We start from the raw sequence: 72,089 nt of genomic DNA on the forward strand, positions 1-72,089 counted from the left end.
TTTCTGACATCATACAATATACAGATATTTTACACATATTTCACAGTCAGCAGTAATCCAGTTATAGTAGGGTGTTAAATTTTTATCCATCACTTGATAGGTAGGAATATCTGCAAGAGGGGCTTCATTTAAATCTAGTAAACAGTTTAAGGAAAGCTTAAACAGCATGCTTAAACATGATCAGGTCAAAACCTTATTATTACTCTTGGTCTTAAACGTTATATATAAGCACTCACTGTTACTTTTTTTAATTTGATTTTCAGAACCTAAACAATTAGGTACTATCTCCATGTCACATGTTCCGTTTACAGTTTTGTCAGTTATACAGTTATATTCTGATAACAAGTCTTTAGTGTTTCAGAATAAGGTCTCCAAGCTAATAAAATTGTGTTGAAATCCATCATCATATCTTGCTGTACAACATCTGCATTATAAAACTTTATTGTGCATCATAATTTATAAAATACACCGATATGATTATACATTGCACGAAAGTTTCATTCTTTTTGCTTTTATTGATGAACTAACTGGTATCTGAGCTATTCTGCCTAAGTAGCCATTACTGAGCAGTTGTCCAAACTGTTTTTATCCCAATACCCATGCATTTGTGAATTTTGTTCAAAGCCAGGATCCCGACAAGGTTTATATATGTATTGCTTTTAGATTATTTAACATAGTTCTGTACAATACGGAGATATATTTGGACGAGTAACCAGCTGAGAAAACCATATTGGACGAGCCGCTCGTATTGTGCAATTCATTGTTAAATAACATTTTTATTCTACATCTATTTTATTTTAGTTTAAATTAAAGATGATTCATTGAATATTGTATTTCTGCCTTCCTTATCTCAAGACGTATAAGCAAACTCTGAACATAGAGCGCCTTCTTCACCTGATTTACATTCGGAACATTTTGACGCTTTTCGGGCTTTATATGTTTAACATGGGACTTTTTGAACCATCCAAATACGGAAAAATACAGTTTTTTGTACGCACGTGTGTCAAATAAGGTAATATATTGTACGGTCAAGTTTGCAAATGAATGTTCATGATTGGATAGATAAGATATATATATATAATAAAAATACAAATTTTGTTTAAGCATTGTGGAGAGTATGCAAAACTATCAAATAGAACGATAGGTATGAGCATGGCAGGCAGTCAAACACAGTACTGTTATGAGTGTTGTTCAACTGAAAACTGTAACAGAAATTTGTGTGATCATACACATCGTATGTACTGACACATGGTAACATACGATAAAACTTAACTGTTATAAACATGACTAAGTGAAACACAATACGTAGAATGATAAAGCTTCAAAAAGTTTTTAATATTATTGTAATAGTGATATACATCTAACATTTTTGAAAATAGCTATCTACGTTACGTTTCATTGAAGAACATGACCAAATAAATTTAAAGCATTGAAATATATTCTGAGCATTAGATAAATTCATCTTGTTTAACATACCTGAAATATGCTCTTTTTAACACGGACATTATTCTTTATTTAACAGACACTTGCATACTCTCTATTAACAGGCGTATACACTTTATTGAATAAAATATGGATATATTTTGTACGCTTACAATTATCTCACACGAGAATTTCGGAAATTACCTGGACTAGGATTAGAACCCCGGATCTCTAGATTGAAAATTGACTGTTTTACCACTTGACCATTGGACAAACCATTTACTCTAATGCTATAAATGGTCAAGAATACCTTATATTACCCTAGATAATGTATGTGACTATTATGAACCGTTTCCTACTTGTAATATAGTATTGCGTTTATAAGATATGAAATGATTCCTTGCTTATATTAACCTGAAAAATTTACGGGAATTTGAACGTTGTCTATATTCAATATATTGTAATAAATTTGATTTTGATATTGAAACTGCGAACATATTTGTTGAATTTTGTATGAATTCAAAAGGTATACAATGCTCGATGATCATAAAGTAGTCTAGTCGTTATTATTTGTGTTATATAAAAATACGATTTTTATTAGAAATAATTGTACCTTGTGTACAATATAATGACATGATAGATCTTATTGATAATGAACTATTTTGTACGAAATTGCATTTCTTTAAACGTGAAGTTATTTCGATTTAAATGACGTCTGTACTGTTCTTTAATTTTCTATTCATAAAAAACATTGCGTAGTAATATGGAGATAACATAAAACACACTGTTACAAATAAGCTATCAAAACATTTTGCAATTCACGAGGGCTGGAGTGAATGGGTAGAATGGAGTTCATGCCCTGCAACCTGTGGAGTAGGGATACAGAGTCGTACCAGGACGTGCAGCAACCCTGTTCCAGATCGTTTCGGGGACCATTGATTCGGACAGAATCTTGAAGTCAGATTGCGTGATTTAGATCAGTGTATAAGTAATGTCTTTTCAAGCTATTATTTTTGTTTTCATTTTTAGACATTTTATTTTGTTTTGCATAATACCGCCGTCACGACGTATTTTGTCATTACCGGTATTACTATTAGGCTCCTGTAACGTTAGACTTTGAAAAGTGAATTTATTAAAAAGAACGTATAACACCAATCACAACACATTGTTGGCATGTGCCTCCATCTGGTTGATCAGTCCTACAGTTTCTGTAAATATACGCACAATTACTTAAGGTAAGTTTTTGCCGTATTTTTGCATACAATCAGTCACATACTTACACGAATAGGAATACAACCGACAAAATAGACTGAAACTGATACTACTTATGTTGAGATGTAAATCAATGTTATTTATGTTTTACTGTACTGTATATATCAATGATACAAAAAATGGCAATTTTCCTCACACATATTCTATCTTTTTTAAAAACATCCCATAATTGTTGCACATGATATTTTGAATTAAAACTATTCAGCAAATGAATGTACACTGTTTAACAGATAAATACGCTTTATCTAACAGAATCAAGCGCTTTCTTATCAGACACGTACGTTCTTTTTAACAGACATATATGTCTAACCAACACATACGCTCAATTTAACATATATGCTCTATGTAACAGAAAAAATGACAGACACAGACGCTCTATTCAACAGATGAAATACTTAATTTAACAGACACATAAGCTCTATTTAACAGACTTATACTCCCTATTAAACAGATACGTACGTCCTATTTATCAGTGATAAAATAAAAATTATGCTTTTCTTACAGATACGTTTATATGTTTTTAAACGCTCACATTATGCTCTATCTACATATGCATACGCAATTTTTAACAGACATCTATGCTCTATTTTACAGACAAATACCTTCTATTTAACAGACACATACACTCTATTCAACGGGTATATACGCTATATTCAACAGACAAAACGCTCTATTTGAAAGACACATACTCTCTATTTTACAAACATATACTCTATTTTAAGAGACACATAACGTGGTACACACATATTGGCCTTTCTTTAACAGTCATATATTAAGTTTTTTAAAGATAAATTTATACGCTCTTTTAACTGATATATATGCTCTTTTTAACACGGACATTATTCTTTATTTAACAGACACTTGCATACTCTCTATTAACAGGCGTATACACTTTATTGAACAGACACATACGCTCTATTTAACAAACACATACATACTCTCTATTAACAGGCATATACACTTTATTGAACAGACACATACGCCCTATTTAACAGACACATATGCTGTACTTAACAGATATATACGTTCAATCGAACACACGCATACGCACCACTTAACAGATCTATAAGGTGTGGTAAACAGACCAATATGTTCTATTTAACAGACACATACGCTTTGCTTAGCAAATACATACTCTCTACATATGCGCTGTTTAACAGACAAATGCGCTCTAATTTAGCCAGTACTGCAGTGATACACATTTTCTGTATTTTCACTGCATTTTAAAAAACTATTTTTGTTTCCTTGTACAGTAACGGAAAATGTATTGTAGATACAATAATCTGAACATTTAACTCAAATTATATTTCCTTGCTCTTCGTAAAAATTAATTACATTTAAATAGAAAAAAGTGAGATATGACATTGTATAGCATTTTTTATCGTTCTATTGTGAAAGCTGAATGTAAATATTTCTTTGAAAAGTCAACATATCTGAAATAGCTGAGGAAATAAGATACCTCGTTAACTTTACCTATATCCGCCAATAACATAATGCTGATACATTATCTTGATAAAGTTCTATGTTCCTGTGATAAACGTGCATAACTACCAAACAGTTCCACGAAATCTAAGAAATAAGTTGAAACCTAACCGGATGTTGATACAAATAACTTTTCAAAGCAGATATTATGTCAAACTTGAATATTATCAGGGAAGTATATGTCTATCAAATTAATTATTGGGATATGTTATTACTACAATATTTTCAACCTGTTCCTGTTTCTCAACATTTGCTGCAGTTACAACAGTATTAATGAATAAATTAGTCTTTCTGTGACGTTCAGTATTAGAAGTGCTCTTACATTTATCTTTAAACGGAACTTTTATATCAAATATTTTACTATTTATCTCTAAATTATCTCTAGTAGATGATACCGAATAATTTTATACACATTTAATTTATCAACTTAAGACTTTGCACTTCCTTAAAATGAAATCTGTGACAAATCCTTTCATTACGAGATTTGATAAGATAAACGCATATATCAGTTTAAGTTATATTTATTGAAAATAAGATCAATTGTTACTGTGTCAGCTCATGTTTCACTTTTTTGATTTGCTAAATCATGAGAAATACTCTACTGACAATACTTCATCTCTGACCAAGAATCGAACCAGGACCTAACACTTATAGAATGCACTAAGCTTAGTTTAGTTCTAAGGCTTAAAACTAGGTAGTATGTGTGCACCCTTATTCTCTACCCTGCTACACCCCTCCATTTTAGAATTCGTCCTCGATTGTTTTGGAGTTTAAACCTCTGCGGGACGTGTAGCTTTTTATATTTGCTTGAGAGTTATTTACGTTGGTGCCAGACTTGAAACACTTCAACACTGATTACAGTTTGTATATTAGTAAACATTACTGCCAATTTCAGAATAGCTCGCCGTTTCAGTGTTTGCATCATACACTTGTAGTCACTGACTGATATCGATTTTCTTATCGTGAGTGGCTAATTTTGTAACCGTCATTTACATTAACTCCGCCCAAGTCGCGAGTCAAGTTATGTGGGTTTTTCCCATTAATTTGTCTTAACAACACATAAATTGTCAGTCCTACAATGTATTTATGGTTTTACAACTTGATGATATTACAGTTTAAGCCGTATCTGAGAATCAGTTTCAAATCAAACATTTTTACAACCTGTGACTGATTACAATTACGTAAAACTGTCCCGATTAGTGTCGCATTATCTAAAGTACTTAATTTTTCTGTCATCGATGATAAAAATCATTAATTCATTATAGCCTCACTACAAAATGCAAATTAAGTCAGCGCATTAAGTTTATACATGTAAAATTACACATGTGTTTTTACCGCTTGGTCAGAGATCTAAGTTTACAATAGTAAATCATAGCCCGATTGGCATCACTTTTCATGTCAGAAAAGTAAATATTTAATTTAAACATAAACTCCCTGTTTAAATACGTTACTCAAGCTATAAAGGCAATAAACAGTTCTGTGAGTTTGAGATTCTACCAAATATTGGCTTTAATTAACTGAAATATAGCCGTGGTACATGGGAAGAACCTCTGCAAGAAACGTCCAAATTTCTCAGATAAAGAGATATGACCGGTAGCAAGGCTCGAACCCATGCCCTCCCCACCCACCGAATTGACCAAATCAGAGATTACAGTGATTTCAAGTTAGCGACTAACCACTTGACTACGGGGATAGTCACATGATGAATGGATACTAGAATTCCTAGTTTAGAAATCACACGGGCACATTATTGCAATAAAGCAGAAGTCAGCACTGACTTAGGGCGACGAGTTAGACTAACAGCTTATTTTTACATCTATTTTTTCCGTTTGACTAAAATGTTCATGACATCACATACTACACGGTTTCTGTATGCAGTAATAATTTGACGGATTTCTATGAAAAATGTATAATTTTTGATATGGAATTCTTTTCCAACGAAATTTCAATCGATGACAATCCTTTGTTTTAATATTTTACACATCACGCGTATATATACAGAACTTACGTGTCTCAAAAGTGGACTCGTTTGAGAGAAAATATCGGTAAAAGTATTTTATCTTTAATTTCATTTAAAACTGTGATAGTAGAATTTGAATTGTAAAAGGCGATCTTGCATAGACTTTATTCACCGTTAAATTGCCTGTCACAAATACTAGAATTTAATGACCGTACCATTTGACAATATGCAGTTAATCAGAGTCACATGTGCTTTTGAAAGTTTAAAATCATAACTATAGTTTTCCTATCATATCTTGTCCAACTCCTACAATTCTGGGCGTCGAACTTTGAAAAATCGAAGTACATGTAGCATTTAGACACCAGACCCAGATAGGCGCATAATTATACTAGTAGTGATCTCATCACATTGTATTTTACCGACGATCGGATTACATCTCATCATATGTAGCTTTTTACCATGTAGGAAAAAATATGTATTAGTTAAAAACATAATTGAGCCGCACCATGAGAAAACCAAAATAGTGCGTTTGCGACCAGCATGAATCCTGATCAACCTGCGCATCGGTGCACTCTACTCATGATTCTTACTGTTCGCTAATAGTTACTATAATTGCAATTGACGTTGAAAGCGAACAGCATAGATCCTGGCCAGACTACAGACGCACTATGTTGGTTTTCCCATATCGCGGCTCATATTTTTTTTTTGTGTATAAGTAAATGTTTCCGTTGTCATTTAAACAGTGAGATTTAATAATGATAGATTCTTTATGACATTTAATTTGACGGATTGTATATATTTCAATATAAATTAACGGATATCTAAGCTTGTGAAATGTAAATATTTATTACTACGTCGTTTGTTTCTGGGTGTGACTGATGAGCCCCGTTAGGCTAGGTTTCGTGATTGTATATTCGAACAGTCTTTTGATTTGCTGGGCCTTTTTTGTGTTTTCATCGTTCTCAACAACATGTATTAAAAAAGAACATATTATATTTTTCCAAAATACCTTGCACAAATATGAACTTCCGCTTTAACATGACACTGTTGTCTTACGTTCAAATTAATTCGATATTGAAAATTTATCATCTAAACTAATATTATGAGACCTTGGGAAGCACTCAAGGGTCCCCAGGACCTCCCTCAACAGTTACTCACTCTTGAGAATTGGCTCGACTGTCACTCACCTTTATGAATACAAATGGAATCTTTCCTGAGTAAAGACGTGACCGTTAAGCAATTTATTTGAGTGTACTCAATGAGTGGTGTTGGAGTATTGTATGTTTCCTTGATAAGCCCATGGGTGTTGAAAGATATCCGTCATACAATTACCTTCGGGCTATATTGCAACCTGTATTTGAAAGTAAACGGTGTCGATTGCAAAGAGGTCAACTGCTACATTATCAAAGTTTATTAATAGTCATTAAATTTACAAATGATTGAAGTGATCGTTTACAAGAAGTAGGAAAACAAATGATGAATTGTTTATGTTGGACTATATAAGGAGAGTTGTCATTCTACAATTTCGATACTTGAACTGTGCTTATTATCATTATGTAATAAATTTGGAATGAACATTGAAAATGTTGACACATGATTAGGTTGAAAGACACATAGATCTAGTTTTTAACAGACTGAAAACTTTTAACACAAAACTTTGTTTTTTAACGATATAGTGACATTGCTACAGGTATAATTGTAAAGAAATATTGTTAAAGTTTATTACACAATACGAGACTGTACCTACTCAATACATCACAGTGTTTGTTGTTACTTCTCCGAATGATTTGGTTGGAAAGAATCGAACTAAGAAATAATAAGTTTTGTTGTATTTCGTTTAGTACATCAGTATCAATCATCAGACAGTTCAAATCTTTAATCTAAATAATTTTACGTGTATATGCTGCGGACGTGTCATGCACATGTATGTACGCATTATGCAGGATTATCTTGAAATAAATTCCCGCAATATTTTACTTTTGTACCTAACCCTTTACATCGTTTTTTTTTTTTTTTTTTTTTTTTTTTTTTGTACATTTTAAACCACCGCGATCGACAGAAATACGCTTTTGGGCGGAGCAAACTACACACGTGATCCTCTCACGACAGCTACGTCATTTATTACATGCGTTAAATTTGATGTAAACGCCCATTCGGCGAGCTTTTCTGAAATTGGCAGTATCTTGATGTAATACTAAAATCGTTTACATCTGATTGGGAATATTATTTGGTTCTGTGATAAATCGTACTACGTAAATTCCTTCCTCGAATGAAATGATGTAAGGCGTCGAACAGGGACTATGACCTCGAAACCGATAGGATTAAGGCATACGGATAGAACCTTGAAAAGTGCATCATTTGAAATTAATATTTCGAACTGAATCTGACCGATTCTAAGTTCTTTTTTAATTTAGTGAATCAGTACGCTAGACTTGATAACTGAATTAAGATTGAGTTGATTAAACAGACAAAATGTTCAAGGTAACTACAAGTCGAAAGATTTCCTGCGGCCAGAAGTTATACAGACCAGAAACTGTTATTGATATTTGTGTGACCATAGTCTAAAAAGTAACTTATGGGTGAATAGCGAGCTTGTTTTTTATCATACCATTACGCTTTAATGTAGGAAATATTACTCCATTCTACATGTTGTACAAGTAGATCTATGAAATATGTATTTCCAAAGAAGAATGAAATACACAGAATCGCAACAGGAGATAATCTATTTTTAATCTAATCTAAATTTATTTTTATAGCTCTTTGGTATTTCTTAATTCTGAAAGTCATTGTTTTGAGCAAAAATAACTATATTTCCCTTTCATGTATAACATAGCTTTTAGCTCAACTGGTCACATTCCTTGACTATTGAAACACTTTACTAGAGCTATCACAAATGTGACTCATGCCTTCACCTGGACGTCGTTGACATATAGAGCAAAACAACACAGAACCATAAACTAGGAAATTAAAGAGCATCTAAAAAATCTCATATGTTCAACTAAGTATCAATATTGATCATTGCTGAAAGTTTGAATAAATTATATGAAATAATGAATGAGGAATTCAGATCACAAGCATTTCTCTATATATCATATAGCTTGCCAGCTATATTGCGAAAACGGCGTTCCATAAAAGCGATAAACCAATCACATATCGGTAAAAAATCACGTGATATCACCCATTCCCCATGTGCTACACTACTTGTTGCATTCCAATATACCTGCGGCCTTCAGGCCGCAGGTAATAATTTCACGGATGTTACACGTGCTGTATGTTATATATCCTGGAGAAGATTTTCTAGATTAGAACTACTGCGTGATTCTCAGAAACAGGCCAAGGTAAAGTTTAAACATTTTCAGACAAGCATCTGAAATTCGTACAGTAACATGTTTGGGCATCAATTGCTACGTGTTTGATAACGCAGAACTAGTGCTCGACAAGCTTAGAAGACAAACTTTTGCCTACTAGTTTCAATTAATATTTATCAAAATGGATATAAGTGGCGTTTTAGCGTTAAAGTTTGTAGTATTTATATTTGTTCAGGGCATTTATTGTGACACTGAATGTGACTGTAATACTAATAAAGCACTAATGGAATTAATACAGAAAGACTATCTACAGATGAGACTTGAAAACTTTAAAATTATGTCACGTCTGAGACGCCTAGAAATATCTAAACAAACTGTTTCTACACAGTCGGATTCACTTACAGCAAAAGGTAATTTTAACCTTTAGCCTGATAAATTTCTAAAATGAACAGGTCCATCATTCAATTTGGGAAATACCATTTATTATTTGAAGGGGTGTTCTGCTGAATAGCAAACAGTGAAGACAATGATCTTGGTCTGCACTGGTCGCAAAGGCAAAATAACTGGCCACCAGCAGGCTAAAGGTTAAATTTAATTATTTCGTCGACAGATTATTGAGATTTTCTATTTACCAATTGCCGTAAAATCTCAATCATCTGTCAAACAGACTTGGATTAAATTTTGTTTGACTGATTTTGTTAAACAGATTTTATTGATCAGGGATGTGGATGAGATATAAATAAATAATAAATTATTTTCTTTCTCCTGTCAGAAATTCACAAATGTCCGGCTTTCATCAAAACTTTGTTAAAAATTAAATTATTTAGATTACTTTAAATCAGTTATTGGTTATGAATATAATTATCCAGATGTAGTAATTTGTTTGAGATCAAAGGTCGACAATGCTTAAATTTTTTATCGTAAGAACAGGTGAAACAGCTTACTTACTTACTTACTTACATGATAAGACAAGAACTACTTTTGGTATTGCGCATGAACCGTTAATAGTTTGAGCCGTAAAAGGGAGGTAATAAAAAATAATAGGTTAAAAAATTGGCAGCCACATTTTTAACAATGGCATTATGAGCTTTTAAGGACAGTTTGCACACTTGGAATGCAGAATTTAATAATAAACGGTTAAGGGCATGTGCTTGATTTTTTGAATGAACTGATATGAATACACTAGACCCCAAGCATGTTAAAACTTCAAACAATAATACAGTCATTTTAAAACCTATTCATACTCACCGTTGTAACTTTGCTTTTTTCTGTCGTATGACCAAAAAGCGTATTGGTATGTGTGATTATTTTTGACATACTTCTACTTGCAACCCCAAGACAATGCACCACTTTGTTTACCAAGTTAAAACTGGTTACTTGATTGTGAAATATCGTTGGGTGTACGTGCGTGCGTGCATGTGGGCGGACGGCGTCGGATTTTGGTTTCCGCTCAGTAACTTGAGTTAGGAGTGACCGATTCAAATAAAACTTGGTATGTATGTACATTTTTTTGTAGATTGCGTAGAGACAAAGTTTAAGGTTGCATATGAGTTTATTAGGTCAAGGTCTCTAAAGTTAAAAAGAAAAAAGAAACAGTTTCCGCTTAAATCTTTAGTTTGCCTTGATGTATTAAATTTACACTTGGCCTATAGGTAGCTTATATAAAAACAAAGGTTGGGATTGTATATGGGGTCTGTGGACTGACGCTCAAGGTCAGGATAACATAACATAATTAATCTTCATACTTCCACCGTGGCGCAGTGGTCTAGAGCGTTGGGCCAAAACTCCTTTTTGTGCAGTGGAACGGATGGGTTGCGGTTCACCGAAATCAAATTATTTTGTTATAAGAAGGTCCTTTTAATGTCATTGGGTCAAGGTCAAGGTCACGTTTACTTAAATATAAATTGTCTCAATGCGAACATCAAAAAAGCGGTTTCCGGTGTATAATCTTATTTTGCACTTTCTTATTGGCACCAAACTTTGTGTGTAGCAAGCTTATCTAAAACAAATAGCTTTGGATGATATTTGAGGACACTGTTAGCAAAAAAAGAAAAAATGGCTTCTACTGAATATCTTTAGTTTCGGTACACATATTGTCAGTAAACCTGTTGTGTAAATAGCTTTTATCAACCACAAGGGTTTGGAATGTATTTGGGGTTCACTTAGGTAATGGTCAGGGTCACTGTAACTAAAAATAGAAAAATGGTTTACCTCAATACCTCTGGTTTGGAATGAGATAACTTAATTGGTCTGCTGAGTTTCAAAGTTCCTCTGAGACACAGTGGTCTAGAGTGTTGGAATGAAGAGAACTTTTGTGCTGTGGAGCATACGAGTCGCGGTTCAAATCCCACTGAGCCTACTGTTTTTTTTTCTTTAAAAAAAAATCATTATAATGCAATTGGGTTAGGATCAAAGTCATATTCAACATGAAATACTGTGAAATCATTTAATTTCGTCGGCACGAAATTTCGTGGTTTTGACCAAAACGGCTGTTTCGTGGGGACGTAAATTCGTGGATTTTCAATTTTTGAAAAACAAAAAGTCAGAAAGAAATCATAATTTCCACAGGAATAGATCTACTAGTACTTCTGTCCTTACATGTGAAACCTACACGTGTCAAACAGCGCTACCATGGTTACCGAATTTGCAATCAACGCCGCGGGAGATTAGCGAGTGATCATGTGCCAATTAACGACTGCGTTATCTATAATTATACGAACCCTAATTTGTAAAACTTTTTAGAACTGTGAAATATTCAATGAGAAAAGTCGGCGCCAATTAAATTGTGTCAAAACCGTAGCACCTTGCACAATTAGCATTCATTATCGAAACAAATATAAAGTTGATCATTTGATCGTGTTTTAAACAAGAACTACCGTTATTTTACCGCAAATTAAAACAAACTATTAAAGATTTAAATAATGTAGTGCTAGTTTAACCATAATAATTCTTACATAAACTATTATAAACTTGTCCGACTTTTTTTTGGCAAAAGGAATGCGCGTCTGCATCTAAAATTACAAGCTGTTGAACTTGTGCATGTGTTATTTCCTGCCGAGAAACGTGTAATCTGAATTAGGTATAAATGCATCGGATACAAATCTCACAATTAATATGTAATATTTAATAGTTCCAAAGTCGTAGTATTTTACTACATGTCATTAAAATAAAGGCTAGCGTATAAACATTGCATAGCGGGGCCGTAAAAATGATATAACAGCCGTATTATAGTGTATTTGGCACGTAACGCTACGCCAAACTTCTTTATTTAGTATCTACTTTCACTTCGACAAACATGCCATAAACAAACCACGGGTACATTCTAAATGAAATAGTCGGTTTTGTTTCCACGCATACTTATGTTTATCGTTGATGAAGTCTCCATAAACTACACGAAAGCTGCAGGTTAGTATATACTGCCGCATGCATACAACTACGAATCAGATCGAACGGCTATGGTGTCAATTTGACGACTTTGCGTACAATTAAAAATTATCGTGGGCATTTTTTGTTCGTTGGGACTTAAATTCGTGGTTGAGCTCAACCACGAAATCCACGAAAATAATCCCCCACGAATAATAATGATTTCACAGTATAGATATTTTTCAGTTTGATCATCAAAAAGCTGGTTTCCAGTATAAAACTTTAGTTAGGCTCAGTGTTGCCAAACTTGACGTATAGCAAGCTTATACATTTGTATTACGATCTGGCTTTGGATTATATTTTGAGTCACTGTTACTAAACATTGAAAAATGGTTTATGCTCAGTATCCTTAGCTTGGGTACACATACTGTCAGCAAACTTTATGTACGTGTATGTTACATACAGCAATGACACATTTACTTTTCAAATATGGCACTCCGATATGTATAATAGAACATGGCCCCACCTCCCCCACCCCTATTTAAGGTATTGGACCGTAATAGAGTATCTCCTTTTTGAAGAGTATTCAATTCCTACCATAAACCTACTTTGACTGCAATTTTCAGGGGGGGCGTAGGTTCAAACCCCACTGGGACCAAATCTCTTTTTTTCATGTTTTCCTTTTTTCCTAGTAAGTTTTTACTTCTTCCAAGACTAATTATGGATGTATTGTACAAAAGTGTAAAATTTTCATTTTATAAGTGATTTTTTGCTGTTCAATGTGAATTTACCTCTGAATCAGGAGGGGTAGAGTTAGACATCTTTAAAAATACTGAGTTACATGCGGTAAAAGTTCTCTATTTTGCCTTCATTCTTCAGATTACATATTGTGGAAGAAATGCAGGTAGGTTTTACTATTGCCCCAAGGTTATTTTTGAATGAAGTGAGCAAACTTCAAAACACACCCACAGGATTCGACCTTAATTTTTCAATGTTGGAGTTAGAATTCTGTCTCATTAAATCTGTTTACTTGAGGTACCCTAGAAAAAAATGATTTTTACAGTTTTATTTTGTGTTTTATAATTGTTTAACAATAGTTTGATGTTTCTTTTATCAAAATTAATGCTGTAATGAATTCTCTGCAAACGTTTTAGATAGTGGCCATCACATTAAATTTTGTCTCTTCTTGAGCGCGAGGAAATACCATAAATTATACAAATTTTACAAACAACGGCATGGTAAAAGTTGTTTAAAATTTACAACACAGTGTGAAACATGGTCAACTTTAAGAATATACCAAGCAAATGCCATTTTTAAAACATTACTATTAGGGGTCCAATACCTTAAACAGAACCAGTTGGCGTGAGGCAAAGTTTGAAAACCTGAATTTCGTGGAATTTCAACGTTTCCTGTTTATGTGCTTGCTTTTCTTTATTATCTATTATCCAGACTGTATCTTCCACAAGTACACAGTTACTGTTGTAGATAATTTTCTGCATTCATGTAACGTGACTAATCCTATTTTCACATGGTTCTTGTTTTCATAAAGAAAGCAAGGATGTTTATCTAACATGAAATTCCGTGTTCCAAGAACACAGCTGTCTTAAACCGCAACCAAGCAGTGTATATATACACAGGAAAAAGTGTCGCATACGCTTTTTGCACGAAAAGCGTACACATTTCATACGCCAAAAAGCACCCGCATTACGTATGTTGAGCACCACGTACGCCCGCCATACGCAAACTTGCGTATGAAATGCGGGCGCATGTCTTACGCTTTTCATACGCCCTGATTTTTTGTCTTACGCCATTCATATGATTTGCGCTTGAAAATCATACGATTCTTTTTTTCCATAGGATTCTCATACGCCTCATATACAATAGTTTATAGAAGATAAAATTTAACTTTAGCGTGCGCTTTTCTTACGTCCTGATTTTATGGCATACGCCATTCATACGATTTGTGATTGAAATTCTCACACCTACTTATCATAAGCTTCTCATACGCCTCGTATACAAAAATTATATTGGTGAAAATATTTATGAGTATGATTTTCGTATGCTTTGATAATATTTACAGCCAAAATATGCTATTTTCATTTGTGCTTAGCATACTCTTGGAAAACAATATGTATCAAAGTTCATGTAAACTTAGTGTGTGGTATAGCAAATAATGCTGTCTACTTGTTTGTTGGACATTGTGTATACAGCCAAACATGTCTTAAGCAGCTAGCCAAGGGAAGCAGGAAAATTGGTTACTTAATGCAGGCTATTTATAGAATAAATATCAACTTTGGGAAATAAGTAATTGGCTGCTAATGATAGGTTGGCTGCTTAATAGTGGTGACCACTAAATGCAAGTTTATACTGTATTTAGCATTTGATCTATATTCCCTAACTTCCCGTTAAATTATGACCAAGATAAGTTTTCTTCACTCCTGTTCAAATGTTGCTGAATCATTGTTGCAGAGGGATAAAAATTGATCACAAAAGCTAAACTGACAGTATCAAATTTTTAAAACTATTTCTCCTTGCATTGAGCGTTTCCGTACTGAATTATATGCAAATTGATTCCATGAGGATATGGAATTAATTGCATTGCTGTTTTAGTAGTTAAATAAATAAATATCAAATAACTCCAAAATCTTATGTTCATGTATTCTTTCAATTATCATTTAATTTTACCAAAAAAATCAATCTCCGTTGTCCGGAGCGCTGCACGTGCGCGTGCAACCCTCCGATGTCACGTCTATCATCCCTCTCCACTTCGCTGTCTGCTACACCTCGACCTGCTAACGAAATGCACTGGATTGCAATGAATCACTTTCAGTTATGTTATAGTAAAGATAAAGTAAAACTGGGGTTATACTTTTTCAAACTTATGCAATATCAATAAATACAAATATTAGCTATTTGTGAATACAGTTTGCCCACAACCGGGCTTTGACTGGCATATTCAAATGTGATTAGATATCATCAATATGACCATTTCCCTAACATTTGTCACTTATAAATTGTATTATCAACAAAATTTGCCATCATGAAAATTAATAGAACTTGTAGCAAGCTTTACCAAACGACGATAATTTGAAATGCTGGAAAAGTTTTCATATCACTTAATAAAAATCTTAAAACTTGTGATCACATACAAAGTCTCAAGCTTTTGTGATTGTGTAAGCATATAACAATGATTCAAATATATTGATTATTAACCATGACTTCCCAAACCTTTTTCAATTCTGGCCGGAAAACTAAGCGTTTCTCCCTTTTCCCTGTACCTTCCACTCTCTCCTCACGACATAACCTCCTCTGAAGACAATATTTCATCAATATAATCATGTTAATGGACTTGGTTCCAAAAACAGGTTATTCAATGTAAATAAGTGACCACCTGACTAAAATCTTGTATGTTTTTTCTGGAAAATTGATGCCATACCTACCATCGTACAACTTTCATGCCTATAGCACACCAAAAGTTAACCTTACCTCCCCATGTTTGCTGTGTTTAACATGTCTTACCTTTCATCCCATTTTGCTTGTATCTACATAGTCTCTTTCCTTCCACCGTTTGTTGTGTATCACAAGTCTATTACCTTCCATGTTTGTCTGGTTAAACAATTGTCCTTTCTTACTCCATGTATTTACAGTAGTGTCTTACCTTCCATCGTGTTCTGTGTTAAACAATTCTCTTACCTTCCATGTTGCTTGTATCTAAAATAGTCTTTTTCCTAGCTTTGTACTGTGTTAAACAAATTCTATTACTTCATGTGTGTTGTAATTTGAACAATTGTCTCTTACTTCCATGTTTCCGTGTTTAACAATTGTCTTTTAAACTTCCATTTGTTCTGTGTATAACAGCTGCCTCTTAAGCATCCAGTTGGTGTATCGGGAATATGGCGACTCTTCCTTCACATTTGTATGTATTAAAATGTCTATACCTTCGATGTTTCTCTGTGGTTTAACAATTGTCTACCTCTATGTGTTTCTGTGATTAACATTTGTTTTCTAACTTCCCATGTATTCATGATTAGCAATGTTTCTTAATTTCCTGTTTTTCTTATTTAACATTGTTTCTTAACTTCCAATTGTTCTGTGATTTACAATTGTTTCTTCCTTCCAGTTTGTCTGTTATTAACATGTTTCTTACCTTCATGTGTCTGTGTTTTACAATTGTCCCTTAACATTCCAGTGTTCGTGATTAACGTGTTTCTTACCTTCATTTTGTATGTAAAACAATTGTTCTTAACTTCTTCGTATGCCTGTGTTTAACAACTGTTTCCTAACTTCCATGTGTGTCTCTGACTAACAATATGTTCTAACTTCCATGTTTTGTATGTGATTAACAATTGTTTTTACCTTCCCATTGTGTCTGTTTTAAAAATTTGTCTATAATTCAGTGTGTCTGTGCAAATCATTGTCTCTAAACCTTCAATTTTGCTGTGTTTAAACAATTGTTTCTTAACTTCCATGTGTGTCTTGTTTTAACAACTATTTCCTAACTTCCATGTTTCTGTGATAATAATTGTTTCCTTAAACTTCCATATGTGTAGTGATTTACAATTACTTCCACTTCAATGGTGTCTTGATTAAAAATGATTCTTAACTTCCATTGTGTCTGTGTATATAACATAGTCTCTTATTCCATGTGTTTTGTTTTAAAATTGTTTTCTCCTAACTCTCTTTGTTCTCTGATTAACTCTTCTTTTTTTTATTAACTTCCATTGTTTTCTGTAATAACACCTGTTTTAATTACTTTCATGTGTGTTTTGTGATACGATTTTTTTAAACTTCCATGTGGTCTGTGATTAACAAAGTTTTTACCTCCATGTTGTGTCTGTGTTTGAACATAGTCTCTTATCCATGTTTGTTTGTGATTAACTTTTTTTAACTTCAATGTTGTCTGTGATAACGAACTGTTTTTTAACTTCCATGTATGTCCTGTAATTAAAAATTGTTTTTAAACTTCCATGTTGTCTGTGTTTAACATAAGTCTCTTATCTTCCATGTTGTCTGATTAAAGTTGTTCTTCACTTCATGTGTGTCTGTGTTTTTTAACCCACGTGTTTTTTTAACTTCCATGTGTGTCTGTGTTTAACACTGTTCTTTACTTCCATGTGTGATCTGTAATAACAACTGTTTTTTACTTCCATGTTGTCTGTGTTTAAATCAACTGTTTTTTTTAAACTTTCCCTTTTGTCTGTGATTAACAAATGTTTTTAACTTCCATGTGTGTCTGTGATTAACAATTGTCTTCTTACCTTCCATGTTGTCTGTGTTTAACAATTTTTCTTACTTCCATGTGTGTCTGTGATTAACAATTGTTTCTTACCTTCCGTGTGTGTCTGTGATTAACAATTGTTTCTTACCTTCCATGTGTGTCTGTGTTTAACAATTGTCTCTTACCTTCCATGTGTGTCTGTGATTAACGATTGTTCTTACCTCTCAGTGTAGTCTTGTTTAACAATTGTCTCTTAACTTCATGTGTGTCTGTGATTAACGAATTGTTTCTACTTCCATGTGTATCTGTGTTTAACAATTGTTCTTAACTTCCTGTGTGTCTGTGATTAACAATTGTTTCTTACCTTCCATGTGTGTCTATGATTTTAACAATTGTTCTTAACTTCCATGTGTGTCGTGATTTATAATTGTTTCCTAACCTTCAATGTTGTCCTGTGTTAACAATTGTTTCTTAACTTCCAGTGTGTCTGTGTTTAACATAGTTTCTTACTTCCATGTGTGTCTGTGTTTAACAATTGTTTCTTAACTTCCAGTGTGTTGTGATTACAATTTTTCTTAATTTCCCATGTGTGTCTGTGATAACAACTGTTTTTTTAACTTCATGTGTGTTGTGTTAACATATTCTTATCTTCCATGTGTGTTGTGTTAACAATGTTTTTTAACTTCCATGATGTGTCCTGTGTTAACAGAGTCTCTTTTTTTTTATGTGTGTCTGTGTTAACAATGTTTTTAATTTTCCATTGTGTTGTGTTAACAACTTTTTTAACTTCCATGTGTGTCTGTGATTAAAAAATATTTTTTAATTTCCTTGTGTGTCTGTGATTACAATTTTCTCTTACCTTCCATGTTTTACTGTGTTTAAGAATTGTTCTTACTTCCATGTGTGTCTGTGATTAACAATGGTTCTTACTTCCGTGGTGTCTGTGATTAACAATTGTTTCTTACCTTCCATGTGTTTTCTGTGTTAACTTGTCTCTTACCTTCCATGTGTGTCTGTGATTAACGATGTTTCTTAACCTTTATGTGTGTCGGGTGTTAACAATTGTCTCTTAACTTCATGTTGTCTGTGATTAACGATTGTTTCTTACCTTCCATTGTATCTGTGTTTAACAATGTCTTTACCTTCCGTGTGTGTCTGTGATTAACAATGTTTCTTACCTTCCATGTGTGTCTGTGTTTAACACGTTTTGTACTCCTCTTTCCTGTGATCTGTTTTTATCTTCCATGTTTGTCTGTGTTTATCAATTGTCTCTTACCTTCCACGTGTGTCTGTGATTAGCAGTTGTTTCTTAACCTCCATGTGTGTCTGTGATTAACGATTGTTTCTTACCTTCTATGTGTGTCTGTGTTTAACAATTGTCTCTTAACTTTCATGTGTGTCTGTGATTAACGATTGTTTCTTACCTTCCATGTTTATCTGTGTTTAACAATTGTCTCTTACCTTCCGTGTGTGTCTGTGATTAACAATTGTTTCTTACCTTCCATGTGTGTCTGTGTTTAACAGTTGTCTCTTACTTTCCATGTGAGTCTGTTCTTATCTTCCATGTTTGTCTGTGTTTATCAATTGTCTCTTACCTTCCACGTGTGTCTGTGATTAGCAGTTGTTTCTTAACCTCCATGTGTGTCTGTGTATAAGAATTGTCTATTACCTTCCATTTGTGTCTGTGTATCACAAATTAACAGCATTAGACTATTACACTTGGTATTAATAACAAATGTATTGCTTACCACTATCAAAGTTGCGTTTAGTCTATCTACACTACAGGTACTCTGGCCAGAAGAATAACGTTTGAACAGTTTCTGGCACAGATCTTTTACATCCAAAGTTCGAAAGTGCTTGTTCTTAAAGCCATCCAAAACCTGAAAAAGTAACATTATACTTTCATACATTCATGTTTGTATTGTAACTTCCAAGTAGTCTAGATGAGATAGCAAAAAACTGAATAAGTTGTCTATACTTTGATCTATGGTTTCCAAATGTATAAGAATTGTCATAGTGTACCGGTTTACGTATGAGTTCAGAACTTCAGAAAAACAGTTTGGTATTCCTATTAAAAATGTAACTGTTTATACCTGCTGAAAGTGTTTTGTAAGTGGTAATTCAGTTATGTCTGCAAAATTCTACCTTCCCACTCTAAAACTAACATAACCGCAAACAAACAATTTTTATGGCCTGATATTTAAATATGTTTGTATATGGGCTTATGCTCAACTGTTCTCAGTGCTGGATAGTAAATAGGGGTGTCAGGTCAAAAGAAAGTGTGTCTCATATTTATTTTGGTATTCAATTACATTTGTAACATAATTTTAAAAAAAAACTTGGGGGGTGGAGGTCAGGTCAGAGTTGGGTATCAGGTCAGACATAACTAGTTCAGTTACACAGTTTCTAACATTTAAATGTATTTTAAGAAAAAAACAAAACCACACACACACAATCATACAATAGGTTTTTTTTTAAAAAAAATGTCAACAAAATAATGTTGAAATTAACATACCATGCTCTTAAACTTGCTTCTGAACTCTGTAAACTGCTGGTATGCATATTTAAGCATTACACGAAGCGCATGTGCATCATTGTTATAACCTTCGTTGCTTAAGCATTTAAGTATCTCCTCCTGTAATATAAGAATGATAAATATTTACTTTAATTACTGTCAGCATAATACCTTTCAATTCCTTTAAATGCGCAAAAGTGTACTGGATATATCTTTTTTTATAAACAGGTTCTGATTAAACAGATTTAGTGACATTGATTTTCCTTATCAAGAAATTAAGCTAAGCAGACCTAAAGATAAGCTTTTGGAGGATTTTTAAAACAATTCTTATCTTTGAAAAGTAATTCCCAAATATGTCTTTTTTTGTTAGAAATAATTATTAAATTGGTACATGTGAATAAAACGTAATTAACTTTTAAAAAATACATTATAACGAAAGAACATTGGGCAATTTCCATATTAATCTGCCAAATTCTTGTCTAGTATCTTTTCAGACAGTCCATCAACATTATATTTACAAGTGAGAAAATATGTTTATCACAAATAAATGTTGATATACATACAAGCCTATGAAATTTCTCGTTACTAAGTACATAATGGAAAAAAGTTAAATTAAAAACAAATGTTCTGTACGGTATAATGCAGATTCAACATAGTGACCTTGAAGGTCATGTGACCCAAATTCAAACTTGACCTAAGTAACACTGAGATAAACATTCTGACCAAGTTTGATTAAGATCAGACCAAATTTTAAACCTATGAAGTGACAGATTTTTAAATAATTTGACTTTGTGACCTAGTTTTGGTGGTAATGTGACAAATTTTCCAACTCAATCTAGACATCATTGAGTTACACATTCTGACAAACTTTGATGAAAATCTGACCAAAACTAAGACCTCTAGAGTGTTGACAACCTTTTCAACAATTTGACCTAATTTTAAGGTCACTTGACCGAACTTCAAACTGGACTTTGATATCACTGAGATAAAAATTCTGAGCAAGTTTGATGAAGATCGGACCAAAATTATGACCTCTATCTAGAGTGATGACCAGCTGTTTCAATTATTTGACCTGGTGACCTTGTTTTGGAGGTAATGTGAACCAATTTCAAACTTCACCTAGATATCATTTTATTCGAACAGGCCAGAGATTAGAACATGCCCAGAAAAAGGTAAAGCCAAGATATTTTCTATTGCAAATTTGATTGTAATTTACTTTTATTGATATATTTAATTAAATACCTGTTTCAGTTGTGACACATTAACACCTGGATTTGTTATATCATGCAATAAACAACAGTATAAACAGGGGTAAATATAAGGTGTGAAAATATCCGAAAACTGTTATTTACAGATTTGTTATTAGCGAGAATTGATTAATGTAAAGGAGTGGATCTTTTTTCTTTGTTTGATATATTTTTTTTTAAATCGGGAGATTTGGACTTCTTATCGGGGTGATCGGGTTTTATATCCAGAATCGGGAGAAACCCGACGGGATCGGGAGAGTTGGGATGTCTGCAAATTGTGTATTTAATTACTTGAGAGTCTTATTTGCTACAAAACAGGAAGAGATCACTGTGACGTCACGCACTAAAATCTGTTTATCTGGTAGTGAACAAAACATTGTATTTATAAGTCTTTGTATGGGTTAGGAATCTTTAAATCTTACTAACTATTCAGTTTATCGCTCATTTATAGCATTTTCAAAATCCAAAAATATTTAAAATACTTTCAATTTTCGTATCCATATTTGTTAATGAATAAGAGCGAAGCTAGCTTTGTTCAAAACTTTTATATTAAGAATCGGTTATCCTCGAGGTACCAGTTTCAGTGACACTAAGAATAATACTGGCAGAATTATTTAAATTCTTGGAGAAGAACAAGTCTCCTTTATGGATTTCTATAGTGTAGCCTTACCCCAATTCAGATGATGTAAAATAGAGTGGAAAATCTTTCAGCAATAATATTTGGTACTGTTTATCACAACCAACCCTGATCTGCCTTACAGATTTTCTGTGGGACCTGTTTCAGTGACCCCTACCTTATTTCTAAACTAGTCAGGGTAGCCAGTAATTGGCCTTTTGTCAGCGTTAACGTTCACAAACCGAACAACAAACCAGGTAAAAACAGTGCTAGGCCTTGTTCATAATAAAATACAAAGCAAAATGATTATACTGGTTATGCGGCATGAAAATTCTATAAATTATAAGGGGGTGGGGTTCGAAGTCTGGGCATTATATGCATATTTGTTAGTAATATTCAAACAAACTGTGCTGTATTATTCAACAAGATGTTTTATCTCATTGATAAAATATGGATACACTGGCCATCTCATTTCAACAGTATCAGAAGCGAAGTTAGTTGTCATTTTTCATATTGGCTATAATTTTTGTAAAAGATAATTAAGCCAATCATGGATTTCAAAGCTGTATATTTCCCAAACGTAGTTGTTGAACTGTTCTATCTGTTTAAATATCAGACAGAAAACAAGATGACATTTGCATCAAAACAGAAAATAAATCAAAATGTTCCTTATAAATAACCAAAGAACTTTATCAGAATTTGTGAGCATAAAAAAGTAATAAGAAAAATGTCTCAAAATTGGGGATACCATAGAAATAACAATGCCACCAAACTGTCATAATCAGCACAACATTTTCTTTGAGAGCATCGAAAGCTGAAATGTTAATGTTAACAACCCTACTATAATTAGTTGCCTAAAATATTGCATTTGGAAATGGCAGCAGATTTTCAGAAGGTCACTGAAACAGGTCAGTCACTGAACAATGCTGAAACAGCTCCTCCTACGATAAAAGCATTCATAATTAATCTGTTTTATTTCGAAATGAAAATTAAGATGGATACAACATAATTTATAATATAAAATTTTATTTACAGATAGGTATTAATATTTTAAGTAAATAACAGGCAAAATTATATTAAATCATTACTTATTCATCTAGAAATTGATAACCGGACGACTAGAAAATCCCCCGAGGATTTGCTAGCCGTCCGGTAACCGGACGACTAGAACGCAGGAAAGTCTGTCACACATGTTAAACATTTTTAGTTGCTTTTCTCTCTATGTCTCTGAAGTAGCCTAGATGATCTAAGTCTCTAATACCTGTGCTAGGTTTTAGGTAGGTTTTTTTAAGTCGGCAAGACAAATAACAATACAATACCACCTGTCTAGACCATTTTCCTTATTTAAACCAAGCATAAGTTTAAGACTGCATAACTTCAAGTTTGTGCCCCTATGGGGTCACGACCATGCCTTCTCATAAGAAACCACTACTACCAGTATTGTTTTTTTTCCATGAAGCGGACTGTAGAGTGATTCAAATAAGTTTTAAGCTTTCATCACTGTGACAATAGAGCTAAAATAAATTAGTATAAATGGGAAACTTACTTTTGTTTAATCCAATCAGTGTCAAGCTTGACATGACAGGCAGATTCTGCTAGATTGTACTGCACCATGATAGATCTACTTCATACTATAATTGCAAGAGACTGAGAGTTGGTGGTAGTTTTCCGTTAGGTTGTGGGACCTCCACTACTGGTTGCCGACCCAGATTCGGACAATTTTATAACCTTTTCATCTGTCATATTTTAATTTTTAATTCAAGATCCATGAAATGATACCTGAATCAAGTTCAGTTCTTCGGTGTCGCTAAACACAAATTTGTTTGTATATTAAAATAAACTGAACACGTCACTGAGGCCCGAAAGAGGTACTACGTAAATTTAACGTTTTCAGCGTGTTGCAGGACCCAGAAATCGGACAGTAGGAAAGTACTAATTATCATCACTTCTGTTTGGCAGAATCACGTATAGGTCGGTTTTAATGATAAAAAGACATTTTTAGTATTGTTTACCTTGTTTACATTCAACTGTAAATGTTTGATGCTGTTGAGAGTTTGAAAAATCCAACTGACCTACATAAGAGACAAAATGTTACGTAAAACAGTTTGGTTTAAACGCATTTAACTCGTGGGGTTAATGGGAAAACATTGATACTTGTTTTATAACACGCAATTTTCTCGTCGGCATTTAGCAGATTGTAGATGATTTCCCCTTGAATAATGCTGGGGCTTCAAAACATGTATGCGCATGCGCACTGAAAGCACATGTATGCAGTTTCCCCCAGCGAGAACTGTCACAACATTTCTTGAAGAAATGTAAATATTCCATTTTTGAAAGTTTAAATTACTGATTTGCAATTATTGCAGATGATGTTGCACATAATGCAAACTTCTAATAATTATGTACTTGTCAAGAAATGATCAAAAAATTACACCAAAATAAGCGTTTACGCGACTGTTCGATTTTCTGGGTCGTCCGAAATTCTGGGTCGCCAAACAGTAGCTCATATCAGAACAGCCGCTAATGGCGCTATCCGGATTCTTGATCAAAAGTGAATGAAGATATTCCTGGTTTGTCCCGCAGTGAGGACACAATGCTAAGTTCCATTAGATTAGTTCATCTTGAATGTCCAAACAGCATAAAAACAACATTACCTATAATTTTCATTGGGCTATCAACTAAAATAATGTACTGGTTGGGAACCATTTTTCGGACACATTTTCATATTTCGGCTCCATTATTCCCTAAAAAAGATATTTGACACAAATGAAGCCCATACTGCATGAACTTCAGCTCCTTCCACATCCGATGTTGTAATCAGCATCGCGTTGTGACGTAAAATATGGGTTCCATGGGGCCTCAAATGGGGTCACTAAAATGAGTTATTTTTCCTGTCAGGTAAACCAGTTTCCGGACAAATATTTTGACAGTGTTTTGTTGTTAATTTGATATCAAAATAGGTAATTAAACTATTTCTACATATTTTTTTATCATTCAACTCTTCAAAATTACACATGAAACATAACCCGACTTTCAATAGCAGCTATGAAAGCAAACCGAGGTTGACTATAAAAAACTCGAATTTCGTCTTATACGAATTCTTGATAATTCCAATAGATATAGAATAAAATTAGTGCAAACATCGACAGCCCTGCATCTTACGTAACATTTAGCGTGAAATTAAAAGTAGAACATGTTATCAGCAGACAATCATTATGTAGTTTGATTATTTCTTCCCCACTTGATACCTCGGCATGTGTGAACTACTGCGCATGCGCAATGCTATCTTCATGTCCCGTTAAGACAGAAAGTTGTTTTGTAAACGCAGGTGAGTTATCATCAAAAACCCAAACATTACATAGCCTTATAAAATAGTGGTTTGTTGTAGACATTAAGACTAAACATCTAAATGATCTAGAGGAAACAATTACATGAATAACAACGAAATAAAGCGGATATTACACGTGTCCGGAAACTGGTCCTGTCCGGAAAATGGGTCCCAACCAGTAACTTGGATACGCACATGTATAAAAGTTTGTTAAACCGAATGACCGAATTTCCACCAGCATGACCAGCACTTTACTTTATCTTGGCGTTTCATTGTAGATTCTACATTTATGTAACATTCTTCTAAACATAAAAGATAACAACTTCATCTGCGGCGCTGCCTGCTCTGCCTTTACGAAATCAGTATGGTATCGCCCTTGATTCAGTCAGTGCGTAGCCTTAGAGCTGTCCACCTCACCTGCCATTTGTCTTTCTTGTCAGTAATGTGTCACTGTCAGTGCGCTGACTGAATTGTTGTGGATGTATATCGTCGGTTCAAAAGCTCACATGAGCTTATGTTGTACTTGTTTGATGTCTTGCCGACTTTAAATAAATCTTATCTTATCGTCTGTAATTTCGCGTGTTTACATGTCATCGATTCGTAAACAAACGCTCAATTCGGAACAACTCGGTTTCCATCCGGTAGGGATAGAGTGCGAAATGGACTCCATTTCGCGAAATGGACTTAACGTCTACGAAATGGACTTTTATTATTTAAATGACGGCTTTAATTTCAATGATATCTGTATTTTCTTAAATGAATATGATAGATGAGAGTTAAACCTACATGCTGTTTATTTTTTATAATATATTTGTCAGGTTTATAAAAGAAATTTTACGATTTTTCAAGACCGCGCCCTACGAAATGGACATTTTCATGCAAAAACTTATACGAAATGGACTTTTATTTTTTAATTGCGGCATTAATTTCAAAGATATATGTAATATCTTGAAAATATGTATTAAATAATAGATAAACCTTCATGTTGGTTATTTTAAATGATATATTTATCTTATTTATAACTGAAATATTACAGTTTTGTAAGACCGCGTCTTTTCGTGCCAAACTTGTACGAAATGGACTTTTATTTTCTTTATTGTTACTTTAATGTCGATTATATTGGTATTTTCTTTGACAGATTTGATAGATGGGAGTTTGACTCTTGTAATAACATGTCGATCTAATTTATAAATGGAATATTACAATTTATTGCAACCACGCCTCGCGAAATTGACGTTTTCTTGCCAAACTTATATGAAATGGACTAACATGTATATGTTTTAATTGTTTCTTTAATTGCAATGATACTGATAATTTCTTAAATAGATGTAAAACATAAGAAATAAACCTATATGTTGATTATTTTTTATTGACGCAATTTGTATCAAAACTATATTTTATATGTAAAGTTTGGTTTTACCGTAATTAAAAACAGATTATCATCTCATATGGTAAAATCCACATATTTCAATGAATTAAGGCCACGCCATACGAAATGAACATTTATTTTACAAAATTTTGTACGAATTATGGTGTTCTTGTGGTTTTAATTTCAAATATCCGTATTTTATACGGAACATATTTAGATAAAAATTATTAGACAGCTTAGATAGTTTAAATAATGACTTTATTTTTTATGCCATCGAAATGTCCATTAAAAGTTACAAATAGATACTTCCAAAATTTATCGAAATTGTTTATCCAAGTCAGAAAGAATTTATTTAATTGTAATTTAAAAAAAAATGCAATCAATTGAACTTGCCACAGTTATTTGATTTTTAGCGGTAATTGTCCGATAATTGGATTAGCACACCTAACTAATCAGTGCATGCACGTGTATATTATTAGTGCCTCTTGCATGACACGTGTGTATGACCACATGTGTATCATTACCATTGTCACCTTACTAATTATCGTAGATTAGAGCGGTGTGTATGTCTTTTCGCTCCGAGATCAAATACAGTCAAAGGTAAGTTTAATAATAACAATTATAAAATTGAGAAATGCCAATTAAATAAAAACAATTAAACGGTCGAATTACCACAAAAGAGCATACTAGTATCGGTTATGTTTGTTATTTATAATACTGCCCAAATTAATGAATGACATTCCTCTGAGTTGTAAACATTTCTATGCATGAAATACTCGATATTCACATGCAGTACCAATTAATTTTCCTAACACATTTATGATAAAAACCCATTTCCTTTTTTAAACTGGATATAAATATAAATATTTTCAAAACTGTTCTATGTTTAAAATGAGTTTTTATTATTATTGATAATACATTTCACTTGTTGTATTGAAAAATGCCTGGGTGAAATAAAAGATATGTTCTGTTCTATTAAGTGCTATTTTTTACTTCTGGGAATACGGATATATATATAATAACATATTCAACAATTTTAAATGGTATTCTAATGAAGCACATTATTTTTACAATTATTTCCATCCGACGTTCAGTTTCAGTGCCGTACCTGTACCGGATACGGTGTTCGGAAATAGTATATTTTAATGTAATGTATATATGGTCAGAAAAATTAGGTTTTTATGTGTCAGAACTTGTATAAAAGAAGCTATATATACACTAAACCGTTGCCATTGCTTGATAACAAACTGAACTTTTTTAATTAGCCTATGTTATCAAATGTGTTTTATTTTTTTCTTTGTAACTTACGTTTTAGTCGGTCATCATATGATAAATATTTTGACATTTGTATTCTTATTGCAATTAGAGGCTGTATTTTCATACTTACTCATATCCGTTCGTGTTGTTTTTTCACAGTATGACAAGTAGGCCTATATAGTGGAACCTTTTTTAACAGAACAGCTATCAGATCAAAGTTAATTTCTTTAAAGTTCAATGCGGAGATGTTTTTTTTTTCTGTCTAAAGTGGTTTTAATTGCTACATAAGTTAACAAAATATTTAATATAATTACATGGAAATCTGGTATGTTTAAGATCTAATCTTATTCAGTTAGGCCTACTTCATATAATAACAACATTTATCTTCAATTTACCAGATTTATGCCTACTTTTAGATTGAATTAAGCATGCAATCATGGTAACGGTAAGTGCAAACAGTCGGACTGCCTTTAAAGTCCGGGATAGGGGCCTAAAAGTTGTACAACTTCCTGAGTTAACATGGATGTTTTTCAATTGCGACATCAAAATTCCTCAAAGTTGGTTGAGTTTCCGGTTTTCAAGGATTCCAGTTTATAGCGGTTTCAGTGCATTTTGCTGGTCTCAATTTTCTTTACAAATCTAGATCTAGATAGTGCTGACGCTATGAAAAATATTGAACTGTTTCATTAATTTCGACACGGCAATGTACAATGACACTCGACATCATATCATGTCGTGGAATTGTCGGCTGTCGGCTTAAAATGCTTAACCACGACACACGACATTCAACGCGACACACGACAACGAGCAACGACACACAACAGTCTATTGCTCAAATATCACAGAATTATCGCATGTCGAGGTTATTGAGGTCAAATGTTGTTAATATTTTGCTTTCAAAAAATGGTCATTTTCAATCAGATATTACGACAAAAGTACTTAAGATATATTAATAAATGTTACATGTATTTGTAGAACTATTCGAGAACTATTTCATAAAGGCTCAAACCCGACCCTAAGAGTCGTACGGGCTCGAACGTGGGTGCCATGTCAAAAGCAAGAATGCACGACAATACATCTTATTTTTCTAAAAAAATATTGTACATCAACTAAGGCTCTGATGTAACACGCTTTGGTGTATATAAATTATTTCTATTGAAATAAATAGTTTAAGTAAAATTTGTCCGTCTGTACGATCTGTAGACCGTTTAACGCTAATTTTGGTCGCATTTTTTTTTCGAAAAATTCATCAATTTAATTTTATTATAAAAATCGTTAGGAGTAAGATATCAAACTGAAATTTCTTTTCATAAGTAGTTGGAAATATTGTTTAAACGAATACGAAAAATAATTTTCTTCTTCGTCGGACACGACAGGAACATTTCCTGCATTAACTTTAACCTTTTTGGCTTAAAATATTAGCCATAAAATAAGGAAAAAGTGCGTATTAAATATTTATTTTGGGTAAATAGCTGCAAGAAAATACTTGTTTGGATAGAAAATGACAAAATCTGAAAGTTTGTGACAAAAACAAACAACAAAATCATGTTCGTCCGTTTGTACGTAATTTAGGATAAAAGCTGTATTTCCGTACTTTTCCGTACGGAAAACGTGTTTTTCATTAACTTCAAATAATTATAGAATGTTCCAGCAACAAGATACGTTTATGAAGTAACTTTTATGATTAAATCTAATACATTGCGTAAAGAGATATATAGTTGGTATATTTTTACCGCCGACAGTTTCGTCGTGAGACTTCTCAGAATGTACCATTTTTCGTGAAAATATGCATACTTCATATATTAAATAGAGAATGGAGGGTTGAGCCTTGTCAGAGGAGTCATATCTTTATAACCTGATGTCTGATTTTAATAAATGATACATTGTTGCAAAGGACAAGCCAGGCCCAAGAGAAAACAGGTCAAGTCGGGTTCGAATCCGGTCGAATATGGGTCAAGGTCATAGGTCAAAGTCCGGTAATATTCTCAAAATATGAACTTTTCAGAGCAGTCAAGACAGTCCTGAAAACTCAAGCACTATCTTCACTGAGTCCAATGACACCATTGGAGCAATTCTCAACACTCCCCGGTCGGGCCAGCTTAGACTTGGCCAGAGACCTACCGCATATACTAAAGCTAAGACATCTACAAGCATATTCATATATGGTATAGAGACTCGAACAAGGGTCAAACTCTAACATAGTGTCATTATGTACTGAAATTCAGTTAAAAATACAATACCGTACCTCTATTACTACCTCCCCTGACACCTATTTTATTAATGAACGAACACTACCCGGTGATCTTGTACGACCTTTTAAGTACTTTTGTCGTAATATTTGATTGAAAATGACCAATTTCATTCGACAATGAACAGCGACGCTTTTACTGCAATATTTTGCCAAAATCTAGTGCGACAGTGAGACATTATAAAGTAGTTGAGAGGCAGCAGTTGACAGCTGACAGTATGTAGATAGCGGTTGACAGCTAGCAATTGGCAGTTGTCAGCTAGCAGTTGGCAGTGAGCAGTTGGCAGGTAGCAGCAAACAGCTGGCAGTAAGCTGTCGTTTATGGAATTCCGTAGCGATTAGATGCCAAAGAAGATCTTTTAGCAGTATATAGAGTAGCTGCAATTTCGGGGAGGAATGTGTGTGTGTGTTTGTAGGGGAAGGGGGGTGGGGGGAGGAGGGGGAGGGAGAGGGGTCGCAAAATCGTCCGATTTTTTTGTTTGTTACAGTATCAAGTTTCAAGGAGAACAGAACATAGAATTATACCAAGAACTCATCAAAGTGCACGATTTGCGCCTTAAGTTTAAAAATGTTCTTAGGGGAGATCCCCTAATTTGCATAAACCCACGCACCCACTGCTTTGTCTGTTTATACATTTTACTTCTTGTCCAAATAATGACTTGATGAACTGCCTACCCTTAAACAAAAAAAAATTTGAAATCAAAGGCATATTAATCTCCCTTTGATTCATAACTTTGTTATCTGATATCAGACAGACTTTTGACTTAGAGAAAGGTGAAATAGCACCAGAAGTTCACAGGAAGCAGAAAGTTGGAAAGCAGAAAGTTTAATTGAACTAAAACATGAAATATTGATTTTTTTGTAGAAAAAACAATTTTCTGATAGTGGTAATTATCAAGGTTGGAAGACAACACATCTGCAGATGCAACATAAAAATGAATACTCAGAAATAAACTTTAATTTCATGAATTATCAATATGTTATAGGCCTAAACTTATCAATTAAAGAAACTTATTCAGAAAGAACTTAAATCCAATAATAGTCATATGCTATAAGGCGTATGGAAAGCGCAAGACTTTCAGTAAGTTTATTGCATATGAGCAGCGTACGCTTTTTGGTGGCATGCAAAATGCGTACGCCGGCAGTACGCTTTTTATGCGGAAAAGGTTAGCGTATGCAATCCATGCGCCAAAAAATTGCGTACGCCAAAAAGCGTATGAAATGCATACGTTTTTTGGCGTATGGATTTCATGCGCAAAAATTTTCACATGGAAAGCGTAAGAATGGCGCATGCATTTCATACGCCATAAAAAAGCATACGCCTGGCGTATGAGACACTTTTTCCTGTGTACATTTGTATATTTTAACATATTTAAAACTAGAAATGTGTCCATGGGACACAGACGCCCCCACTACATGACATTAAAATGACAATTTTTTCCCAGGTCAGGGGCCATAACTCCTACAATACTGAATGAATCCGGACGCGAAACCCCAGGTGCACAACTGCACATGCTGACCAACATTCCTGTAAACTTTGGTGACTCTAGGTCAAATACTTTTGGAGCTACGCACGACACAACATTAAAATGACCAATTTTTAACTAAGTCAGGGGCTATAACTCCTACAAGACTGAATAAATCCGGATGCGAAACCCCAGGTGCACAACTGCACATGCTGACCAACATTCCTGTAAACTTTGGTGACTCTAGGTCAAATACTTTTGGAGCTATGCGCGACACAACATTAAAATGACCAATTTTTTACTGAGTCAGGGGCCATAACTCCTACAGGACTGGATGAATCCGGACGCGAAACCCCAGGTGCACAACTACACATGCTGAACTACATTCCTGTAAAGTTTTGTGACTCTAAGTCATACACTTTTGGAGCTAGGCGCGACACAACACTAAAATGACCAATTTTTACAAAGTCAGGGGCCATAACTTCTACATGACTGAATAAATCCGGACGCGAAACCCCAGGTGCACAACTACACATGCTGACCAACATTCCTGTAAAGGTTTGTGACTCTAAGTCATATACTTTTGGAGCTAGGCGCGACACAACACTAAAATGACCAATTTTTACAAAGTCAGGGGCCATAACTTCTACATGACTGAATGAATCCGGACGCGAAACCCCAGGTGCACAACTACACATGCTGGCCAACATTCCTGTAAAGTTTTGAGACTCTACGTCAAATAATTTTGGAGCTAGGCGCGACACAACATTCTCGGAAGGACGGACGGACGGACAGACGGACGGACGGAAGGACGGACGTTCTAACGAAACGGTCTTTATGTGACACCCCATTGTTCTCTCTATTGTTCTAACAGTCACATAAAAAGAAAAATAGTCACATAAACAGAACGGAATGAATGACATCAAAGAGAAAGTACCGTTATGCAGTCACTTAACCATCATTTCGCGGGCACGGAAGGACGGAAGGACGGACAAGGGCAAATCTATATGCCCCCCCCCCCCAAAGTGGGGGCATAAAAAACGGTGGGGGCAGCTTTAGGAACGGACAGTGGCAAAACATTAAACCTAATATGATGCTCTAAACACAGCTATGATCCAACGTTACTGTGCGTAAATAAAAGTAGTTCTCCTATATAGGTGAAACCCTTTCACACGTATTGAACTATACCAGAATAAATATAATAGATATCTCTGCAGAAGGCAGAGCATTAAGAAGCCATCGGAAAAGCCAGGACAGTTCAGCCCTGATGGGGCTTGCTTCCAAAGGATCTTTTTACAGATTTTATTAACTATCAAAACAGCAATCTTTAAGTGCCGTGTGGCGGTGTAAAAGGTCTCCCCGTACTTGGCTTCAGTGTTGTTATATTTTCTGGTCCTTTGGGATCATGGAGTCCATTCAACATATGTGTAATAGAGTTCCGCTTAAGCCGGTGCTAGCGGGCGTGAGAGGTGTTGCACATTTCATTACCTCTTATAAACAGACTCAATCAAACAGAGTCTGTTATTATTCTTCTTGGTTGCATTCTTTGCTTCCAAAGGATCTTTTTACAGGTTTTATTAAAGAGATCCATAGGAATAACATGGTTATGATATATTTTTACTCAAGTAACTTACAGTTGTGAATTGACATTTCTATCATATTTTCAATCAAATCTATAGGTGCGTGTTCTTAATTTCAAGACATTTGCCGGCGATTATGTTTGTTTGTCTCGTTTTCATCGTGATTAATAAGATCAATTTACTTTACCCTCATTTTACATTACTTGAAATTAAACAACATGCAATAACATTTTAACTCCTACTTTTTACATCAAGCTTTAGTATTGTTCAGTTCTGTTTACTAACACCAAATTTAACTGAAAAAGTAGAATTAAGAGAAAAACTTTAATTTCAGGCTCAAGTCAATCGAAAGCGGGGGATGGACTTGACAAGCTCGACGCTAACTATGCAAACGTTAAAGCACAATCGGAGCGGATGAAAAGTATGGAGGCTAAAATTACTAACATAACAGCGCAATCCGAAAAAGTCAAACACGATATCGAGGTCAAACACGCAAAAACAGCAAAAAATCTGGAGCGAATTGATAAGATCGAGGATAACATTATAAAAATAGAAGAAAAATTAGGAGTGATGAACAGAAATGAAGCCAGTTCTACAAATGGCTATAAAATGGCATTTGATTTAAGAAATTTTGTTAGAAAAAGTTTACTGGCAGAAAAAACTGGTAGACTTATGTTTGCTTCCGACATCAGAATTCAAATAGAAAATATAAAACATTCATTTTCTGAGTTCAAGACTGAAACAGCCACTTTGGTACATAATCAAAGTGTTTCATTGTCTACAAAACATGAAGCTTTTACGGAACAGATGACCAGGCAAGTTGCTGAAGTAAATCGTCAGATACACACAGATATAGGAGATATTACTTTAGAATTAAATAAAGTAACTGAAAAAGTTTCCAAGATGAGTACGACTTTGAATGAGATAACAGATGAAGACAAAACTGGTAAATATTTTTGATTACAATTTATTTGATCAGAAAGAAATTTTGCACCGTCATTTCAACATCTGGTTCAAATTTAAACTTAAGATATTAACTATAACATCGGAAATAGGAAATTAATATAAATGTGAACATGATTAAAAAAAGGAAACGCGCAGTCTGCTGGTTTTGGTGATGATTTCTTTGACTCATCAATCAAAGCGAAACATTATGTCTCGTCGCGAAATTTGTCACTGGTGACAGCATTTGATCACTTAATCGGATCGAAAACCTTGCTGAGACAGATAAGAACCAAAATGGCCAATCAAAGTGACTTTTGGATACTGTGTATTCGAAAAAAACTCGACTGAAGTTAGATTTACCTATATATTTCATATTACTTGACAGATTTTCATAAAGTAAAGCGCGCCAAAGACATCAAAATGAATGCTTTCCTCCGCACAAAGCGTCTGCCACCAGTTCTAAGTACTTTTCTCAAACACTTCGCCAAACCGCTTTACGTGGACTAGCGTACACGTTTTCGAAGTTCGACGAAGACTTTAAGAAATGTACTGAGAACTGCATACATTTTGTGCCGATGAAAGCACACATTGTTCTGTCTTCGAACCCTTTTATACTATAAAAATCCGTAATAAGGAAAATATAGACAAAATATCAACTGAATCAGGACATTTTGTGTAGAGACAGTACGGTATCCGAAAGTCAGTGGGTTGACTGCCTTGTAAGAAGGATTTGAAAAACTTGGCTACACAAGCGCGTTCGAATGCGTTATCGCGCATCTAAACGCACAAATGATCTTCTCCATCGGCAAAACAGGAGTACGAGATGATATTTGGGAAACACACACTATGTTAGAGAGGTACATGTGCATGTTCCTATTTGTCCAAATGCAATGACCATCTTTCAAGATTATCGTTGTTATATTTCAAAGGGATAGTGTGTTGCTGTCAATAATGATTTTAGTTTAATAAAATTATAGAAAAAATCAATAAGGCGGTGGTGTTGCGATCACATGTAGAAACACGATCAATATGCGAAGGGTAACTCACGGCATTGTTCGAAGCTTTGGATATGGTATTTGGAAACTCGTTTTCAAAAAAATTAACTATACACGTAGTAACTGGTAACCAGTTCGTTGCTGATATTTTTTATTTCATCGAAAATATTTTGCCACATTAAGACAATTTACTTATAACAGGAGATTTTAACTTGCATATTAACGATGACAACAGTTCTATTACAAACTTCAAGGACTTCCTAGTTGCAATGGGCCTGGAACAACATGTTGATTTCAGTACTCATACAGGACCACATAGCTTGGATCTAGTCATAACTGAGTCACTTAATGGTGTTCATGTAGAGCAATGCTAGCCTGGACCATTTTTATCTGATCGCTGTGTTGTTTAAATTCTCTTAGGTGTTAAAAAAGAGACTATTACTAGTAGGAGAGTGTCATTTAGAAACTTGTAAAAAATTGAACGCTTTAGAATTTTCTAGAGACCTAAGTGCAATAAACGTTGAATCACAGAATATAGACAAGTTTCTGAAAGAGTTTGAATCGGAAATAGAGGATGTCCTGAATAAGCACCTCCCCTAAAAGAAAAAAACTATAACTCAGAGAGCACCCAAACCGTGGTTCAATAAAAAATTGCAACATCTAAAGCAACAAGTCAGAAAGTCCGAGCGTACATGGAGTCGTTATGGTAAAACAGAGTCGTATAAACAAGTAAGAAATGAATACAATTTTGAAATCAAACGTCAAAAGACAAACACACTCAGTGAAAAGATAGAGAACGCTAAAGGTGATTTCAAAACTATGTATGGATTGGTATCTGAACTATTAGTCTACCTGGTACCAAAAGAGAAAACCCACTGCCTCAAGTGGTGTCTAATAATTCATTGGCCAAAAGATTTGCTGACTTTTTCATGGCAAAAATTTCAAAAATACGTCTATCCCTAAGTGAATACCAAAACTTTGAACTTAAAGGATATACATAATTTAAAACATTTACTAAATTGATTCAAGATGAAGTGAAAAATCTCATCAATGAATTCAATACTACGTCTTTAGAGTTAGATATTTTGCCAACACGTATTCTGAAATCACATGTAGACGAACATCTCTCTAGAATCACTAAATTGGTGAATCTCTTATTGCAGCAAGGTGTTTCCCTGTGAAATACAAACAAGAAGTTGTTAGACCTCTGCAAAAATGCAGGTCTTGAACTAGATTGGGTGGTAGAAATTTTGAAGTACAACATTCTAAAGGCTACATTTTAACACATCTTCTGAAGTTTAAAATGGAATAACAGGATATAGAGATATAACCTAACATTTTATTGACAGAAACCTATTAAATAAAATTTAAGTCAAACAACTAAAAATGATTTAACAATTGTGAATTGTATGCTCGTTATGTTTATATCATTATTTGAAGTTCTAGTATTTCATAATTGTGTTTGAAAAGACTGATATATCTTGTATGAGGCAAGTTCTTGCAAGCATAGCTATCTGTAAGTTAACTTCCCCTGTACCATTACGATTGAGTGGAAAATGAATACAGTCTTAGACACAAGTTCATGTTTATTTTCACAACAATTAGGTCATGTCTATAATTTGCCCTTGCTGCTTAAGATATTCCTGTCAGCTTATTCATTGAAAAAAACATTTAAAAAAGATAATTAAATGAATTAGCACTAAGAAATATATAGTAAAGATATAACAGTGTTGCTTCTACAAAATGTCTAATTCATGAAAAGGTGTTGTAATACATGTCAAGGAAGGTCTGTGTTACGTTAGCGCACATAATATTTTGATAAACTATTTCAAACTATTCGAAATTTTAATGTTTTTTTCGAAAATGATAACGAAACAGTTTTACAGCTGGAGATTAATGTTCGTGAACCCAAATAAAGCTCTTTTTCAATTATCGTAAAAATTACAAAACCACCACCAATTTGATCATTCATTATTTAAAGAATTTCATGTCATTGTGTGACTTTTTCGAGTGTGTATTCTATGACGTATACAGTTGTTCAATTAAGCATTTCTTCATTATGAAATTGTTGTCGCGTATTAATACTTTATACCGTCTTTACACAAAGAAGTTTATAGAAAGTTAATTTCTGTCAACCCTTATCCTATCCAAGATATTTCAATAGAAAAATAGTCTATCTATGGTACCCGTAGAACCTGATAACATAGTCATGCATCAAACAATCTTCAAATTGTTTTATTGTCTCATATTTATAGGCAATTCCCCAAACTTTGACGCATATACACAAACAGTAGAGACTTCCCTCTCCCGTCAGTTGTTTTGAAAACATATTGTAGATAATTTCACTTCTGCAAATGTCACAATTTCCACGGGGCATTTCTTAATTTGACCTTTACACATTGTTTTTTTTCTTTTCAAAACGCTGATAGCTGACCAATTATAGCTACACACAAACTCATTTGCAATAATAATGCATAATTTTTCCATGCCTAGAATTAAAAAAAAAATATTGACTTAAAAAAAATGAAAACGTACTTAGTCACCTTGGTCTACCATAAAGTTTTAGTGGAGTTGTCTCCATTTGTTCCTAATATCTTACCCAGAATCAATCTTTCCGCTCAAATAACATTTTGAATTTCCGATATAATTTTGCCAGAATGTAAACTTTGATGCAGTTAACTACATATACATCTGAAATAAGCAGTGCATATTTGAAGTTTGTATATATAGATCGAGTCCTATATTTTGTAACGTTCTTCGATCAAAGCCTAAGCCTACAGGAGTTATCTAGTGCTATGTATGTGCTTTAAAGGCCCTTTTATTCAGCGGTACTTAACGTGGCATTTTTAGAAACTTTCATAGAGATAGACCATTTGCAAACGACACAAAAAATATGTTGCAATATATGTAGAATTTTGGCGGATAAGATACTGACAAGAAACCGAAGTCGCTAACTATCTACTACCTTGAGGAAGTCACTAACTATCTACTACCTTGCGGTTTCACCAAAAAACTTGTTTCAAAAGAGATGGATTCGTCTTTCAACGGTTTTAACAGTAAGATAATTGTTAAAGGCTATTGCATAATTTTTTTGTTGCAAAATAAATAAGAAATTAAAATGACTATGTACAACATTCTAGATTCATAATTGGCCAGTGAACGTCTAAATATCCTTAATATAACTTTTGGAATGATCATTTAGAACCTTAAGGCGTTACAAAGAATATTGTAATGTATTCTGTATCTAACTAGTATCCAATTAAGCTCCTTCAGCCGGTGGGTATTAATGTGACAGGGCTTTAAGTTTATGATCTCCATTGTCCTTTTTCAATGTGGGGTTAAAATACCATTAAACAACGCATTACAATCGTCTAAACCTAATGCGTCTATGCTATTTTTAAGGATCAAAATGTTTTTTTTTCTAACAAAAATAATCCAGAATTTCAATCACTTGTGAATTTTTATGCCCTTCAACCCCCTTGTCTGCTTGATCCAGGTACACACGATTCCTTACAATAAAACATTATTCCATGCCTCATACTTTGACTTCTGAAGTTATGTGTAGTATAAATCATCGGTGCTAACAGGGCATTCGCGTACAAAACAAGCAGAATGGTTTTGACTCGGATAAAATACAGCCGAAAACCACGCTTGAGATGAATTCAAATGCCCGCAGTCTTAAATTTACTTCATTTTCGTACAAGACAATGTGAGATAATGAAATTCCTTCCACCAAGAATGGTTTAGATCCAATAATTACAATAAACAACTGCTTAAATCTGGTTATTTGTGTAAATTTCTAACTAAAAATGAGTGAACGCCAAATAAACAAAGTCAAGGACGATTCACTCAGACTTTAAAAACCGTCACCGTACCATATTCCGTATGGAGGATTAATAGGATAGAGTGAACCAATTTTTTAAAAAATTCTTACCGCGGCTGTCCTCATAAAATTATGAAATGTTTGAGCTTTGAACTCTTGGCCCAGTTTACATTGCCTATAGCACATATACTTGAAAAAGTAGTCCGTCAGTTGCACTGACGGTATAAACCTGCATTGACTGAATAAACCTCAAGTTTACACGGCAGGCAGATATCGGCCTGATAAATGCATAGTGGTAGGATAAAAGATATGAACTAATTTTTTGCGTAAGGGAATATTCTTGTACTTTGTCTAAATTGTATTACACATGATTTTGATATTGAAACTGCGAAAATAATTGCTGAATTTTGCATGAATTCAAAATGTATACAACGCTCGATGATCATAAAGTAGTCAAGTCGTTACTATTTATGTTATATAGAGATACAATTTTTATTGAAAATAATTGTACCTTGTGTACAATATAATGACATGATGGATGTGTGTGTATTTTATTTGGTTTTGTTTCTATATTACCTTATTGATAATGAACTATTTTGTATGAAATTGTATTTCTTTAAACGTGAAGTTATTTTGGCTATAAGTGACCTCTGTACTGCTGTTTAATTTTCTATTCATAAAAAAACATTGCGTAGTAATGTGGAGATAACATAAAACACACTGTTACAAATAAGCTATCAAAACATTTTGCAGTTCACGGAGGCTGGAGCGAATGGGTAGGATGGAGTTCATGCCCTGCAACCTGTGGAGTAGGGATACAGAGTCGTACCAGGACTTGCAGTAACCCTGTTCCAGACCGTTTCGGGGACCATTGTTTCGGACAGAATCTTGAAGACAGAGTGTGTCAATTAGGACCGTGTATAAGTAATGTCTTTTCAAGCTAAAAAATAGGGCACTGTACCATTGTTTTACTATTATAGAATGAATATTTATGAGCAAATTATGTCCAAAAATAAAAAAGAAGTCCAAACAGTAAAATGACAGGCTTGTTACAACTTGAACAACAAACTAATTCAATGTCTGGGCACTAATTTTAACATTGAAAATTAAAATGAACTTGTTAGATTTAACGTGTACTCCGACATTGCTTGTAAAATTAATTATGTATTGTAACAAAGTATTGTGAAAAAATGTAGTAAATATATACCTTTGTAAACGTTAGAATATATGAAATAGTTAATAACAATGCTTTAAAATGGCAACAATATTTTACATATTTATTTGTTTGGTTAGACTGGCAGTCTTGGGCATTTTGTAGCGTAGACAGTGGTATAGGGCTTTGATCCCGGTGTGAGCAAAGTCAGTCCATCTTGAGTAGAATCCTTGTTTATATTACTTTCAGCTTTGAACAAATTAATGTCTTTTCATGAATGAACCGTACATTTCAGAGAACAATGGTATTTGACCATTTCATATTTATTTATGTACACGAGTTATAGCCTGAAAACGACAATTCCATTTTTACCGTTTTATTAAGTAGTAAACTGGAGCATAAAACAAAAAGATTAAAAGAAAAATGGAAAACAATACGTTCTAGAATTCTAGAATAACTGTCTTAAAATATGTTTCCGAAGTCTTATTTAAACCATCATTTGATAATAATGACTTTATTAAAACATCGTAACGCAAACTGTATAACGTCCCGTTACAGTTATATCATAACGTCCTCTTTTATAGTATCACAACGTCTCATTACAGATTAAATAACAACGCCTTATTACAGATTATATAACAACGTTGTATTACAGATTATATAACAACACCCTATGACAGAATATATAACAACGCCCTATTACAGATTATATAACAACGCCTTATTACAGATTATATAACAACGCCCTATTACAGATTATATAACAACGCCCTATTACAGATTATATAACAACGCCTTATTACAGATTATATAACAACGCCCTATTACAGATTATATAACAACGCCCTATTACAGATAACATAACAACGCCCTATTACAGATTATATAACAACGCCCTATCACAGATTATATAACAACGCCCTATTACAGATTATATAACAACGCCCTAATACAGATTATATAACAATATCGTATTACAGATTATATAAAAACGCCTTATTACAGATTATATAACAACGCCCTATGACAGAATTTATAACAACGCCCTATTACAGATTATATAACAACGCCCTATTACAGATTATATAACAATGCCTTATTACAGATTATATAACAACGCCTTATTACAGATTATATAACAACGCTCTATTACAGATTAAAAAACAACCCCCTATTACAGATTATATAACAGCGTCTTATTACAGATTATATAACAACGCCTTATTACAGATTATATAACAACGCTCTATTACAGATTAAAAAACAACCCCCTATTACAGATTATATAACAGCGTCTTATTACAGATTATATAACAACGCCTTATTACAGATTATATAACAACGCTCTATTACAGATTAAAGAACAACGCTCTATTACAGATTGAATAACAACGCCCTATTACAGATTATGTACCAACGCCCTATTACAGATTATATAACAACACCCATTGCAGTTATTTTACCGGGTCATATTACAGATAGTATAACGGCCTATTACAATTGTAAGATAACGGCCTGTTACAGATATAACAACGCCTCACTTCATATTATATAAAAACGCAACATTACAGATTATATTACTGGGTCCTATCACAGAATATATATCAAATAACAACGCCTCATTTAAATTTACATATTACATATCAACGCACTATTACAGATTTTATTACAACACCCTTTTACGAATTATATAAAAACGCCATTTTACAGATTAGATAACCACGCATAGTACCGATCTTATAACAACTCCCTATTACAGATACGGACTGCTATGATGTACTCAACAAAGAAAACAATGCTGGAAGTGGAGTGTATTCTGTAAACTTGTGGAAGTCCAAACGCACGATCAAAGTATACTGCGATATGAACACTGATAACGGTGGTTGGACTGTAAGTAGCTAATCTTATCTGTTTTCTTTGCATCAATCAATATAAAAGAAAAGCATATTAATTGAAAAAGAATGTTCTTGTTGAAGTTCCTTATTTCAAAAGAAATAAGAAACACACATGCAATTGATTATATATGGCACTTGTTTAGAAAAGAGCTTTACCATTAATTGTAAGTACTTAAAGATACATAGTAACCAGGGGGTCAACTCATGATCGGCCTTTTCATGGGACTAAATGCATTCTTATGGATTTACAAAATGGTGAATTTGATTAAGTATTCGATATCCGTCACGAAAGACAAACCGAGTTAGTGTTAAATGTCCACACTCTCATGATAAATCAACAAATGAAAGGCAGCTTCGTACGTTAGCAGAAGTAATAACATCGTTTATCAATATGTAATCGTTCTAAGAGTCTGGAATCTAAATAGTGTCAAATTAAGCTTATCCTGTAGGATGCATTTTTAGAGCAACCGTAAAATTTATCTAAGATTCACACAGCATTGACAATCCCAGCCACACTATACCTAAAAGGGACAGATACTTCAGCAAGTTGGTCACTGCCCCTAGTGTTCGTGCACTTGGTATATCAAGTTCACGCTCCAGTTGAATCAACTAAAAGACTAAGCCGAGTCACGGTTTTCAAATATATCAATTAAGTCCTTTAATTATTGGAAACATTTGTGCCAAATAATTTCAAAATCCTTCAATGAGAAACACAAAACAGACAGTGTTAAGTTTGACCGCTTAGTGTAACCTTGATCTTGTAGTGTGACATTGACCTTGGAGCTAGGGACCTGATCCACTGTATAAGGTGTACTTACGTTAGCTTTATCTTGCAAGGGTTGTGACTCTTTGCTTATCTCCTCCATTTGTAATAGAAAAGAGTTGATTTAAGGTTCTTTGCCATTAAAGTGAATAAACGTTGATTTGCATCGTTACCGTTGTTCCTTGTTAACTGGCGCTGGGTCTTGCGCGTGAAACTTTGTCTCATTATGGGTAACATTTGTTCCAAATTTTAAAATCTCTCCTCAAATGACAGAGTTATGGACCGGACACGAATTGGGAAGGACGGACAGACAATAATAAAGGCGGTGACAAACATTATTGCTTCAGTGCTGGAAAGAAATTTATCCTTATTAAACAACCAAAAGGAAAGCGATTTCATCTGATGAGGGATGATATTGCAACTTATTTTTTAACCCGCAAATGATTGTTTGATTTTTATATAGGTGTACATGTAAGCAGATATTTAAGAAAATTGTTGTAAAATGTGTGATTGAGAAAAATCGGAAACCTACAACTATGTTTTTTTTTCTTCAAATTTACAGGTTTTCCAATATCGCTTTAACGGTTCAGTTGATTTCTACAGAAACTTTTCGGAATATGAGACAGGGTTCGGAAATTTGGAAACAGAGTTTTGGCTAGGTAATCTTTATCTCTTTAAGCGTTAGAAAAGCCATCTGCATATGTACAAATATGTATACTCTATATAACGTTTGTGAGATTGTAGTGAAATAGGTTAGAAAATAAACCAAAATGTCGGATGCCCCTCATACTATATATAACGTTTGTGAGATTGTAGTGAAATAGGTTAGAAAATAAACTGAAATGTCGGATGCCCCTCATACTGTATAGCGGGTTATTTCTACAGTCAAAACGTGTTTTATTTCTGCGTTTTAACATGAAAGAAAATGAGATTTCTGCGTTTTCAATGCAAAGTTGTATCCCATATGATGCGTCGATGTGAGAATTACTAGCGGGTGAAAAACAAAGAAACTAAATTACCGGTAACTGCTGTATAGAAACTCTGCTTTGAATGAATACATTGTAAGATATAATTAGAATTGAAAATGTATATGTTAGCAAACTGCTATAACATGAAAGAAACATAACAGTTAGGAATTTGTTTGACCATCACACTCAATTATACCATTATCGGTAATTGATAAACGACGGCGGTAATATCCAATAAATAGGCCATCCCATAGTGAACTTCGGATAGCCTCGGGTAACATAGTGTGCGAGTTGGTGAAAAATGCAGAATTTTTTGCGATTTAAATTTTTCCTGGGCAAAACATCTGCTGGAAATATTTTTTGCGATTATACCGAGAGACCGACGAATCGCAGAATTTTCCCACCCGTAGAAAAAAAACCGCTATATGGTACTCTATATAACGGTTGTGACATTGTAGTTAAATAGGTTAGAAAATAAACTGAATTGTCGAATGCCCCTCAAACTATATATTACGTGTGTGAGATTGTAGTGAAATGGGTTAGAAAAATAAACTGAAATGTCGGATGCCCCTCATAATATATACAACGTTTGTGAGATTGTAGAGAAATAGGTTAGAAAATAATCTGAAATGTCGGATGCCCCTCATGCTATATATAACTTTTGTGAGATTGTAGTGAAATAGGTTAGAAAATAAACTGAAATGTCGGATGCCCCTTATAATATATATTACGTGTGTAAGATTGTAGTGAAATAGGTTAGAAAATAAACTGAAATGTCGGATTCCCATCATGCTGTATATGACGTTTGTGAGATTGTAGTGAAATAGGTTAGAAAATAAACTGAAATGTCGGGTGCCCCTCATGCTGTATTTAACATGTGTGAGATTGTAGATAAATAGGTTAGAAAATAAACTGAAATGTCGGATGCCCCTCATGCTATATATAACGTTTGTGAGATTATAGTGAAATAGGTTAGAAAATAAACTGAAATGTCGAATGCACCTCATACTATATATAATATTTGTGAGATTGTATTGAAATAGGTTAGAAAATAAACTGAAATTTCGGATGCCCCTGATACGTTTGGTAAGACATATTTGTTTGTTTCCTGTGAGTAATGACACTTTGACAACAGAATATTAAGACTAAACCTCATTTGTGTGACTTTTACCTTTAGGCCATACCAAATTGATTAATAGTTCTTCGGAAAATTTTCCAAAAAAATGGGAGCGAGCGAGCGAAATATATATATATATTTTTCTCAATTTTGATTTTTTCAGAGGTGGGTAGCTTTTACATGGAGCGAGCGGGTATTTTATTTTTCGGCAGTTATGATTAGACATGAAGTTAACATTTCTTTAAGAATAACACAGACATTAAACATTTACAGTGTGACTAACACAGTAGATAGCTTTTCTATATGTTTTAAAGACTACATGAATGGTTTTGCAAAAAAATTCTTGCTAAAACTCACTGAATCACTTTTGTTTTTATTTTGTATTTATAATTACTAAGGGATGAGTGTCTTATTTTTAATTTTGATTGTTCTACATTAATCTGAAGGCGTGCCCATTTAACTGCAGAGGATGAGGAATATTTAAGACAAAACGGGCACCCAAGTGGAATAACATATCTTCTGAAACCCAGTTAGATGGCTTCGACACATGAGCAACTTTGTGCCCCTAGTGAAACTCCAAACGGTAGAGGTGAGGGGAAAGTAATAAATCACTATGAGACCAAACGGAGTTGGGCACACAAATGCTTCGACATTGCTCGAATCCCATTGGAATAATTTCTTAACAGATCAAGCTAGCTTAAGTTTTTGTGGTAGAGGTTCATTTCAGTCGAAAATGATAATAGACGGACAAAAAATGATCCCAATATGGCCACTCTTAAAGGTTTTATTTGTTGTGCTTTGATTAACCAAGAAATTTTGAGTTGGGAAGGACTTTATCTGAACAATATTTCTATGTTTAATCCAAATATTTTTAATGGAATCCCCGTGCACGTTTTACAAGTCGGGCTTTGTTCTTTTCACTGTATTGAACAATCGTAGAACGTGCCTACTTCATCACTTACCGGCACATCGAAGGCCATGTGTGGCACTAACACAGACACTCCAGATTTAAAACAAATGATGAACAACACCATAATTCCTGACTTTTTGAGTTTGAGTCATCAGCTACATGTATTACGAACGCATGAATTCCGATCGATATCACTTTGACGCATTAAAACAGCGATAAAACCTGTTTAACCGTTGTCGTTCCGGACCGCGTAATCAGAAAAAAAAATTTTTTTCGTAGATTTTTATGTACGTGCGGGCGAGTGAATTTTTTTTTTCTTTTTCTCGAGAATGAAATCATTGATGCGGTAGTTCCGACTAACCACAAATCAATTTGGTATGGCCTTAAGCAAGGGCTATATGTCTTGTAAGGAACATGTCACCTTACTGAACTGAATGTTTACGCCAAGTTATTTGAATATCTATCATGTGTATAAAGAAGTTATAGACATGACCAACCTATCCATGCGTCAAATGTTAAAGTACGGACAAGAAAAAGAAAAATGACGTAAAGTCTTTGACCTCACAGAGTGACATTTACCTTAGAGCAAACGCGAAACACTACTATGTTAAAGATTTTGCCAAACCGTTTAGATATATCCATCTATGTTTACATCAGTTACAGTCTAAATAAGAAAAAAATATGCAATTTGAGGTCTCGAAATGTGACCTTGACACACATGAAAACACACACAGAGACAGGGGTTCGTAGCGCTATATAATTCCCCTCCATTTTAATGGTGGGGTATAAACATCCTAAATAATCACTTACTTTATGCTATGAATCTTTCGGTAAAACTTCCGAAAATATATAAATAAACAGTAGATTCATTATGACTAACAGAATATCTCTGTCTGCTTTTTTCGGCAATCTTCAGTTTTTACGAAAATTATGTGTGCGTTGAGCTATATTTATGTACGAAGAATGTCGTAAAACCGAACAAGAACACGTGATCTCACCGAAATTACAGACTGTCATCACACGTCCACTACGTATACGATACCTATTTTAAACACTGTTTTATAAATATACATTTTTCGTTTATTTTAATTTCTAATCATTTTGCTGTCTTGCAAATTGTCCTCAATTATACAGGATCATTTCAAGCGTCAGCTTTCAGTCTGAAATCATTCGTTCTGCACCTCTGATTCATGAGGATTGGTTGGTTGGTAGTAACTAGAAAATTAAGTTTATTTTTGTTGAACTATTGTCCAAAAAATTATCTTGACTTTGACACTATGGGTAAACTACAGCGGGTAGAAACTTAATTATTAGTAATATCAATTTACCGATTTAATAATTAGAAGATATTTTATACAATAATACCTTTTGACTATTTCTTATGGTGAATGGTTTCACAGATAAGTAGTGTGAAAATGTCTCTTATGATCTATAAACGATAAAAGAATCTATTATGGACCTTTAAACAATGCTTGTAACAGAAAATGCAACAGTTATGTACAAAAAGTATTTTACAAAATGACGGTTATATTTTCATCATGTAGGTCTTAAAAGTGTCAAGGAAATGGCATCTCAAGGTAAAACTGAGTTAAGACTGGATCTAACGGCGGCTGATGGCACTACTGCTTATGAAACTTTCCAGAACTTTTACCTTGACGAGGGTCCAAACTATACTCTCCACATTGATCATGGAACGGGTACAGCAGGTATTTTCTTCGCTTCTTTTGATTTTACATTGTCTTGTCGACAAATGACATGCTCTTTTGATAATTTCAAACACTATTCCTGTGTATAACATTCTTCACAATGGATTACTGAAATAAAAATATGAAAAATATCTTGTATGCTCAGAGCAAAAATATCAAATCTTTTCTTCATGGTTATAGAATTAGGAGGAAAAGTGATTATAAATAATCGAGACCTGTTATAAAATATTCGTCTATGAATGCAAATTAATCAAAAACTTCACGAACGTAAAATGTATCCACCTTAAAACGTAACACAGATATATAAAGATATTACAATCATTTAATAACTTCTTTCATGAACACTGTGAAATTTTCGAACAAGATGTACGGGTAACCTGTTTTTAAAACTATTTACAACACATGCACTACAGAAACAGTTTGTTTATTATACATATAAGATAAAATTTGTATATTTTAGTTTTACATTTTCATTTACGGTTACAACAGTCGTGAAGATTTTTTATACCTCCTTTCAGTGAGTAAAGGATACTTCGATCTTACACTAAAAGAAAAATATACAATATATATATTATGTTGCACCAAATACATGCCATCACACGAAACATTTTATCATAAAGAGTGTGTAGTAAATTCGTTCTAATTCGTTTTTGTTACCCTAATAAACTGAATAGTGTCGAATGGATTTTGTGGCACGTCTTGCATTGTTACTGTAAAACCTGTTTGGTATATAAGAATGTCCTCAAATACAACTTGGCATGTACACTGTAAGCTAGATTTCACATTTAAAAAGTGTGCCAAGTTTGGATAATGCCATTTCGGATAAAATTAAGCTGATGACATTTTTACAGGCTAGATTTTACATTTCGTAACTATTATTGATTGAGCATTTTCCTTTTCTGGTGAACATACCTATAAGCTACTTTAGCCAGAACCTTGAATATATTTAAGTGAACAGTACCTGTACACTGTATAATTAAGAGGAAGGGGATAGTTAAAATATTTACTTTTTCGAAATAGATTTCAATATATATGTTTTATAGACAAAGAATCTAGTTTTCCGGAAATTATATTTTTATTTTATTTTCTAAAACTGATATACATTCTTGTTTGCATGTTTAAATAACTGCAGCAGTTGCCTACTCATCTGCTAATGAAGCATATGGTGAAAATAGGAACGAACGTTTTACACACCCTTTAGTACATATGTATGTTGTCCATCAATTTATAGTGTTCCCTCTCCACAACAACAGCCTTTGGGAGACCGAAATTTTGGTTGTTGCTCTGAGGGAATTGTTATAGAGAGGTAGAATAAAGAACAATTAGCATATTTTGGAGTCAGTAACAAGTGTTGTTGCTGTTCAGAGGGCCGCTGTAGAGAGGGAGCACTGTAGCAGTTCTGACATGTGTTTTTTTACCCTAATATAATTATTAGCAGTGAAAAACAAAGCAAGTTCAAAACTCTTCTAAGACTTTCAGTCCGAGGGACCACGTTTATGACACCTATTAATTCAATGTCATCCTTATTAAAAGCTTTCGAGGCTTCGAAATGATGCATTACACATGTTAATTTTTTTTTTAAATGGTTTTCGCTATGGTAACTTGATTATGTTAAGTTATATTTGTGAGCAATTTGCGGATTCGTACACATATCTTGATTTACATACAGGTGTAAAAAACTCTCATATCGGTACGTGTTTTATTAGTATACATTTTTTGCTTTAGTTTTATATGTAGCGACTCTGATATAATTCGCATCATAGGCTTCTCAATTTATTTACATCTTTGCATCGTTTATTTACACATTTCAAATTTGTTTAGCTATGATTCATATTTATCATCCGTTCTTTCTTCCTTTTGTAACAATAGGTGATAGCCACGGTTTGTCATATAATAATGGTCACCATTTTTCAACTTACGACGCTGACCGTGATGGTATATCTTCTAAACATTGCGCTGTCAAAGACCATGGTGGATGGTGGTACGCCAAGTGCGCCTTCGCCAACCTGAATGGAGAGTATGTAACACCAGGAACAAAGCGACCAGGCAATGCAGAAAGGGGAATGATCTATACGTCGTTTCAATTTTTGAAATCGCTAAAAGCCGTTAAAATGATGTTCCGGCGAGTTTGAAATCCAGGTGGCTGAAATTTTATTCAGGAAGCAGTTTTCATTTCAAAGTCTTTCATGAAGTTGATATGTGATTTTTCATGACGTATACTAAATGCAAATGAAACTGCACCTTTTGAGTATGTTTCAGTTTGGAAGAAACTATTTTGGTGTTGATACTCTTGGTTCCATGTGTATGAATCCTCCAAATAACATCTGTTCATAATTATTCTTCTGTCATTCAATATTTAAATGCTGCACAAACCTTGTGTTGTAATGGTATAAAGTATATGATATATCTATGTTCAGTTTTTACATGTATAGCTTACTTTTCATATATCATGTTTTAATTTTCATTTTAGAAGTATCCATCACGCTTACTATTCATTGATAGTACTACCTATTAATTTCTTCTTCCTAGTTCGTTATCTATAATTGAAAAAATATTATTCCTGCAAATAGCATGCATTAGCCGGTAGCGTTTTCATGGTCACATTTTATATTATGGGAGAATACTGAATAATTTTTGTTACTTTTATAGATATTGTTTCATGACTACATAATCATTACTAGCATTAGATTCTAGACTTGTGATTTATCTAATGATAAAATTAATGTAAAATCCTATTCATATGGCATATTTAACTGAAAGATGTTTGAAATAAGTCTTTTTTAAAGACATGACATTTTTGCAGAAGATTATTTTAGGATTACAGTACTGTAACAACATAGCATTGTTATTGGTGTAGGTCAATATTTTTATTAAATTTTTTAATATCCATAACCAGGGCATACTTCCAAACATTTGTGGTTTATATTTTAAACGAAGAATTTTATTTCTCTAACATTACCGATACCATAGTAAAATGCACAGATAGTTTCAAATTGTATTTTCTATATCCACACTTTGTTTTGTTGTATATTGTTATGTTTGTCAGGTTTTAAGAAATTTCATTCTAAATTTTGATACAATTTAGGACCAAACATGTTTTTTGTTATAAAACACACGTGCATTCGAGCTAATTTCAGCTCCCGTTAAACATAATATATCTTTATTTAAGAAAAATCAGCAAGTAAACATTTTATAAAACTGTTTGTCTAAAGTATGAATTGATATTTAATAAACTGGTAGAGGACGTAAATAGTGTTGTTTCTTACGTTTATTTGTTTGAGCTTTTATTTTTTATTTTTATTTTCGAGCCCTAAACATTCAAAGATAGCCTTCTCTGCTACTAAACAAAACAAATAACAGATTTTTAGTATGTCAAAAACTAACAACCATAGTTATTTTGCCACCAAATGGAGTTAGCATTAAAGATAGATGTCATACTGTTCAGATATCTTGTTGATACTTGTAGGTACAGTTAGATGAATTAATTATAATACTGGCTTGGATCCAGTAACCGGACAAATTTTCATATTTTTCCTTCATTTTTTTTCTGAAAATATTTGACACAGATGAAACTCATACCGCAAGACCTCATTTCCTACTGCATCGGAAAATGTAACTACCACCACGTAGTGATTCCTTGGAATAAAACATATAGTAAAATGTGCCAAAACCAGTATCCAATCAAATATTTTGCCTGTGAACTGCTGTTATTTAGAGATCGCAATAAGTAGTAATTTAGATATTTTACTCATCTCTTTATCATTAATAGTTCCAACAATACACATTAAAAATAACCTGACGTTTAAAAGCAGTTACAATGCCAAAACAAGTGAAGCCTTCTCTCAATAACTTAGATTTTGTAGTAAACAAACTCTTGATAATTCAAATGTAATGTAATTGATACCATGAAATTGAAATAACCCTTATCAATACAAATAGAATATTCATTTGAATTATTTTTTTCTTTTTTCTTCCCTGCTAGTTGCCTAGACAAGTTAAAATAGTGAACGAGCACAATGATATCCCCATGCCTCATTGAGGAAGATTTTTGTAAACATAGGCAAAGTTTGGTCGTAAATACAAGTTTTGTGAAGGTTTCGTCGTAAAATGTAACGTAAATACAAGTTTTGTGAAACGGTGCTTTTTCTTAGACACGAACAACAAACATCCGATTCCGAATGAATCGGACTGGATTGATCGCGAAAATGACACCTACGCGCTCTTAAACTATATCTGCTGGAAACTAGTCCTGTTTAGATCCCAATAGGTACATGAGCTGGTAGATGTTAGTTATTTTTACTTTTCGCAAGCCGACCGGAGACTGTTTTCCTTCGATTCAGCAGAAATCAACTAAACATAGAGTTTTGAAAGAAACAATTAAATGATCAAGTTATCATGCATTTGTATGCTTTCTTAAAATCCATTAACAATATTAGTCATTTATAAGACTCTGTAGGCAATACCAGTCTGACAATTTCTAACTATTTTCTACCTGCAAAGTGACAGCCTGGGGAAACCGCATCACCACCTCTATTACATACGAAATATACGGGTGTATGATAAAGAGTAAAAGCAATAATCCATTGCTAAAAATAGAAACGGAATTCTAACGGAGAGACAAATCCGGAATCGTGTACTTACGAAGGGTTCCGAACATTTCCGGGCAATAGAAAAATACCAGTTTATACCTTCCATAGGTTCCAGCAAGTTGTAACACTTTTTAGCTATGTAGGAATAAACTTAAATGGGCGCCATAGCTACCAATTCGTAAGCTATTATATCAATCAATGCAGAACTAGTGATCTACAAAAATTGACGAATTTTCGGGCGCAAATATGATCACATACTAATTAGGTTATTTATAGAAAATCGATTAACAGTAGTTGCACGGAAACTCCTTCAGATTTCTCCAGGTGTTGATAATATGAAAAACTCGATGAATGCCAATTAACACGTATTAGCGCATATTAAGTGCGATCTTTAATGTTTAAATATTAGGTATGATTGCTTCTGGCAAAGAACGAATATTGTCAACGGATAGGACATATGGACCAACTGCAAAAAGTTAGAGGAAAATCAGGAATCCAACAACACACAGTGCTTTGCACACAAACCTATCCGATTTCATTCTGCATAACAAAACTGTCAACTGATTACTTTTTTCAGTACACCTTACTGATTTTGATTTGACCTCTATTGTTTCGACATTTGCACACACATCTAGCAACTAACATTCGTAGTTTCGCATCTGACCAACTTCAAGATACTAATTCCGTTAAGGTTAGTTGAATGCTTGTTTTTAAAATTTTTAAAATGCCCATTACTGAGCACCCTTTTTTATTTTGAATGAAAACAGGGCCTTCAGTTTTCACACTTACCTTTATTTTAAGATTTTGACCCCCGGTTAATTCGCATCTAAGACTGAAAACGACCGACTTATACATAATCTAGGACTGGAAGCTACCGACTTCTACCTAATCAGCTACATTGTAAATAGAAACTTGAGAAATCAAGAGTATTTTAACACAAATAAGCGATAAAACACATACTAAGAGCTGCATTGATTTTCATGCCAACAGTTGGACATTCAATAAATAGATAAATAAATAAATATGATATATTCTTTTTCATCTTGATGTCCTCGGTGTCTTTTGATGCTTGTTAATTTATGGTGTGTAAACTGTCTTGCTATATGATACGGAGAACGGTTGTTTTCTTCTGTGGTCTGAAAAACACGAGCAGACAGCAAAATTTCACAAGGAACAATGATCTTTAGTTTTTGCTTCAAAATCTATTCAACAATTACAAATTTTTACCTGTAAAACATGCGCAGATAGTAAAATATGGAAGAACGATTTTAAGTTTTATCTTCAAATCTATTCTGACTGTGCGCATGCGTGACGTATATTAGCGGTGACATAACACATTCAGCTGTACATATACATATTCAATTCACACACATATAACAAGCATACATTAATACATCAATGTAAGTGTACAAAAGGGATTGGCCAGAGGTTATGCACCTATCAATTTTTCCCCGGGATGTGGGGGATGGGGGCGGCGGGCCGTTAATTGTTACCTATTGTAATCGTGGGTTGTATACACACAAAAGAATTTGAATAGCCTCGGAGCAGGGCTTTAAAGAAGCAACAGAAATGGCAGACCCGTGTAGGCATGAAGGTAGTAATTCGCTGGATATGCCTCTGTGATCCACTTGAATGTAGTACTTACCAATATATAGTGCAATTATCCCGCCTAGTAGTGGTCATTTTCATGCCAGATAAAAATTTTATTGATGCTTGATTGTGAAGATGAATGTCTGTATATGATTTTAAGCTACGTATATGCTTTAAAAGTTGAGTCGAAGCTGTTTTGTAAAATGAAGGTGAAAGAAGGTATTTCCTGATGTCTCCCTACGCAATATTCACGTTTTCATCACGTGTCTCAATCATGTGACCATGGTTTCACTACATTATGATCATCCCATTTTTTTCTTTTTGGTTGTTTTTGTTTTGTATTTTTGATTGCCTAAAGAAATACCACCAAGACAAGGATATTATAGTCTCGCAGGAAGTGAAAGACTAGAAATGCTGATACTTTTATGTTATAAATTGTTATTTTACATAGAATATAGTAGCGGAGGCATTGAACACCTTAAAAAAAGATTATGTTCTGCGACATTTTCCACTGTCAAAACACGAAAATAAACCGAGAATTGGGCAAAATAAATATTATAAAGGTATACACGAATGGTCTTTTATATTCTTAGGCCCGATACCAATTTATATCTTACGGTTTTATAATTTGTCATGTATTTTCACTATGTTTTGAAGAAAAAGTTACGAGTTCCGGCTCTATGTCATACATACTAACCTAGTGAACATGTCAAATGATGTTTTTTCTTTGGATTAGAGTTCTTTCAAGGATTATGCGAACCTAAATAGGTTATTACATTCTCATCCCTCTAAGAATCCCCCGCCCCTAAATTTGAATTTAAGAAGGAAGTTGCCAGCCTAGGACTCCGGTAACAGATCCTCTAGACCTGGAGTCTAGAGGTCCCAGGGCCGGGCCAAGGGGGTTCGTGTTTCCCCCCCCCCCCACCCCTCCCTCAGCTAACTAAGAAGTGACCTATACTCATCAAAGATGCCCCCTACTATTTTGGCAAAGGAATAATATTTTCTCAAAATTTAGACCCAGAAACGCACCAGAGGCCCCCATTGTATACCTGTATTTCAAAATTTTCAAGGGAGAGAGTCCCCTTACACCCGATCACACTCCCTCATCAAGAAGAGAGTAACCCTTCCATTACCTCAAAATGCAACCTCAAAATGCACAACATGGACCATTTCATGCCTATATTTCAAGTAAATTTCCAGGGGGGGGGGGGGGGTGAACCCCCTGATCCCCCTATAATGAAGGGAGATTCCCCTGACACCCAGTCCTGTAGACGGGAGTAACCCTTCCATTACCTCAAAATGCATCTGAGGCCAGCATAACGTACCTGTATTTCAAAAAAATCCAGGGGAGAGACCCTTCTGACCCCCATCCCCCTTATATGGGCAAAGGTCCCCTCAAATACCTACCCGCTCTCAGCAATCTAGACTTCTAGAATGTTCTCCTGCCCCCGATAAATATTTCTGGGTCCAGTTTTCAATATACATATAATAATATAATAATTACCAGTGTATAAGGTAATAGCCGGTAAAAATTATGATTAGTTGTCATAAAATTGCCGTTTTGACGTTGTTGTTTTTAATATTTTATTTATAATAACCTCACTCAGGTTTGAGGCATATTGAATATAATATTATTTAGACACAATATCCTTCGGGGAAAGACCTTCAGATTGACTTACTTAAAGTTGACCCCTTTATGGACAGACACTGTCAAGTGTTAGCATCTGCAACCCCCCGACCCCGCGCGCTCTTCTTTAAATGCATATATATGTATATATTAAACAATTATTGACTTTCTGTATTAACAATTTTAACTGAGGAAGTGAGCGGCCTCTGGTTCATGTATCACAGCTGATGTATCAGGATATGGATGGCAGAGGTGGCAGAAATAATTTTTAATATATACAGTGCACAGGTAGAGTGAAATTTTTAATATACAAATGTAATGAAATCGAATTGAAACTTGCTGACACATTTTAATGATTGTATGTGAAAAGGCAATAACCTTATATAAGTTGAAGGATGTTCATTACATTCCATCCCCGGGTCACTTGATATGTGAAACATCTCCAATTGTTGGGATTTTGACAAATTACCTTAGCTCTAGGGTGGGGATTTAGATTCCGAAAACGAAAATGTCACATTCTCCTAGGTCGGCCCGTCGCCCCCTCCCTGGGGCAAAACATTGATAAGTGCATTAGAACATTATCGGGGTTCCTCCCTTGACAAAGCAGACTAAATTTGTTTAAAAAATACTGTCGTTATGTGATAATGTGAGCAATCGCTTATCGGATCAAGAAAGAAAAAAAATCAGAAATAAATAGAATCCTACTTAAAAAATGAAAAAATAATAATAAACAAGTTTGTATATAAAATGATCGAGAAAATAATACATTTGCCGCAGATCCGGTACAGATGCCACCTCCCCTGTGCAATGTATTTCATGTACATGTATGTAATATTTCGCAGTGGTTCATTCTATCTTGATGTATATCATAAATATACAGAAAACTAAACATTTAAAAAGTACGAAAGTTATCAAACGATATACATAATGAAATAAGAGCCTATTTTGAGAATCGTTCAGAATATCAATACCAAAAGTACTTTATTAGAACTTACATGTATTTATAAAAGGAGATTTCCTTTGATTACTGTTTTCTATAAATATAAAATTCTGTGATTTTTCCCAAAATGTTTTAAGCGCAAAATGTCAGCAAAATGCAGTTATATCAAATTTGAAACCCTGCATTATTACGTGACTGTGGTATATAGGGCAGTTCTATAAATTGTTTCAATATTAACAACATCTTGTCAGAAGATAATGACCATGATTTGAGCTGATATTTCACTGTCCTGTTATTTTTAATACAGCACATGATCATAATCTATAAATAATCGCAGGACATAAAGAACCGCAATGATTTGACCGCTATTTCTCCAAGTTGATATTCTGTACATTTATAGTCACTAAATAACCGACAGCTTTGGATTTAAATCCTTCTTTAAAATATTCAGAATTCGTTGATGATATTAAATAAGAGGGTCGTGATGACACTATTTCGCTCACCTGTTAAACGTGTCATTGGAATCATCAGGATAAAATTTCTAATCAAATGTCATGAAAATGGGATCATAAATGTGGCCTCTGCAGTGTTAACAAGCTTTTCCTTTGATTTGAGTTGTGACCTTGTTTCTGACCCCACATGACCCAGTTTCGAACATGGCCAAGGAAATATCAAGATTATCATTCTTACTAAGTTCCATAAAGACAGAATCATAAATATGGCCTCTAAAATGTTAACAAGCTTTACATTTGCTTTTGGCGGGTGACCTAGGTTTTTACCCCACACGACTTAGTTTCAAACCTGGCCTAGAAATCATCAATTCTGACCAAGTTTCATGAAGATAGGGACATAAATCCTCAAGAATGTTAACAAGCTTTTCATTTGATTTGACCGGGTGACCTAGTTTTTGATCCCATATGGCCCAGTTGTAAAGTTGACAAAAAAACATCAAGCTAAACATTCAAGATTCATGAAGAAAGGATCATAAATGTGGATTCTAAGGTGTTATAACAAGCTTTTCCTTTGATTTGACCTGGTGAGCTAGTTTTTGACTCCACATAACCCAGATTCTTGGCGTAGAAATCATCAAGATAAACATTCAGTGCAAGTTTGTATTAAATTAAAGAATAAATAAACTTTAATAGAAAATTTTGCCCTTTCAGGGCCAATAACTCTAGAACACATGTTATCTAGCCGGTTTATGAAAGGAACCGAGATCTTATTGTGGCTTAAGTTGTTTGTAAGTGTTATTAAAATCAAATGTGTTTTACCGCAAATAAAAAGCACATTATGACAATTTAAGGGGCCATAACTTTGAATTCAATTAAGGGATCTAACCAGATTTCGAAAAGAACAGAGATATTATGCTAGTAATATAAATTGTGTGAAAGTTTTATTAAAATCAATTGCAAAATGTGGTCTCTATCATGTTCACAATCAAAAATAGCAAACTTTGGCCCTTTAAGAGGCCATAACTCTGTAGCCCATATTGGGATCTGGCCAGTTTTCGACTGGAACTGAGATATTATGCCAATACAAATTGTTCGCAAGCTTGATAAAAAGCAAATAGCAAAGTGTGGTCGCTATCGTGTTTACAAGAAATTGTGGACGAATGACGGACGACGCCGACGACTGACGGACGACGGACGAAGGGCGATCATAAACGCTCACCTTACCTTGTCAATACGTGACAGGTGAGCTTAAAAGTACAAGGCAGCTCTCACGCAATTTTGTTTTCAACCAACAGAAGTAGTTTGAATCCTGCTTGGCAATGAAAACGACAAATCCGCGAGGATAGGTAAAAAGAACGGGATTCCCGGCATGCGCAGGCATTTTCATAGCCAAGCCGGGCTCAATTCATTTCCATTGGTTGAAAAATAGCGTGAGAGCTACCTTGTCATTCTTTAATAACATAGGCTAGTTCTAAATATTTTAGTGAGTCATTTAAATCGAAAGTTGTGGGTTATGTAGTTACTATATATGTAAAGAATTTTAAATAGGAGAAATAACATTCACCGCGGCTGGGCTTAAGGGCGGCTATTTGTCCAGCCGCAAGATATCTGTGTAAATAATGAGAAAATGAAGAACACAAGGGACTCGTAACTTCAACCATTCTGCAGTGAAAATCAAAATATGAACAAATATTTTAATGGAGTGATTGTTAGGTAAACACATGACTATCAATTAAGGAGCGGAAACGGTGTCTGCGACGTGTTTCTTTTAAAATCGTTTTCCCCCAATATAAAGCTATCGAAGACGAGCTGAAGACAAGTTACTATTGTGACAGATTCTGGGACGCTGTATAGTTAACGGATATCAAAAATGTAAGTGTAACGATTAAACCGAAAACTGAACTGCATGTATCTCTTCTTATTATGAAACTGGTCTAGTTACTAAAAAGTTGATTCCAAGTTTACATAAATTTGCTAGGATATGAAGCTGATTTCTGAAAAAAAACTCTTACAAAACTGCCTGCAACAAAAGTAACTTTTTTATTACAAACAAGCTGGAAAACTATTGAAACTATTTCAAATACAATACACTGAAAAGCTATTTTCAGTGGTCACTTAAGCTTACTGTCTTGGTGTTCCTCTAAATGGATACATTTTGGACTTTTCGAGAATATCAGAGAGTCGTTGCAAAACCTAATATGTGTTAACAAAATCGTAGATTTGACTGCTTCACAGAAGTTTTTTAACAGAAACATAATTTTGGGTAAATTTCTAGTTGCTGGTGCTGGGGAAACAGCTGCCCAAATAGATGATACGCAAAATTACTAGGCCAGAAATTTACAACTGATAATACTGCAGGTGTGTATTAAAAACAATAGGTTCAATATAAAATCTTCCTTGTCCGTCAATAATCAAACATTTGAACAATAGTAGGAAAATAATGTCGGAGAAAGTATTAGAGAAGAAATAAATATATTTTGATTCAAAAAGAAATATGTGGCAGCCTCATTTTAAATAAAGCATTAAGAGCCTTAAAGAAATAATATAAAGCAGAACCATGATTTAATATATTTAAGCACTACGAAAAAGTTATACGTCTATGTAATGCAAATTGTCAAGTCATTACAAGTCAAAATGTTTCACTTCAAGAGGAAGGCTGAATGTAACTGATTCTGTTGGGGTATAACTTTTCCGCCTTGTTTTAACAAATGGTTCTGCTATATATCTGAACTTCTGAAAGAACTACACTGGCTTCCAGTCAAAGTCACAGTAACAGACTTCTGTATCATCAATGGTACAGCTCTACTATATCTTAGAGAAATATTTGTACCTATCTAGAACGGTACAGACTGCGATAGTCAAACTACGACTACAACTCTTTCATAAGTCGTACGATGACGAATTCGAAAACAATATTGGTTATGTTTTTTGTTGTTGTTTTTTTTTTCAAAATACGTGCGGAGCCCATTTATGACTAATTGATAGACAGCAAGACATGTATCTAGTTCCTCACCCTTATTGTTTTTAAAAGACTGACGATTTACGTTTGAAAATATACTTTAGAATGCTTTAAACGGTTGTTTTCATCGTACCTTGTTGACATGACGGACTTCCTTTTTGTTACTACTAATAAACTTTGATAATGTGACAGTTGAGTCCAATAGGTCCAGGGGTGTTCAAAGATAATCCGTCATAGATCTATTGCAAAGCAATTATTGGATTTACCTGTATTGGACAATAAACAGTGTCGATTGTATTCAGGTCAGCTGCCACGTTATCAAAGTTTATTAGTATAAATATGAATTTTGCACGGAGAAATCGTGTCCGATTCCAGTTACTAAGAAAACAGAGATGCTACCATTATACATTGCACAGTATAACAATACAAAATGCGAATAAGATGAGTTATAAATATGAAATGAAAAAAAGTCTTCAAAGATTGCAAATGCTCGCATTCTTTATGAGATATAATTACATTAGACATCTATGAAAGTACACGTATAAACGTAAATATATGCAATGAATCTACATAAAATGAAAATATTTATTATGTTGCAGCAATAATTCTAATTATTGTCAAATCTATATTCATAGTCATTTTGATTAGTCTAAACACAGTCAAATGATTAGTGATAAATAGTCATACTGACTCGAGGGTGGAGTCAAAACCTCTTTAGCAGTGACGTCATAACGTTGTGACGTCAAAAAGTTTATGTCATACACATTTTAAAACCATTACTAAAACATACCGACCGCTGTCATTGATGGCAACCCTTTCCACAGGTACGATAAAAAATAATAATTTCTGTTTAATCATTGGTAGTATATTACATTGAGTACAATATTTGCCTCCAGTTTGCTTAATATTAACTGTAGAAGATACCTTCAAGTCTTCTACGTGTTTTTCATAATACAAATAATTCAGTTCCTTTTAAAAACTCCTCCAATACTTCTGGGATATATTCAGTGTCACACAGTTTTTGTATAGGTTATAAGACGAAAAGGATCCAATATGTAAAATACTGGTCTGTCCTAAGCGCGTCGTTTGAGGCTTATATCTTATTCGTATATGAAATACTCTGTTGATCATCATGACCATTTTACGCACGTTTTTCTCATAATGCTCGAATGCGCTTTTTTCGGGTTTCTCGGCTTTGTTATGCTGGACTTTCGATAGCCCGGGATTCCCGTAATGCTGTTAGTTGTTTCTACTCGGAATATACAATTTTATTTCAGCGAGCGAGCTTCGAAAGTAGTATTCTCACGAGTAGCGGAGCAAGGAAAGAAATTTTGAGACATTTCGGAAACAAATACTGTATTTATTTTAAATCATGGCAAGGGTAAAGTGATTTTGTTCACAACTGTTGGAGAAAATTTACTGCTGCAGACATGTGCACTAAATGAGAAAATGGGTTATTTGTTTACCTGCCTGGCAATATACCGTTGTGATTTATTAGTTCAATGACAGTTTTATCTTGGTTGTACATGAATATGCCCGAAAATCTTCAAATGTAGTGCATAAAGACATACAGAGCAGACGCTTTCATTATTGGATACAGCTACTGTTAAGTTTAAACGATACTATTGTACTATTTAATTGACCTGTCAAAACATGTTCCCGGCTTTCATGTTAATCTTATATAGGCTCGAGCAGAATATAATGAAAGCCGGGTCCATTTTTTGACAGGTCAAATAAATTAGGCAATAAATGATATTATTTTCGTTTCTGTTCACTGGTTAATACACGGCGAAAAGCGAGACGGAAGCTAAAAACTAAATAAAAGTTGGTTTTGATATGACTTTTATTTATGGACCCGAAACCACTCAGATTTCAGTTATTACCGCAATGGATGACAGTGATTAAGGCTCCCTAGGAGAAATATATTTAAAGTAATCCCTACTGGAGTACTGTAAATATATTTGATACCATTCACTTTGAATTTATTAATTTAATTTTTTCACTTATATCTCAGTATTTCATCCGAATGCGAGGAAGCAATCCAATTGATTTAAAGAAGGTCGGTAGTTCTACTCAGGTGCCTGCTCGTGATGAAATAATGCACGGTTGGCCACTTGGGGGTCTTACTCCACCATCAAAGCTGGAAAGTCGCCACATGACCTATAATTGTGTCGTTGCGACGTTAAAACCTACAAAAAAAGCATCCGAAAGCATAAAATGAAATAAAATACACGAGTACAAAATTCAAAATCATTGCGACAAAACTAAGGTACATTAAGTGTATATGTTTAAAACAGGGACAACTTATTTGCAGTTTTTTTTTTCTTTTTAAATCGGCAGTCTGAACAAATGTTTCAGACACATAAAGAAGACAATCTGTTATCTGTAGGGTGTTATAAACGTTTATATTTTGAAAGGAACAATTTGCTTGTTAGTTTTTTTTTTCAATACGGATATCGCCAAGGTTTACGACGGAAAATTTATGGTATTGAATAAAATGAGTTAGGATGACCTTTAATGGTCACTGAAATTATAAAACATTTATTGTTTTGAATAGTTATTTAGAAATTCACAACATTCCATAGAAAAAAGCACAATGTGTTTCACCTTTCCCACAGTATTTTGCTTGAGGGTACATAAACTCTGAACATAACGGTAGATAGTTCCTAGGGTTAATGATAAAAAATCCTCTCAATACTCATAGCAAAAGTATAATTTGCAGGCGTTTACATGAACATTCAGAAACGTGTAAGCATTAGTTTTTTTCTACCATGTCTGGATAAATTAGGAATTGTGGATTTTGACATAACGAAAATGGACGATGTATGAGGATTCTATTAATAACTCAACTTTCGTAAATAATTACTATTATATCTATGATAGTGTTAAAAGGTAGTTAAACGTAAACAAGCACCACATAATCATTATGGTGGATGTAGTTACTCTTTTACTTTCAAAGTTAATGAAAGCAGTATTGCTTTGTTCAATATAGAGAATTTGTCGCAAAATCCAGGAATCTACTACAGTACAGTCTCTCAGAACTATCATCATCGGTCTTATAAAACTGACTTTTATGCAGAGAGGGATCAGATTCTAGCACAGTTAACCTAAATAGGGAATAAGACTACGTCGGCGCATGCAAAAAATTGTATATTGTTATTTAAAAAACGTTTGCGGTTTATTTAGCATCATACATAAAACTTTTTTTTTCGTATTATCAGTACTTTGTTATAATATTCTGACCGTTTTCAGTGGGTTACAGTAATGTATTTGTATGGAATCTAACTATTGCTAACTATTGGAAAACACGTGTAAATTGATTGTGTATACTATTCGTTTTCCTCGTGCAATCCAATATCAAATAACTGCCCAATATTAGACAAATATTGGACTCCACGTAGAAAATACAGTACTGAGTCCCGTTATAAGCATTTTAATATTAAAATGACAGTACTGCGAGTACAAAGGAATGACGTCATTACAGTGTTTTCAGTCACAATATTATGAAAATAACACAAGCAAGCGTTTCATGTGCTCGACAGTAAAACCTCCATGTTTTGATGTTTGATGTGTGATACATTTTCGTAAATTATCATTAGGGTTTCTTCTCCGACAAGTATATTCGTGGGATGAATTTCTTACGGAGAATCGTCCGGGAGCATAAAGTTTTCTTTCATACGAAAGAAAGCCCTCAAGCCCTCTGTTGAAAAAAAAAACATGGATCACACAAACGCACATTTTCTTAATTAGGTAACACTATGTGTTGTAACATAGTGGTTTTATAACATATATTTTATATTATGATAAATTTTAATCCAGATTTACATCCTCGCTTGCAAAGAATTCAAATTAGTACAAGAAACGGTCTTAATTAATTAAAACTTTTTAAAACAAATTTAACTTTTTTTTCTGGAAATAGGCGGAAAACCCAGTCATTTACATGTACGTTAGTGTTAGTTCTTTCTTGTAATTATGAAAACTAGAATAAAGTCTTCTACCTGAACAGACACAATTAAACGGAGTCTGCTATTATTCAGTTTGGTTGCATTTCATACTTCCAAAGGATCTTTTTACTATTAACTATCACAACATTTTAGTAACGTGTGGCGGCTGTAAAAAGTCTCGGAGTCCCTGTGCTTTGATCCAGTATTGTTATATTCACCCGAACATAGAAGATGCGTGCAAAGTATTTACATAAATAGACTAGAGTCAGAAAGTCGCTTCTCGTTTATTGCATTGATTGACAGGTGTTTTGGGTGCCTTATTTTCACCTTGTGAGTTACAGAAATGAAGGTAGCGTCGTATACATTAATTGTTTACACAACCAGTTGCATTGCTTTGGTAATTTGGCAATTGCTTAAGCTGTTGCTGGTGGGCGTGAAGTGTGTGCCACATTCCATTACCTGTCACAAAGAGGCTCAATCAAAACGAGTCTGATATTATTCATGTTTTGTTGCGTTCTATGCTTTAGGAGGATCTGCATTTATATTTTATTATGCAGGTACAACATGATAAACTGGCGGGAAACAAGAACGTATGAGTTAAAAATGGTCTGAATAATCAAGTTGATATATATCTGGAACATGAAAATCTTAAAAAATATGTATATAATAAATCTAATGAACGTGAAAGAGTTAAAACAACAGAAAATGCCAAGCCAAGCAAATATGTAAATAGCAAATCAAAATAAACGTAAAAGAACTACCAGAATAAGTTTTGGGGGAGGAAAATGATAACAAGACATAAAGTATGAACTGCAGATTTATGTAATACCATAAATACCACAATAGCCATAAAATATATTATCCAAATACAAATGACAGCTGTTATATAGCAGCACATGATTCAAAATCATATTGAAAGAAAAGTAGATAAAATATGTTTATTAAGGGGCAAGAAAACTTTAGAGCAGGAACTGGCCTGAATTAATCAAAGCTTTAAGTTTGCATCCAGTAAAGGAAGTGAACATTTTTGAAACAACATTTTTAAAATGTTTTATCAGCTTTAATTTAAAAAGCTTACAGTCTAGAAATATGTTTCGTGTAATATAATTTTGAATTAAATATACAGTAATTGATTTGTACAGTCATTTATGAAAATAAATGTAATAAACACTATCTCTGTATCAAATCAACACACGTTTGAAAAATATTTCGTGACAAATTATTACTTGTTGTTATCCTCATTTTCCCCTTTCTTCTGTTTATCTGTTATCATGAAATTGTTTGTTTTTCATGAAAACTCTTATTACTGTTGCGAAAGTTTTCATGAACACAAATAGTTACGAGGTGTAAGTTTCAGTTATTAAATTAAAAAATAATTTTTAAATGCAGACATTTTATTTATATTACAAAAAAATTATTCTACTTCAAAATCCCCCGGACACAATTCCTCCCTTTTATTTGACAAAGGCGGATCTTGATTTTATTAAAAAAAAACTTAAGTTAAATGTATGAAAAGTGCAAATATTTACCTTTCGTTCCTCATTTTAATTTATTGTCAATATTAGAACGGGATCAAAACGAAGAGGCCCTTTCATACAGACATGTGCTATTTGATGACACCACCGAAAGACTTTGGTCTGTTTTACCATTTTGTACTGTAAATGAGTAGAAAAATACCGACAGTTTGCAGTTGTGATCCAAGGACAGATAGAGAAAGTTATCTCTTTTAATGTTTAATTGACATGATTGACACTGATATATAAGTCTAAATGAAAGAAGGTGATAACAACAACATAGGAAGAAACTGCTCATCTATTTCTATTTGAAATGCCTCAAACATGTTGTTGATATATGACCTCATTGATTCATGTATGTAATATAATCGCATTTCCGCAAGTGTATTTGATATCACATTTTCTGGTAAATTGCCTTTACTTTTATTGAACCAAAGGCATAATTTGATAACATCAATTATACATTTTTGTAGAAATGGCAGAGAAAATCAATCTCCGATTATGTAATGATCTTTAGTCGGCCCCGCTTGCCCGACACATTTGAATGATCCGCCTTTGTTGTTTTCGACGTATTTAAATTTTCGTCATGTGACACAGTCTTCGTTGATTTACGGAAATCGGCGAAGCCTCGCGGGTAAATTATATCTTTAAGGGTTTTAGGGACCCGCTGGTCATTAAATATTTTATGATATTTTATTCATTCGTATCTCAACAATATTAGGTCATCCTAGTGAGACTAACGGGCGAATGAGTACATTAGACTGTTTTCTACAAATTTACAAAGTTACGCAAAATGTTCTGTCATTGGGTTCGATTTCTTAAGTGCTACGTTTTATCAAAATTATTTTTTATTACAAACCTTTAAAGTATTTCCCCTTTACCGAAGCATATTTTTGTAACATTTTACCTAAAAAGCAGATAAACAGTATCTTTTGATATAGGTTGGAGACACTGACAAATGGCGCTGCCAAGTGAGCTTCTGGACTGAAATTTCCTTCCAGAAAGCATTTTCTTAAGCCTTAGAAATAAAAAAGTCACAGGGACTCAGGTCAGGTGATTAAGGCGGATGACTTGTCACATCCACCTTTTTCTGAAGCCAGAAAAGAGGTAACAACTTCGTACTGAGAGGAGGCGTTGTCGTGTATAAGAGGGAATCTTGAATCGTCCAGTGACTATATAGCCAGATGAACAAGGCACTTGAACCACTGGCACACTAGCATTGAAGAAAATTGCATACAACATTTGTTTCAAATTTATTGTTCTCTTGGCAATACAGGGGCGTGTTTGATCTTTTCGCGTCCATTGCTTATTTTCAGCCCTTCGCTATGGCTCAAACCTGTGCACACAGGTTACGTCAGTTGTTAGCAAATTAGAAATAACCAGAATATCACAGACATTGTATGTTTTCAAAAATTACCGGACACATTTAAGGCGTTCAGAATTGTTTGCACACTGCCTTCCGATATAACAGTACATCTAGCTATATCTTTCATTGACAATCTGTTCGGCCACAGGTTTTACAGCAGCAATGTTTGCCTTGGTAACAGAGGTATTAGGCCTACCAGAACTGGATAATCTTCGACAGATAATTTCCAAGCTATAAAAGCTTTAACCCACCTAAATACTGTGCGCATGGAAATGGCCTGATGTCCATATATACCACACAATTCATCAATTATCTGCTTTTAATATATATCTAGCCTAATGCGGTATTTAATATAGTCACGAATTTCAGTCTTTTCGTCTATTTTAATGCGACAAGTAAATTGATCAGTGTATATGACTGCATGTATTTCAATTTGAATTAACTCGGTCATTTAAGAAGCAATTTGCATGAAATCAACAGATATCTTTAGCTATGGGACACACCATTCAAGCGTTTAAAAATACATGGGATAAAACTACGGAAGCCCATTAGTGACAGAAATTCTTGCAGGACCCTCGTGTTTGCCTTCTTTCTACGGTGATTTTGAACAGGATTATAACTTTTAAAAAGTTTTTAATTTCAGCTGAAACAGTTTATTTTTGTCTCATCTTATATACAACGGCAGGCGCGTATAGATAATGGGTGTGTGTATGGGGGTATCCTCCCCTTGATTATTTATTAAAGTGAGAACGGCAAATGGTGCATTTAGCGTGTATTGAAGCAAAACATTGCACGGATCCTTTATTCTTTCTTATTTTTTATATAAAATGTTTTATTTTATTAGTAAGGCGTGTAATATTGCACGTGCAATCTGTGGTTTAGTGATCAGTGTTATATATGTGCAAGGATTCATTCAAAACAAATGGTTAGTGGTGACACACTTTCAAAATATCATTATGATTGGATATATCATTCAAGAAATATGGCTATGTAAGTATATATAAGATAATTGTTAAAAGGAATTAGCCATAACTCAAAACTGAATACTAGACTAGTAAACAAAGACATGTTAAATTTCATGATACCGAAACAAATGTTTCAAATCTTAGTTGATACCTTCGTAGGAAAAGCATTCCGGCAAAGGTCAGCGACGTTTATATTACGCCAACTTCGTTTAGGCATTTCCCTGATATTGTTTTAAACTAAAACAGTATTCTGCGAAATGTTTTTACACCATTTCAATTATTTTACGGTTTTGCCATCGTGGTCTCGCGCATCGCGCTTCATGCATCGCTTTCTCTAACGATATGCGAAGCGTGAAATAACGATGTCGAAGCGCAAGATCGCAAAACTTTAGCAATTTCGCGCCACGCCATCGTAATTTAGCGCTGAAATCACTTTGCGTATCGACTGCGCATGTGAGCGAATCATGAAGCGCGAAATCACGATAGCGAAACGTAAGATCACGATAACGAATGAAAAAATACGAAAATTCTCGATTTAATGGTTTGCCATCATGATCCCGCGTTTGCGCTCATAATGGCGAAGCGCGAGAGTGCAAAAAAGTACGAAAATGTAAGGCTTTAATATTAGCATTGGGAAGACAAACAATAAATTGAATCATAATTTATTTAAAACAAATATTAGGCCGTTGAAAAAAAAAATCAGCAATTATAAAGAAAGAACATATTAATTGCACTGTGAATTGGTTGTCAAATACTGTAGTATCGTATCGGTGTCAGGCCCAGGCAATACGCGTAGGATCTATTGGATTTTATTTTCTACAACATTAGAACCATTGAATAATTTATAATTTAATATATTTAAGTACATTTATAAGATAGATATATATATATATATATATATATATATATATATATATATATATATATATATATATATTATCTGAAAATAACGTAAGATTGTTATGCGTGACAAATTACGTCTGCATTGTTATACAAAATGTCCTATTCAAAAGCTTTGAGGCTTGAAAATGCCCTTTGTATTTTTATCTTATTATAGAAATGTGCCTCTTTAAACCGCTAGTAAAGAAGGCGTAGGATTGTATATTGTACATGGTCAGAATTATTACAAAATTTAGCAATCAGATAGTAGGATAATGAAATAAATTGCAAAACTGTACCTAATTTGTTATAAAACTACAAAGACAGTAATTCATTGGTGAATATCGATAAACGTTACATCAACTAATTAGATAAATCAGTTTGCTATACACATAATGGCTATATAAGGAACATGTTTGCTATATGTTTATAACAAACTCAGGCTATACCAAATACATTTTGCTTGACCCGATGAGTTTGTTATAACAGGAGTTTACTGTAGCTCAAGCAAAATATGAAGTAAGCAATGACTGCGTATGGAGCAACATCCGTTGTATGATACAGTCTTCTTGTTACAACTAAATAAATTAGCCAGTTTGTGTACGCTTGTCAGATTTTCACTAAAAACCATTTAAGGTATTAGGCCCATAATAGAGTATCTCCTCTTTGAAGAGTATTCAATTTCTGCCATAAACCTACTTTGACATCTTTAAAAATACTGAGTTACGTGCGGTAAAAATTCTCTATTTTGCCTTCATTCTTAAGATTACATATTGTGGAAGAAATTTAGGTAAGTTTTACTTCTGCCCCACAGTTATTTTTGAATGAAGTGAGCAAAATTGAAAACAGACCCGTAGGATTCGACCTTAATTTTTCAATGTTGGAGATGGAGTTCTGTCTCATTAAATCCGTTTACTTGAGGCACCCTAGAAAAAATGATACTGACACTTATATTTTTTAGTTTTATAATTGTTTACCAATAGTTTGATGATTCTATCATAAAAAATAACTGTATAATGAAATCTCTGCAAACATTTTGGATACAAGCCGCCACCTTGAAATATGTCTCTACTTGAGCTTGAGAAAATACCATAAATTACACAAAATTTATAAAAAACGGAACGGTAAAAGTTTTTAAAAATTTGCAACAAAGTGCGAAGCACGGTCAACTGTAAGAATATACCAAGCAAATACCATTTTTTAAACATTACTATTAGGGGCATAATACCTTAAATAGATTCATTTTACATGTTTCTTGAATGTAATACGTAAAACATGCTAATTTCTTTCATTATAGCTGGAAAAAATAGAGAAATTATTTTAAAGAAATAATTAAATACAGTTCAAATATATGTCCAGAAATTCAATAAATCCGTCAATTTGTTGTTTTTTGTTGCCATGGAAACAAAATGGCCTCCATTTTATCAAATATTTAAATGTTCATAACTTTCTTATTTTTAAGTCGATTTTGAAAATTCGTTCACATCTTTAATTGATTGAAGAAATCCCAGCAGATGGAATTAACATCAAAACAACATTGCTTTCCCTTTAAGCATGAGCACCTCCTGCGGACACCCACGTTCAGCTCTAAGTGCTTTACATAAGGCAATGTGCAAGAAAACAAACCTACGGCTGACAGAACCCTATAAACCCAAAGTAGACAATAAAATACGTGTCTAATAAAATGGTGTGTTTAAAACAATTTTTCACAAAAACAAGCCAGGTGACCCATTGTTTTTATTTGTTCATTGTTTTCAGCACAAATATTTCTATCATATATGTGAATTAAAAAAAAATCCATGAAAGGAAAAAAGCTATAGGAATTCTCTTTAAACGTAGACGAATATGGGCCGTATTGTTAATCAATTTGTTAAACTTTGTATGTATAAAATTCTACGAAACCAAATACTGAAACTAAACTTTAAAACAATTTACCTATACATAGGTATTGAAATGCGTAACACCTCTCACACCCTTGACCTGTCAGGTGGGGGAAAAAATTGGCCGGTCAGTTCTCCCCCCCCCCCCCCCCCCCCCCCCCCCCCCCCAGCCAGTACTTGACTTGTCGGAAGGGGAGAAGAAATTGACCAGTCACTTCTTTTACCCAGCATATATTTGACCTATCAGGTGGGGAAAGAAATTGACCGGTCAGTTTTTTCCCCCTAGCATATACTTGACCTGTCAGGTGGGGAAGAAATTGACCAGTCAGTCAGTTCTCCCCCCCACCCCCCCCCCGTCCCCTTGCATATACTTGACCTGTCAGGTGGGGGAAGTAATTGATTAGTCAGTTCTTTCCCCACTAGTCAGTGCTTGACCTGTCGGGTGGGGAGAAGAAATTGACTAGTCAGTTCTTTCCCCCCTAGCCAGTATTTGTCCTGTCAGGTGGGGGAAGAAATTGACTAGTCAGTTCTTTCTCCCCTATATATAGCTAGTACTTGACCTGTGGTGTGAGGTTAAGAAATTGACGTGGGTACCAAACTTAGATTTTTATCATAGGATGATCCGGTAAAGTGTAGTCGTAAGAGTATTAATTTTTATACCCAGTTTATGGTACGCATAGTACAAAGCTGGGGTTCAAGCGGCAAGCCAGTGTTCCCAGTGTCGGTGTCACTGTTGCAAATCTTCATAGTTAAACAAAAATGATGGTAAAAATGCATTTTTCAAAACACGCTAAAATGTTTCAAATTGCATTTTATTATCGTCATTTATGCTCATTACAGGTTAAACTGCTGAAGAATACTCGCTCAACTTAGGCAGGAGCGGAGGAGAATGGGTTGGCTGGGGGTGGTCCTGATCCCAAGTGTCTGTGTTTTATCGTCTTCACTGAATGTGCAGTGTATTAGCAAAGTTTAATAACTTTAATTTGTCAAATCTACCTTTAAGATACTGCGAGTATTTATTCTTACAAATGACAGATAATGTAATCTAAATACACAAAAAACGTACTAGGAAAGACTATTACTTCAGATGACGATCATTTCAAATCGAAATACTGCAAAATATTATTCGCAAATGACGTTTATACAAATATATACAGTAAAAATACTGCAAATAACTATTCATACAAATGACGATAATTCACAATTCAAATACTGCAAATATCTATTCATACAAATGACGAAAATTCACAATTCAAATGCAGCAAATAATTATTCATCATGTTCATACAAATGACAATGATTTAAAATTTAAGTACTGCAAATACTATTCAAACAAAAGACGGCAATTCACAATTCAAATACTGCAAATGACAACACATACAAATGACGGTAGTTCACAATTCAATGAAGTACAGCAAATAGCTATTCATAATTCAAAATTCAAATACAGCAAATGAC

The 72,089-nt window shown here is 33.9% G+C and overlaps 1 protein-coding gene across 2 annotated transcripts; it reads left to right on the plus strand.

Moving 5' to 3' along the window:
* The first annotated feature begins 9,538 nt into the window (after positions 1-9,538).
* LOC128546239 (fibrinogen C domain-containing protein 1-B-like) lies at positions 9,539-51,471 on the plus strand. Of its 2 annotated transcripts, XM_053532011.1 has the most exons (7): positions 9,539-9,854; positions 33,986-34,597; positions 40,168-40,338; positions 42,327-42,457; positions 43,788-43,884; positions 47,765-47,926; positions 49,796-51,471. In XM_053532011.1, the coding sequence occupies exons 1-7, from the start codon at positions 9,626-9,628 to the stop codon at positions 50,056-50,058; spliced, it is 1,665 nt and encodes a 554-aa protein (XP_053387986.1). In that variant the 5' UTR covers positions 9,539-9,625; the 3' UTR covers positions 50,059-51,471. The 2 variants fall into 2 exon arrangements, with proteins under 2 accessions (XP_053387986.1, XP_053387987.1); XM_053532012.1 differs by lacking the exon at positions 40,168-40,338 and having other exon boundaries at positions 49,796-51,469.
* The last annotated feature ends 20,618 nt before the right edge of the window (positions 51,472-72,089 follow it).

Source organism: Mercenaria mercenaria, chromosome 19 (assembly GCF_021730395.1).
Source record: "Mercenaria mercenaria strain notata chromosome 19, MADL_Memer_1, whole genome shotgun sequence".
Taxonomy (NCBI): domain Eukaryota; kingdom Metazoa; phylum Mollusca; class Bivalvia; order Venerida; family Veneridae; genus Mercenaria; species Mercenaria mercenaria.

Bases quoted from the DNA above. Each gene is read 5' to 3' on its own strand.
- LOC128546239 (XM_053532011.1), top strand. From the start codon at position 9,626: ATGGATATAAGTGGCGTTTTAGCGTTAAAGTTTGTAGTATTTATATTT. The intron at 34,598-40,167 runs GTAAATATTTTT...AACATTTTGCAG, and splicing joins AACAGATGAAGACAAAACTG to TTCACGGAGGCTGGAGCGAA. The intron at 47,927-49,795 runs GTATTTTCTTCG...TTGTAACAATAG, and splicing joins TCATGGAACGGGTACAGCAG to GTGATAGCCACGGTTTGTCA.